Source organism: Elephas maximus, chromosome 3 (assembly GCF_024166365.1).
Source record: "Elephas maximus indicus isolate mEleMax1 chromosome 3, mEleMax1 primary haplotype, whole genome shotgun sequence".
Taxonomy (NCBI): Eukaryota; Metazoa; Chordata; class Mammalia; order Proboscidea; family Elephantidae; genus Elephas; species Elephas maximus.
The window spans coordinates 220,046,006-220,115,425 of record NC_064821.1 but is presented as its reverse complement, the minus strand read 5'-3'; positions in this window follow the sequence as shown (position 1 = coordinate 220,115,425).

Sequence of the window (69,420 nt, the reverse complement as noted above, 5' to 3'; positions counted from 1 at the left end):
CGTTGCTGGCAAAGAACTGAAACTGACATACATTCCTGTGGGGAAACACAGGGCTTTGCTAGGATTTCTCTAGGCAGTGTGATTTCCCTGGGCCTCACTGTAGCAACACTATCTCGCCAGGGCAACACTGCGTGGGATTTCCTCTTCCAAGAGAGCTGCTGCTTTGTAGTTTGTGCTGGGAAACCTTACTTTGGCAAGTGCGAATTGACCGCATTCAGGCAGAAAGAAAAGAGAACAGCAAGAGGCCTTTTTTCCCCGGCTGCTTTCCCAAGCCCTTCCAGCTCAAACTATGTGGTTGCTCCTCTGGAAGGATCCTTGCACCGCGACGTAGTTTTTCAGAAGAAGCCCTGCTTTTGCAAGAGCAAATGAGGAATTCGTTGCAGGAAAGAGGAAGGAAAGAAAGTTTCTCTCCCTCTGCCTGCTTTGCTCAGAGAACTGGATGAAGTCAGGGAGTTCTCCCTTTCACTGAGAAACGTGCGGGCTGCTGTTGCCTGTGAGCTCTCTTCTTTGCAAAAGAGTCTGCAGTTCCACGCTTTGAACCGTGGAAAGGCGCCGGGCTCTGCTCAGACTTCCCCCGGCGCTTCGTTTGCCCTGGGCCAAAGCGAGCCTTCACAATAGCTGAACGCTAACACTGCATACTCGTTCCACTTCCAGAACAGGGCTACCGCGAGGCAGTTCTCCGGGGGAAAACGGCCCTTCGCGAAGGGCAGATCTGCCGAGCTCATTGCGGGAAAGCGAAAGCAAAGGACGCTTTTCTCCCTCTAACCGCTTTCGTCAGAGGAACGGGGGAAGTCACAGTGTTCTTTCTCTCACTGAGATACACACAATCTAACGTTGCCTCTGAGCTCCGTTGCTGGCAAAGAACTGAAACTGACATACATTCCTGTGGGGAAACACAGGGCTTTGCTAGGATTTCTCTAGGCAGTGTGTTTTCCCTGGACCTCACTGCAGCAACACTATCTCGCCAGGGCAACACTGCGTGGGATTTCCTCTTCCAAGAGAGCTGCTGCTTTGTAGTTTGTGCTGGGAAACCTTGCTTTGGCAAGTGCGAATTGACCGCATTCAGGCAGAAAGAAAAGAGAACAGCAAGAGGCCTTTTTTCCCCGGCTGCTTTCCCAAGCCCTTCCAGCTCAAACTATGTGGTTGCTCCTCTGGAAGGATCCTTGCACCGCGACGTAGTTTTTCAGAAGAAGCCCTGCTTTTGCAAGAGCAAATGAGGAATTCGTTGCAGGAAAGAGGAAGGAAAGAAAGTTTCTCTCCCTCTGCCTGCTTTGCTCAGAGAACTGGATGAAGTCAGGGAGTTCTCCCTTTCACTGAGAAACGTGTGGGCTGCTTTTGCCTGTGCGCTCTCTTCTTTGCAAAAGAGTCTGCAGTTCCACACTTTGAACCGTGGAAAGGCGCCGGGCTCTGCTCAGACTTCCCCCGGCGTTTCGTTTGCCCTGGGCCAAAGCGAGCCTTCACAATAGCTGAACGCTAACACTGCATACTCGTTCCACTTCCAGAACAGGGCTACCGCGAGGCAGTTCTCCGGGGGAAAACGGCCCTTCGCGAAGGGCAGATCTGCCGAGCTCATTGCGGGAAAGCGAAAGCAAAGGACGCTTTTCTCCCTCTAACCGCTTTCGTCAGAGGAATGGGGGAAGTCACAGTGTTCTTTCTCTCACTGAGATACACACAATCTGACGTTGCCTCTGAGCTCCGTTGCTGGCAAAGAACTGAAACTGACATACATTCCTGTGGGGAAACACAGGGCTTTGCTAGGATTTCTCTAGGCAGTGTGATTTCCCTGGGCCTCACTGTAGCAACACTATCTCGCCAGGGCAACACTGCGTGGGATTTCCTCTTCCAAGAGAGCTGCTGCTTTGTAGTTTGTGCTGGGAAACCTTGCTTTGGCAAGTGCGAATTGACCGCATTCAGGCAGAAAGAAAAGAGAACAGCAAGAGGCCTTTTTTCCCCGGCTGCTTTCCCAAGCCCTTCCAGCTCAAACTATGTGGTTGCTCCTCTGGAAGGATCCTTGCACCGCGACGTAGTTTTTCAGAAGAAGCCCTGCTTTTGCAAGAGCAAATGAGGAATTCGTTGCAGGAAAGAGGAAGGAAAGAAAGTTTCTCTCCCTCTGCCTGCTTTGCTCAGAGAACTGGATGAAGTCAGGGAGTTCTCCCTTTCACTGAGAAACGTGCGGGCTGCTGTTGCCTGTGCGCTCTCTTCTTTGCAAAAGAGTCTGCAGTTCCACGCTTTGAACCGTGGAAAGGCGCCGGGCTCTGCTAAGATTTCCCCCGGCGCTTCGTTTGCCCTGGGCCAAAGCGAGCCTTCACAATAGCTGAACGCTAACACTGCATACTCGTTCCACTTCCAGAACAGGGCTACCGCGAGGCAGTTCTCCGGGGGAAAACGGCCCTTCGCGAAGGGCAGATCTGCCGAGCTCATTGCGGGAAAGCGAAAGCAAAGGACGCTTTTCTCCCTCTAACCGCTTTCGTCAGAGGAACGGGGGAAGTCACAGTGTTCTTTCTCTCACTGAGATACACACAATCTAACGTTGCCTCTGAGCTCCGTTGCTGGCAAAGAACTGAAACTGACATACATTCCTGTGGGGAAACACAGGGCTTTGCTAGGATTTCTCTAGGCAGTGTGTTTTCCCTGGACCTCACTGCAGCAACACTATCTCGCCAGGGCAACACTGCGTGGGATTTCCTCTTCCAAGAGAGCTGCTGCTTTGTAGTTTGTGCTCGGAAACCTTGCTTTGGCAAGTGCGAATTGACTGCATTCAGGCAGAAAGAAAAGAGAACAGCAAGAGGCCTTTTATCCCCGGCTGCTTTCCCAAGCCCTTCCAGCTCAAACTATGTCGTTGCTCCTCTGGAAGGATCCCTGCACCGCGACGTAGTTTCTCAGAAGAAGCCCTGCTTTTGCAAGAGCAAAGGAGCAATTCGTTGCAGGAAAGAGGAAGGAAAGAAAGTTTCTCTCCCTCTGCCTGCTTTGCTCAGAGAACTGGATGAAGTCAGGGAGTTCTCCCTTTCACTGAGAAACGTGTGGGCTGCTTTTGCCTGTGCGCTCTCTTCTTTGCAAAAGAGTCTGCAGTTCCACACTTTGAACCGTGGAAAGGCTCCGGGCTCTGCTCAGACTTCCCCCGGCGTTTCGTTTGCCCTGGGCCAAAGCGAGCCTTCACAATAGCTGAACGCTAACACTGCATACTCGTTCCACTTCCAGAACAGGGCTACCGCGAGGCAGTTCTCCGGGGGAAAACGGCCCTTCGCGAAGGGCAGATCTGCCGAGCTCATTGCGGGAAAGCGAAAGTAAAGGACGCTTTTCTCCCTCTAACCGCTTTCGTCAGAGGAACGGGGGAAGTCACAGTGTTCTTTCTCTCACTGAGATACACACAATCTGACGTTGCCTCTGAGCTCCGTTGCTGGCAAAGAACTGAAACTGACATACATTCCTGTGGGGAAACACAGGGCTTTGCTAGGATTTCTCTAGGCAGTGTGATTTCCCTGGGCCTCACTGTAGCAACACTATCTCGCCAGGGCAACACTGCGTGGGATTTCCTCTTCCAAGAGAGCTGCTGCTTTGTAGTTTGTGCTGGGAAACCTTGCTTTGGCAAGTGCGAATTGACCGCATTCAGGCAGAAAGAAAAGAGAACAGCAAGAGGCCTTTTTTCCCCGGCTGCTTTCCCAAGCCCTTCCAGCTCAAACTATGTGGTTGCTCCTCTGGAAGGATCCTTGCACCGCGACGTAGTTTTTCAGAAGAAGCCCTGCTTTTGCAAGAGCAAATGAGGAATTCGTTGCAGGAAAGAGGAAGGAAAGAAAGTTTCTCTCCCTCTGCCTGCTTTGCTCAGAGAACTGGATGAAGTCAGGGAGTTCTCCCTTTCACTGAGAAACGTGCGGGCTGCTGTTGCCTGTGCGCTCTCTTCTTTGCAAAAGAGTCTGCAGTTCCACGCTTTGAACCGTGGAAAGGCGCCGGGCTCTGCTAAGACTTCCCCCGGCGCTTCGTTTGCCCTGGGCCAAAGCGAGCCTTCACAGTAGCTGAACGCTAACACTGCATACTCGTTCCACTTCCAGAACAGGGCTACCGCGAGGCAGTTCTCCGGGGGAAAACGGCCCTTCGCGAAGGGCAGATCTGCCGAGCTCATTGCGGGAAAGCGAAAGCAAAGGACGCTTTTCTCCCTCTAACCGCTTTCGTCAGAGGAACGGGGGAAGTCACAATGTTCTTTCTCTCACTGAGATACACACAATCTGACGTTGCCTCTGAGCTCCGTTGCTGGCAAAGAACTGAAACTGACATACATTCCTGTGGGGAAACACAGGGCTTTGCTAGGATTTCTCTAGGCAGTGTGATTTCCCTGGGCCTCACTGTAGCAACACTATCTCGCCAGGGCAACACTGCGTGGGATTTCCTCTTCCAAGAGAGCTGCTGCTTTGTAGTTTGTGCTGGGAAACCTTACTTTAGCAAGTGCGAATTGACCGCATTCAGGCAGAAAGAAAAGAGAACAGCAAGAGGCCTTTTTTCCCCGGCTGCTTTCCCAAGCCCTTCCAGCTCAAACTATGTGGTTGCTCCTCTGGAAGGATCCTTGCACCGCGACGTAGTTTTTCAGAAGAAGCCCTGCTTTTGCAAGAGCAAATGAGGAATTCGTTGCAGGAAAGAGGAAGGAAAGAAAGTTTCTCTCCCTCTGCCTGCTTTGCTCAGAGAACTGGATGAAGTCAGGGAGTTCTCCCTTTCACTGAGAAACGTGCGGGCTGCTGTTGCCTGTGCGCTCTCTTCTTTGCAAAAGAGTCTGCAGTTCCACGCTTTGAACCGTGGAAAGGCGCCGGGCTCTGCTAAGACTTCCCCCGGCGCTTCGTTTGCCCTGGGCCAAAGCGAGCCTTCACAGTAGCTGAACGCTAACACTGCATACTCGTTCCACTTCCAGAACAGGGCTACCGCGAGGCAGTTCTCCGGGGGAAAACGGCCCTTCGCGAAGGGCAGATCTGCCGAGCTCATTGCGGGAAAGCGAAAGCAAAGGACGCTTTTCTCCCTCTAACCGCTTTCGTCAGAGGAACGGGGGAAGTCACAATGTTCTTTCTCTCACTGAGATACACACAATCTGACGTTGCCTCTGAGCTCCGTTGCTGGCAAAGAACTGAAACTGACATACATTCCTGTGGGGAAACACAGGGCTTTGCTAGGATTTCTCTAGGCAGTGTGATTTCCCTGGGCCTCACTGTAGCAACACTATCTCGCCAGGGCAACACTGCGTGGGATTTCCTCTTCCAAGAGAGCTGCTGCTTTGTAGTTTGTGCTGGGAAACCTTGCTTTGGCAAGTGCGAATTGACTGCATTCAGGCAGAAAGAAAAGAGAACAGCAAGAGGCCTTTTATCCCCGGCTGCTTTCCCAAGCCCTTCCAGCTCAAACTATGTCGTTGCTCCTCTGGAAGGATCCTTGCACCGCGACGTAGTTTTTCAGAAGAAGTCCTGCTTTTGCAAGAGCAAATGAGGAATTCGTTGCAGGAAAGAGGAAGGAAAGAAAGTTTCTCTCCCTCTGCCTGCTTTGCTCAGAGAACTGGATGAAGTCAGGGAGTTCTCCCTTTCACTGAGAAACGTGCGGGCTGCTGTTGCCTGTGCGCTCTCTTCTTTGCAAAAGAGTCTGCAGTTCCACGCTTTGATCCGTGGAAAGGCGCCGGGCTCTGCTCAGACTTCCCCCGGCGCTTCGTTTGCCCTGGGCCAAAGCGAGCCTTCACAATAGCTGAACGCTAACACTGCATACTCGTTCCACTTCCAGAACAGGGCTACCGCGAGGCAGTTCTCCGGGGGAAAACGGCCCTTCGCGAAGGGCAGATCTGCCGAGCTCATTGCGGGAAAGCGAAAGCAAAGGACGCTTTTCTCCCTCTAACCGCTTTCGTCAGAGGAACGGGGGAAGTCACAGTGTTCTTTCTCTCACTGAGATACACACAATCTAACGTTGCCTCTGAGCTCCGTTGCTGGCAAAGAACTGAAACTGACATACATTCCTGTGGGGAAACACAGGGCTTTGCTAGGATTTCTCTAGGCAATGTGTTTTCCCTGGACCTCACTGCAGCAACACTATCTCGCCAGGGCAACACTGCGTGGGATTTCCTCTTCCAAGAGAGCTGCTGCTTTGTAGTTTGTGCTGGGAAACCTTGCTTTGGCAAGTGCGAATTGACTGCATTCAGGCAGAAAGAAAAGAGAACAGCAAGAGGCCTTTTATCCCCGGCTGCTTTCCCAAGCCCTTCCAGCTCAAACTATGTCGTTGCTCCTCTGGAAGGATCCCTGCACCGCGACGTAGTTTCTCAGAAGAAGCCCTGCTTTTGCAAGAGCAAAGGAGCAATTCGTTGCAGGAAAGAGGAAGGAAAGAAAGTTTCTCTCCCTCTGCCTGCTTTGCTCAGAGAACTGGATGAAGTCAGGGAGTTCTCCCTTTCACTGAGAAACGTGTGGGCTGCTTTTGCCTGTGCGCTCTCTTCTTTGCAAAAGAGTCTGCAGTTCCACACTTTGAACCGTGGAAAGGCGCCGGGCTCTGCTCAGACTTCCCCCGGCGTTTCGTTTGCCCTGGGCCAAAGCGAGCCTTCACAATAGCTGAACGCTAACACTGCATACTCGTTCCACTTCCAGAACAGGGCTACCGCGAGGCAGTTCTCCGGGGGAAAACGGCCCTTCGCGAAGGGCAGATCTGCCGAGCTCATTGCGGGAAAGCGAAAGCAAAGGACGCTTTTCTCCCTCTAACCGCTTTCGTCAGAGGAACGGGGGAAGTCACAGTGTTCTTTCTCTCACTGAGATACACACAATCTGACGTTGCCTCTGAGCTCCGTTGCTGGCAAAGAACTGAAACTGACATACATTCCTGTGGGGAAACACAGGGCTTTGCTAGGATTTCTCTAGGCAGTGTGATTTCCCTGGGCCTCACTGTAGCAACACTATCTCGCCAGGGCAACACTGCGTGGGATTTCCTCTTCCAAGAGAGCTGCTGCTTTGTAGTTTGTGCTGGGAAACCTTGCTTTGGCAAGTGCGAATTGACCGCATTCAGGCAGAAAGAAAAGAGAACAGCAAGAGGCCTTTTTTCCCCGGCTGCTTTCCCAAGCCCTTCCAGCTCAAACTATGTGGTTGCTCCTCTGGAAGGATCCTTGCACCGCGACGTAGTTTTTCAGAAGAAGCCCTGCTTTTGCAAGAGCAAATGAGGAATTCGTTGCAGGAAAGAGGAAGGAAAGAAAGTTTCTCTCCCTCTGCCTGCTTTGCTCAGAGAACTGGATGAAGTCAGGGAGTTCTCCCTTTCACTGAGAAACGTGCGGGCTGCTGTTGCCTGTGCGCTCTCTTCTTTGCAAAAGAGTCTGCAGTTCCACGCTTTGAACCGTGGAAAGGCGCCGGGCTCTGCTAAGACTTCCCCCGGCGCTTCGTTTGCCCTGGGCCAAAGCGAGCCTTCACAGTAGCTGAACGCTAACACTGCATACTCGTTCCACTTCCAGAACAGGGCTACCGCGAGGCAGTTCTCCGGGGGAAAACGGCCCTTCGCGAAGGGCAGATCTGCCGAGCTCATTGCGGGAAAGCGAAAGCAAAGGACGCTTTTCTCCCTCTAACCGCTTTCGTCAGAGGAACGGGGGAAGTCACAATGTTCTTTCTCTCACTGAGATACACACAATCTGACGTTGCCTCTGAGCTCCGTTGCTGGCAAAGAACTGAAACTGACATACATTCCTGTGGGGAAACACAGGGCTTTGCTAGGATTTCTCTAGGCAGTGTGATTTCCCTGGGCCTCACTGTAGCAACACTATCTCGCCAGGGCAACACTGCGTGGGATTTCCTCTTCCAAGAGAGCTGCTGCTTTGTAGTTTGTGCTGGGAAACCTTGCTTTGGCAAGTGCGAATTGACTGCATTCAGGCAGAAAGAAAAGAGAACAGCAAGAGGCCTTTTTTCCCCGGCTGCTTTCCCAAGCCCTTCCAGCTCAAACTATGTGGTTGCTCCTCTGGAAGGATCCTTGCACCGCGACGTAGTTTTTCAGAAGAAGCCCTGCTTTTGCAAGAGCAAATGAGGAATTCGTTGCAGGAAAGAGGAAGGAAAGAAAGTTTCTCTCCCTCTGCCTGCTTTGCTCAGAGAACTGGATGAAGTCAGGGAGTTCTCCCTTTCACTGAGAAACGTGCGGGCTGCTGTTGCCTGTGCGCTCTCTTCTTTGCAAAAGAGTCTGCAGTTCCACGCTTTGAACCGTGGAAAGGCGCCGGGCTCTGCTAAGACTTCCCCCGGCGCTTCGTTTGCCCTGGGCCAAAGCGAGCCTTCACAGTAGCTGAACGTTAACACTGCATACTCGTTCCACTTCCAGAACAGGGCTACCGCGAGGCAGTTCTCCGGGGGAAAACGGCCCTTCGCGAAGGGCAGATCTGCCGAGCTCATTGCGGGAAAGCGAAAGCAAAGGACGCTTTTCTCCCTCTAACCGCTTTCGTCAGAGGAACGGGGGAAGTCACAATGTTCTTTCTCTCACTGAGATACACACAATCTGACGTTGCCTCTGAGCTCCGTTGCTGGCAAAGAACTGAAACTGACATACATTCCTGTGGGGAAACACAGGGCTTTGCTAGGATTTCTCTAGGCAGTGTGATTTCCCTGGGCCTCACTGTAGCAACACTATCTCGCCAGGGCAACACTGCGTGGGATTTCCTCTTCCAAGAGAGCTGCTGCTTTGTAGTTTGTGCTGGGAAACCTTACTTTGGCAAGTGCGAATTGACCGCATTCAGGCAGAAAGAAAAGAGAACAGCAAGAGGCCTTTTTTCCCCGGCTGCTTTCCCAAGCCCTTCCAGCTCAAACTATGTGGTTGCTCCTCTGGAAGGATCCTTGCACCGCGACGTAGTTTTTCAGAAGAAGCCCTGCTTTTGCAAGAGCAAATGAGGAATTCGTTGCAGGAAAGAGGAAGGAAAGAAAGTTTCTCTCCCTCTGCCTGCTTTGCTCAGAGAACTGGATGAAGTCAGGGAGTTCTCCCTTTCACTGAGAAACGTGCGGGCTGCTGTTGCCTGTGCGCTCTCTTCTTTGCAAAAGAGTCTGCAGTTCCACGCTTTGAACCGTGGAAAGGCGCCGGGCTCTGCTCAGACTTCCCCCGGCGCTTCGTTTGCCCTGGGCCAAAGCGAGCCTTCACAATAGCTGAACGCTAACACTGCATACTCGTTCCACTTCCAGAACAGGGCTACCGCGAGGCAGTTCTCCGGGGGAAAACGGCCCTTCGCGAAGGGCAGATCTGCCGAGCTCATTGCGGGAAAGCGAAAGCAAAGGACGCTTTTCTCCCTCTAACCGCTTTCGTCAGAGGAACGGGGGAAGTCACAGTGTTCTTTCTCTCACTGAGATACACACAATCTGACGTTGCCTCTGAGCTCCGTTGCTGGCAAAGAACTGAAACTGACATACATTCCTGTGGGGAAACACAGGGCTTTGCTAGGATTTCTCTAGGCAGTGTGATTTCCCTGGGCCTCACTGTAGCAACACTATCTCGCCAGGGCAACACTGCGTGGGATTTCCTCTTCCAAGAGAGCTGCTGCTTTGTAGTTTGTGCTGGGAAACCTTGCTTTGGCAAGTGCGAATTGACCGCATTCAGGCAGAAAGAAAAGAGAACAGCAAGAGGCCTTTTTTCCCCGGCTGCTTTCCCAAGCCCTTCCAGCTCAAACTATGTGGTTGCTCCTCTGGAAGGATCCTTGCACCGCGACGTAGTTTTTCAGAAGAAGCCCTGCTTTTGCAAGAGCAAATGAGGAATTCGTTGCAGGAAAGAGGAAGGAAAGAAAGTTTCTCTCCCTCTGCCTGCTTTGCTCAGAGAACTGGATGAAGTCAGGGAGTTCTCCCTTTCACTGAGAAACGTGCGGGCTGCTGTTGCCTGTGCGCTCTCTTCTTTGCAAAAGAGTCTGCAGTTCCACGCTTTGAACCGTGGAAAGGCGCCGGGCTCTGCTAAGACTTCCCCCGGCGCTTCGTTTGCCCTGGGCCAAAGCGAGCCTTCACAGTAGCTGAACGCTAACACTGCATACTCGTTCCACTTCCAGAACAGGGCTACCGCGAGGCAGTTCTCCGGGGGAAAACGGCCCTTCGCGAAGGGCAGATCTGCCGAGCTCATTGCGGGAAAGCGAAAGCAAAGGACGCTTTTCTCCCTCTAACCGCTTTCGTCAGAGGAACGGGGGAAGTCACAATGTTCTTTCTCTCACTGAGATACACACAATCTGACGTTGCCTCTGAGCTCCGTTGCTGGCAAAGAACTGAAACTGACATACATTCCTGTGGGGAAACACAGGGCTTTGCTAGGATTTCTCTAGGCAGTGTGATTTCCCTGGGCCTCACTGTAGCAACACTATCTCGCCAGGGCAACACTGCGTGGGATTTCCTCTTCCAAGAGAGCTGCTGCTTTGTAGTTTGTGCTGGGAAACCTTGCTTTGGCAAGTGCGAATTGACTGCATTCAGGCAGAAAGAAAAGAGAACAGCAAGAGGCCTTTTTTCCCCGGCTGCTTTCCCAAGCCCTTCCAGCTCAAACTATGTGGTTGCTCCTCTGGAAGGATCCTTGCACCGCGACGTAGTTTTTCAGAAGAAGCCCTGCTTTTGCAAGAGCAAATGAGGAATTCGTTGCAGGAAAGAGGAAGGAAAGAAAGTTTCTCTCCCTCTGCCTGCTTTGCTCAGAGAACTGGATGAAGTCAGGGAGTTCTCCCTTTCACTGAGAAACGTGCGGGCTGCTGTTGCCTGTGCGCTCTCTTCTTTGCAAAAGAGTCTGCAGTTCCACGCTTTGAACCGTGGAAAGGCGCCGGGCTCTGCTAAGACTTCCCCCGGCGCTTCGTTTGCCCTGGGCCAAAGCGAGCCTTCACAGTAGCTGAACGTTAACACTGCATACTCGTTCCACTTCCAGAACAGGGCTACCGCGAGGCAGTTCTCCGGGGGAAAACGGCCCTTCGCGAAGGGCAGATCTGCCGAGCTCATTGCGGGAAAGCGAAAGCAAAGGACGCTTTTCTCCCTCTAACCGCTTTCGTCAGAGGAACGGGGGAAGTCACAATGTTCTTTCTCTCACTGAGATACACACAATCTGACGTTGCCTCTGAGCTCCGTTGCTGGCAAAGAACTGAAACTGACATACATTCCTGTGGGGAAACACAGGGCTTTGCTAGGATTTCTCTAGGCAGTGTGATTTCCCTGGGCCTCACTGTAGCAACACTATCTCGCCAGGGCAACACTGCGTGGGATTTCCTCTTCCAAGAGAGCTGCTGCTTTGTAGTTTGTGCTGGGAAACCTTACTTTGGCAAGTGCGAATTGACCGCATTCAGGCAGAAAGAAAAGAGAACAGCAAGAGGCCTTTTTTCCCCGGCTGCTTTCCCAAGCCCTTCCAGCTCAAACTATGTGGTTGCTCCTCTGGAAGGATCCTTGCACCGCGACGTAGTTTTTCAGAAGAAGCCCTGCTTTTGCAAGAGCAAATGAGGAATTCGTTGCAGGAAAGAGGAAGGAAAGAAAGTTTCTCTCCCTCTGCCTGCTTTGCTCAGAGAACTGGATGAAGTCAGGGAGTTCTCCCTTTCACTGAGAAACGTGCGGGCTGCTGTTGCCTGTGCGCTCTCTTCTTTGCAAAAGAGTCTGCAGTTCCACGCTTTGAACCGTGGAAAGGCGCCGGGCTCTGCTCAGACTTCCCCCGGCGCTTCGTTTGCCCTGGGCCAAAGCGAGCCTTCACAATAGCTGAACGCTAACACTGCATACTCGTTCCACTTCCAGAACAGGGCTACCGCGAGGCAGTTCTCCGGGGGAAAACGGCCCTTCGCGAAGGGCAGATCTGCCGAGCTCATTGCGGGAAAGCGAAAGCAAAGGACGCTTTTCTCCCTCTAACCGCTTTCGTCAGAGGAACGGGGGAAGTCACAGTGTTCTTTCTCTCACTGAGATACACACAATCTGACGTTGCCTCTGAGCTCCGTTGCTGGCAAAGAACTGAAACTGACATACATTCCTGTGGGGAAACACAGGGCTTTGCTAGGATTTCTCTAGGCAGTGTGATTTCCCTGGGCCTCACTGTAGCAACACTATCTCGCCAGGGCAACACTGCGTGGGATTTCCTCTTCCAAGAGAGCTGCTGCTTTGTAGTTTGTGCTGGGAAACCTTGCTTTGGCAAGTGCGAATTGACCGCATTCAGGCAGAAAGAAAAGAGAACAGCAAGAGGCCTTTTTTCCCCGGCTGCTTTCCCAAGCCCTTCCAGCTCAAACTATGTGGTTGCTCCTCTGGAAGGATCCTTGCACCGCGACGTAGTTTTTCAGAAGAAGCCCTGCTTTTGCAAGAGCAAATGAGGAATTCGTTGCAGGAAAGAGGAAGGAAAGAAAGTTTCTCTCCCTCTGCCTGCTTTGCTCAGAGAACTGGATGAAGTCAGGGAGTTCTCCCTTTCACTGAGAAACGTGCGGGCTGCTGTTGCCTGTGCGCTCTCTTCTTTGCAAAAGAGTCTGCAGTTCCACGCTTTGAACCGTGGAAAGGCGCCGGGCTCTGCTAAGACTTCCCCCGGCGCTTCGTTTGCCCTGGGCCAAAGCGAGCCTTCACAGTAGCTGAACGCTAACACTGCATACTCGTTCCACTTCCAGAACAGGGCTACCGCGAGGCAGTTCTCCGGGGGAAAACGGCCCTTCGCGAAGGGCAGATCTGCCGAGCTCATTGCGGGAAAGCGAAAGCAAAGGACGCTTTTCTCCCTCTAACCGCTTTCGTCAGAGGAACGGGGGAAGTCACAATGTTCTTTCTCTCACTGAGATACACACAATCTGACGTTGCCTCTGAGCTCCGTTGCTGGCAAAGAACTGAAACTGACATACATTCCTGTGGGGAAACACAGGGCTTTGCTAGGATTTCTCTAGGCAGTGTGATTTCCCTGGGCCTCACTGTAGCAACACTATCTCGCCAGGGCAACACTGCGTGGGATTTCCTCTTCCAAGAGAGCTGCTGCTTTGTAGTTTGTGCTGGGAAACCTTGCTTTGGCAAGTGCGAATTGACTGCATTCAGGCAGAAAGAAAAGAGAACAGCAAGAGGCCTTTTTTCCCCGGCTGCTTTCCCAAGCCCTTCCAGCTCAAACTATGTGGTTGCTCCTCTGGAAGGATCCTTGCACCGCGACGTAGTTTTTCAGAAGAAGCCCTGCTTTTGCAAGAGCAAATGAGGAATTCGTTGCAGGAAAGAGGAAGGAAAGAAAGTTTCTCTCCCTCTGCCTGCTTTGCTCAGAGAACTGGATGAAGTCAGGGAGTTCTCCCTTTCACTGAGAAACGTGCGGGCTGCTGTTGCCTGTGCGCTCTCTTCTTTGCAAAAGAGTCTGCAGTTCCACGCTTTGAACCGTGGAAAGGCGCCGGGCTCTGCTAAGACTTCCCCCGGCGCTTCGTTTGCCCTGGGCCAAAGCGAGCCTTCACAGTAGCTGAACGTTAACACTGCATACTCGTTCCACTTCCAGAACAGGGCTACCGCGAGGCAGTTCTCCGGGGGAAAACGGCCCTTCGCGAAGGGCAGATCTGCCGAGCTCATTGCGGGAAAGCGAAAGCAAAGGACGCTTTTCTCCCTCTAACCGCTTTCGTCAGAGGAACGGGGGAAGTCACAATGTTCTTTCTCTCACTGAGATACACACAATCTGACGTTGCCTCTGAGCTCCGTTGCTGGCAAAGAACTGAAACTGACATACATTCCTGTGGGGAAACACAGGGCTTTGCTAGGATTTCTCTAGGCAGTGTGATTTCCCTGGGCCTCACTGTAGCAACACTATCTCGCCAGGGCAACACTGCGTGGGATTTCCTCTTCCAAGAGAGCTGCTGCTTTGTAGTTTGTGCTGGGAAACCTTACTTTGGCAAGTGCGAATTGACCGCATTCAGGCAGAAAGAAAAGAGAACAGCAAGAGGCCTTTTTTCCCCGGCTGCTTTCCCAAGCCCTTCCAGCTCAAACTATGTGGTTGCTCCTCTGGAAGGATCCTTGCACCGCGACGTAGTTTTTCAGAAGAAGCCCTGCTTTTGCAAGAGCAAATGAGGAATTCGTTGCAGGAAAGAGGAAGGAAAGAAAGTTTCTCTCCCTCTGCCTGCTTTGCTCAGAGAACTGGATGAAGTCAGGGAGTTCTCCCTTTCACTGAGAAACGTGCGGGCTGCTGTTGCCTGTGCGCTCTCTTCTTTGCAAAAGAGTCTGCAGTTCCACGCTTTGAACCGTGGAAAGGCGCCGGGCTCTGCTCAGACTTCCCCCGGCGCTTCGTTTGCCCTGGGCCAAAGCGAGCCTTCACAGTAGCTGAACGCTAACACTGCATACTCGTTCCACTTCCAGAACAGGGCTACCGCGAGGCAGTTCTCCGGGGAAAACGGCCCTTCGCGAAGGGCAGATCTGCCGAGCTCATTGCGGGAAAGCGAAAGCAAAGGACGCTTTTCTCCCTCTAACCGCTTTCGTCAGAGGAACGGGGGAAGTCACAGTGTTCTTTCTCTCACTGAGATACACACAATCTGACGTTGCCTCTGAGCTCCGTTGCTGGCAAAGAACTGAAACTGACATACATTCCTGTGGGGAAACACAGGGCTTTGCTAGGATTTCTCTAGGCAGTGTGATTTCCCTGGGCCTCACTGTAGCAACACTATCTCGCCAGGGCAACACTGCGTGGGATTTCCTCTTCCAAGAGAGCTGCTGCTTTGTAGTTTGTGCTGGGAAACCTTGCTTTGGCAAGTGCGAATTGACCGCATTCAGGCAGAAAGAAAAGAGAACAGCAAGAGGCCTTTTTTCCCCGGCTGCTTTCCCAAGCCCTTCCAGCTCAAACTATGTGGTTGCTCCTCTGGAAGGATCCTTGCACCGCGACGTAGTTTTTCAGAAGAAGCCCTGCTTTTGCAAGAGCAAATGAGGAATTCGTTGCAGGAAAGAGGAAGGAAAGAAAGTTTCTCTCCCTCTGCCTGCTTTGCTCAGAGAACTGGATGAAGTCAGGGAGTTCTCCCTTTCACTGAGAAACGTGCGGGCTGCTGTTGCCTGTGCGCTCTCTTCTTTGCAAAAGAGTCTGCAGTTCCACGCTTTGAACCGTGGAAAGGCGCCGGGCTCTGCTAAGACTTCCCCCGGCGCTTCGTTTGCCCTGGGCCAAAGCGAGCCTTCACAGTAGCTGAACGCTAACACTGCATACTCGTTCCACTTCCAGAACAGGGCTACCGCGAGGCAGTTCTCCGGGGGAAAACGGCCCTTCGCGAAGGGCAGATCTGCCGAGCTCATTGCGGGAAAGCGAAAGCAAAGGACGCTTTTCTCCCTCTAACCGCTTTCGTCAGAGGAACGGGGGAAGTCACAATGTTCTTTCTCTCACTGAGATACACACAATCTGACGTTGCCTCTGAGCTCCGTTGCTGGCAAAGAACTGAAACTGACATACATTCCTGTGGGGAAACACAGGGCTTTGCTAGGATTTCTCTAGGCAGTGTGATTTCCCTGGGCCTCACTGTAGCAACACTATCTCGCCAGGGCAACACTGCGTGGGATTTCCTCTTCCAAGAGAGCTGCTGCTTTGTAGTTTGTGCTGGGAAACCTTGCTTTGGCAAGTGCGAATTGACCGCATTCAGGCAGAAAGAAAAGAGAACAGCAAGAGGCCTTTTTTCCCCGGCTGCTTTCCCAAGCCCTTCCAGCTCAAACTATGTGGTTGCTCCTCTGGAAGGATCCTTGCACCGCGACGTAGTTTTTCAGAAGAAGCCCTGCTTTTGCAAGAGCAAATGAGGAATTCGTTGCAGGAAAGAGGAAGGAAAGAAAGTTTCTCTCCCTCTGCCTGCTTTGCTCAGAGAACTGGATGAAGTCAGGGAGTTCTCCCTTTCACTGAGAAACGTGCGGGCTGCTGTTGCCTGTGCGCTCTCTTCTTTGCAAAAGAGTCTGCAGTTCCACGCTTTGAACCGTGGAAAGGCGCCGGGCTCTGCTAAGACTTCCCCCGGCGCTTCGTTTGCCCTGGGCCAAAGCGAGCCTTCACAGTAGCTGAACGTTAACACTGCATACTCGTTCCACTTCCAGAACAGGGCTACCGCGAGGCAGTTCTCCGGGGGAAAACGGCCCTTCGCGAAGGGCAGATCTGCCGAGCTCATTGCGGGAAAGCGAAAGCAAAGGACGCTTTTCTCCCTCTAACCGCTTTCGTCAGAGGAACGGGGGAAGTCACAATGTTCTTTCTCTCACTGAGATACACACAATCTGACGTTGCCTCTGAGCTCCGTTGCTGGCAAAGAACTGAAACTGACATACATTCCTGTGGGGAAACACAGGGCTTTGCTAGGATTTCTCTAGGCAGTGTGATTTCCCTGGGCCTCACTGTAGCAACACTATCTCGCCAGGGCAACACTGCGTGGGATTTCCTCTTCCAAGAGAGCTGCTGCTTTGTAGTTTGTGCTGGGAAACCTTACTTTGGCAAGTGCGAATTGACCGCATTCAGGCAGAAAGAAAAGAGAACAGCAAGAGGCCTTTTTTCCCCGGCTGCTTTCCCAAGCCCTTCCAGCTCAAACTATGTGGTTGCTCCTCTGGAAGGATCCTTGCACCGCGACGTAGTTTTTCAGAAGAAGCCCTGCTTTTGCAAGAGCAAATGAGGAATTCGTTGCAGGAAAGAGGAAGGAAAGAAAGTTTCTCTCCCTCTGCCTGCTTTGCTCAGAGAACTGGATGAAGTCAGGGAGTTCTCCCTTTCACTGAGAAACGTGCGGGCTGCTGTTGCCTGTGCGCTCTCTTCTTTGCAAAAGAGTCTGCAGTTCCACGCTTTGAACCGTGGAAAGGCGCCGGGCTCTGCTCAGACTTCCCCCGGCGCTTCGTTTGCCCTGGGCCAAAGCGAGCCTTCACAGTAGCTGAACGTTAACACTGCATACTCGTTCCACTTCCAGAACAGGGCTACCGCGAGGCAGTTCTCCGGGGGAAAACGGCCCTTCGCGAAGGGCAGATCTGCCGAGCTCATTGCGGGAAAGCGAAAGCAAAGGACGCTTTTCTCCCTCTAACCGCTTTCGTCAGAGGAACGGGGGAAGTCACAGTGTTCTTTCTCTCACTGAGATACACACAATCTGACGTTGCCTCTGAGCTCCGTTGCTGGCAAAGAACTGAAACTGACATACATTCCTGTGGGGAAACACAGGGCTTTGCTAGGATTTCTCTAGGCAGTGTGATTTCCCTGGGCCTCACTGTAGCAACACTATCTCGCCAGGGCAACACTGCGTGGGATTTCCTCTTCCAAGAGAGCTGCTGCTTTGTAGTTTGTGCTGGGAAACCTTACTTTGGCAAGTGCGAATTGACCGCATTCAGGCAGAAAGAAAAGAGAACAGCAAGAGGCCTTTTTTCCCCGGCTGCTTTCCCAAGCCCTTCCAGCTCAAACTATGTGGTTGCTCCTCTGGAAGGATCCTTGCACCGCGACGTAGTTTTTCAGAAGAAGCCCTGCTTTTGCAAGAGCAAATGAGGAATTCGTTGCAGGAAAGAGGAAGGAAAGAAAGTTTCTCTCCCTCTGCCTGCTTTGCTCAGAGAACTGGATGAAGTCAGGGAGTTCTCCCTTTCACTGAGAAACGTGCGGGCTGCTGTTGCCTGTGCGCTCTCTTCTTTGCAAAAGAGTCTGCAGTTCCACGCTTTGAACCGTGGAAAGGCGCCGGGCTCTGCTCAGACTTCCCCCGGCGCTTCGTTTGCCCTGGGCCAAAGCGAGCCTTCACAGTAGCTGAACGCTAACACTGCATACTCGTTCCACTTCCAGAACAGGGCTACCGCGAGGCAGTTCTCCGGGGGAAAACGGCCCTTCGCGAAGGGCAGATCTGCCGAGCTCATTGCGGGAAAGCGAAAGCAAAGGACGCTTTTCTCCCTCTAACCGCTTTCGTCAGAGGAACGGGGGAAGTCACAATGTTCTTTCTCTCACTGAGATACACACAATCTGACGTTGCCTCTGAGCTCCGTTGCTGGCAAAGAACTGAAACTGACATACATTCCTGTGGGGAAACACAGGGCTTTGCTAGGATTTCTCTAGGCAGTGTGATTTCCCTGGGCCTCACTGTAGCAACACTATCTCGCCAGGGCAACACTGCGTGGGATTTCCTCTTCCAAGAGAGCTGCTGCTTTGTAGTTTGTGCTGGGAAACCTTACTTTGGCAAGTGCGAATTGACCGCATTCAGGCAGAAAGAAAAGAGAACAGCAAGAGGCCTTTTTTCCCCGGCTGCTTTCCCAAGCCCTTCCAGCTCAAACTATGTGGTTGCTCCTCTGGAAGGATCCTTGCACCGCGACGTAGTTTTTCAGAAGAAGCCCTGCTTTTGCAAGAGCAAATGAGGAATTCGTTGCAGGAAAGAGGAAGGAAAGAAAGTTTCTCTCCCTCTGCCTGCTTTGCTCAGAGAACTGGATGAAGTCAGGGAGTTCTCCCTTTCACTGAGAAACGTGCGGGCTGCTGTTGCCTGTGCGCTCTCTTCTTTGCAAAAGAGTCTGCAGTTCCACGCTTTGAACCGTGGAAAGGCGCCGGGCTCTGCTAAGACTTCCCCCGGCGCTTCGTTTGCCCTGGGCCAAAGCGAGCCTTCACAGTAGCTGAACGTTAACACTGCATACTCGTTCCACTTCCAGAACAGGGCTACCGCGAGGCAGTTCTCCGGGGGAAAACGGCCCTTCGCGAAGGGCAGATCTGCCGAGCTCATTGCGGGAAAGCGAAAGCAAAGGACGCTTTTCTCCCTCTAACCGCTTTCGTCAGAGGAACGGGGGAAGTCACAATGTTCTTTCTCTCACTGAGATACACACAATCTGACGTTGCCTCTGAGCTCCGTTGCTGGCAAAGAACTGAAACTGACATACATTCCTGTGGGGAAACACAGGGCTTTGCTAGGATTTCTCTAGGCAGTGTGATTTCCCTGGGCCTCACTGTAGCAACACTATCTCGCCAGGGCAACACTGCGTGGGATTTCCTCTTCCAAGAGAGCTGCTGCTTTGTAGTTTGTGCTGGGAAACCTTACTTTGGCAAGTGCGAATTGACCGCATTCAGGCAGAAAGAAAAGAGAACAGCAAGAGGCCTTTTTTCCCCGGCTGCTTTCCCAAGCCCTTCCAGCTCAAACTATGTGGTTGCTCCTCTGGAAGGATCCTTGCACCGCGACGTAGTTTTTCAGAAGAAGCCCTGCTTTTGCAAGAGCAAATGAGGAATTCGTTGCAGGAAAGAGGAAGGAAAGAAAGTTTCTCTCCCTCTGCCTGCTTTGCTCAGAGAACTGGATGAAGTCAGGGAGTTCTCCCTTTCACTGAGAAACGTGCGGGCTGCTGTTGCCTGTGCGCTCTCTTCTTTGCAAAAGAGTCTGCAGTTCCACGCTTTGAACCGTGGAAAGGCGCCGGGCTCTGCTCAGACTTCCCCCGGCGCTTCGTTTGCCCTGGGCCAAAGCGAGCCTTCACAATAGCTGAACGCTAACACTGCATACTCGTTCCACTTCCAGAACAGGGCTACCGCGAGGCAGTTCTCCGGGGGAAAACGGCCCTTCGCGAAGGGCAGATCTGCCGAGCTCATTGCGGGAAAGCGAAAGCAAAGGACGCTTTTCTCCCTCTAACCGCTTTCGTCAGAGGAACGGGGGAAGTCACAGTGTTCTTTCTCTCACTGAGATACACACAATCTGACGTTGCCTCTGAGCTCCGTTGCTGGCAAAGAACTGAAACTGACATACATTCCTGTGGGGAAACACAGGGCTTTGCTAGGATTTCTCTAGGCAGTGTGATTTCCCTGGGCCTCACTGTAGCAACACTATCTCGCCAGGGCAACACTGCGTGGGATTTCCTCTTCCAAGAGAGCTGCTGCTTTGTAGTTTGTGCTGGGAAACCTTGCTTTGGCAAGTGCGAATTGACCGCATTCAGGCAGAAAGAAAAGAGAACAGCAAGAGGCCTTTTTTCCCCGGCTGCTTTCCCAAGCCCTTCCAGCTCAAACTATGTGGTTGCTCCTCTGGAAGGATCCTTGCACCGCGACGTAGTTTTTCAGAAGAAGCCCTGCTTTTGCAAGAGCAAATGAGGAATTCGTTGCAGGAAAGAGGAAGGAAAGAAAGTTTCTCTCCCTCTGCCTGCTTTGCTCAGAGAACTGGATGAAGTCAGGGAGTTCTCCCTTTCACTGAGAAACGTGCGGGCTGCTGTTGCCTGTGCGCTCTCTTCTTTGCAAAAGAGTCTGCAGTTCCACGCTTTGAACCGTGGAAAGGCGCCGGGCTCTGCTAAGACTTCCCCCGGCGCTTCGTTTGCCCTGGGCCAAAGCGAGCCTTCACAGTAGCTGAACGCTAACACTGCATACTCGTTCCACTTCCAGAACAGGGCTACCGCGAGGCAGTTCTCCGGGGGAAAACGGCCCTTCGCGAAGGGCAGATCTGCCGAGCTCATTGCGGGAAAGCGAAAGCAAAGGACGCTTTTCTCCCTCTAACCGCTTTCGTCAGAGGAACGGGGGAAGTCACAATGTTCTTTCTCTCACTGAGATACACACAATCTGACGTTGCCTCTGAGCTCCGTTGCTGGCAAAGAACTGAAACTGACATACATTCCTGTGGGGAAACACAGGGCTTTGCTAGGATTTCTCTAGGCAGTGTGATTTCCCTGGGCCTCACTGTAGCAACACTATCTCGCCAGGGCAACACTGCGTGGGATTTCCTCTTCCAAGAGAGCTGCTGCTTTGTAGTTTGTGCTGGGAAACCTTACTTTGGCAAGTGCGAATTGACCGCATTCAGGCAGAAAGAAAAGAGAACAGCAAGAGGCCTTTTTTCCCCGGCTGCTTTCCCAAGCCCTTCCAGCTCAAACTATGTGGTTGCTCCTCTGGAAGGATCCTTGCACCGCGACGTAGTTTTTCAGAAGAAGCCCTGCTTTTGCAAGAGCAAATGAGGAATTCGTTGCAGGAAAGAGGAAGGAAAGAAAGTTTCTCTCCCTCTGCCTGCTTTGCTCAGAGAACTGGATGAAGTCAGGGAGTTCTCCCTTTCACTGAGAAACGTGCGGGCTGCTGTTGCCTGTGCGCTCTCTTCTTTGCAAAAGAGTCTGCAGTTCCACGCTTTGAACCGTGGAAAGGCGCCGGGCTCTGCTCAGACTTCCCCCGGCGCTTCGTTTGCCCTGGGCCAAAGCGAGCCTTCACAGTAGCTGAACGCTAACACTGCATACTCGTTCCACTTCCAGAACAGGGCTACCGCGAGGCAGTTCTCCGGGGGAAAACGGCCCTTCGCGAAGGGCAGATCTGCCGAGCTCATTGCGGGAAAGCGAAAGCAAAGGACGCTTTTCTCCCTCTAACCGCTTTCGTCAGAGGAACGGGGGAAGTCACAATGTTCTTTCTCTCACTGAGATACACACAATCTGACGTTGCCTCTGAGCTCCGTTGCTGGCAAAGAACTGAAACTGACATACATTCCTGTGGGGAAACACAGGGCTTTGCTAGGATTTCTCTAGGCAGTGTGATTTCCCTGGGCCTCACTGTAGCAACACTATCTCGCCAGGGCAACACTGCGTGGGATTTCCTCTTCCAAGAGAGCTGCTGCTTTGTAGTTTGTGCTGGGAAACCTTACTTTGGCAAGTGCGAATTGACCGCATTCAGGCAGAAAGAAAAGAGAACAGCAAGAGGCCTTTTTTCCCCGGCTGCTTTCCCAAGCCCTTCCAGCTCAAACTATGTGGTTGCTCCTCTGGAAGGATCCTTGCACCGCGACGTAGTTTTTCAGAAGAAGCCCTGCTTTTGCAAGAGCAAATGAGGAATTCGTTGCAGGAAAGAGGAAGGAAAGAAAGTTTCTCTCCCTCTGCCTGCTTTGCTCAGAGAACTGGATGAAGTCAGGGAGTTCTCCCTTTCACTGAGAAACGTGCGGGCTGCTGTTGCCTGTGCGCTCTCTTCTTTGCAAAAGAGTCTGCAGTTCCACGCTTTGAACCGTGGAAAGGCGCCGGGCTCTGCTAAGACTTCCCCCGGCGCTTCGTTTGCCCTGGGCCAAAGCGAGCCTTCACAGTAGCTGAACGTTAACACTGCATACTCGTTCCACTTCCAGAACAGGGCTACCGCGAGGCAGTTCTCCGGGGGAAAACGGCCCTTCGCGAAGGGCAGATCTGCCGAGCTCATTGCGGGAAAGCGAAAGCAAAGGACGCTTTTCTCCCTCTAACCGCTTTCGTCAGAGGAACGGGGGAAGTCACAATGTTCTTTCTCTCACTGAGATACACACAATCTGACGTTGCCTCTGAGCTCCGTTGCTGGCAAAGAACTGAAACTGACATACATTCCTGTGGGGAAACACAGGGCTTTGCTAGGATTTCTCTAGGCAGTGTGATTTCCCTGGGCCTCACTGTAGCAACACTATCTCGCCAGGGCAACACTGCGTGGGATTTCCTCTTCCAAGAGAGCTGCTGCTTTGTAGTTTGTGCTGGGAAACCTTACTTTGGCAAGTGCGAATTGACCGCATTCAGGCAGAAAGAAAAGAGAACAGCAAGAGGCCTTTTTTCCCCGGCTGCTTTCCCAAGCCCTTCCAGCTCAAACTATGTGGTTGCTCCTCTGGAAGGATCCTTGCACCGCGACGTAGTTTTTCAGAAGAAGCCCTGCTTTTGCAAGAGCAAATGAGGAATTCGTTGCAGGAAAGAGGAAGGAAAGAAAGTTTCTCTCCCTCTGCCTGCTTTGCTCAGAGAACTGGATGAAGTCAGGGAGTTCTCCCTTTCACTGAGAAACGTGCGGGCTGCTGTTGCCTGTGCGCTCTCTTCTTTGCAAAAGAGTCTGCAGTTCCACGCTTTGAACCGTGGAAAGGCGCCGGGCTCTGCTCAGACTTCCCCCGGCGCTTCGTTTGCCCTGGGCCAAAGCGAGCCTTCACAATAGCTGAACGCTAACACTGCATACTCGTTCCACTTCCAGAACAGGGCTACCGCGAGGCAGTTCTCCGGGGGAAAACGGCCCTTCGCGAAGGGCAGATCTGCCGAGCTCATTGCGGGAAAGCGAAAGCAAAGGACGCTTTTCTCCCTCTAACCGCTTTCGTCAGAGGAACGGGGGAAGTCACAGTGTTCTTTCTCTCACTGAGATACACACAATCTGACGTTGCCTCTGAGCTCCGTTGCTGGCAAAGAACTGAAACTGACATACATTCCTGTGGGGAAACACAGGGCTTTGCTAGGATTTCTCTAGGCAGTGTGATTTCCCTGGGCCTCACTGTAGCAACACTATCTCGCCAGGGCAACACTGCGTGGGATTTCCTCTTCCAAGAGAGCTGCTGCTTTGTAGTTTGTGCTGGGAAACCTTGCTTTGGCAAGTGCGAATTGACCGCATTCAGGCAGAAAGAAAAGAGAACAGCAAGAGGCCTTTTTTCCCCGGCTGCTTTCCCAAGCCCTTCCAGCTCAAACTATGTGGTTGCTCCTCTGGAAGGATCCTTGCACCGCGACGTAGTTTTTCAGAAGAAGCCCTGCTTTTGCAAGAGCAAATGAGGAATTCGTTGCAGGAAAGAGGAAGGAAAGAAAGTTTCTCTCCCTCTGCCTGCTTTGCTCAGAGAACTGGATGAAGTCAGGGAGTTCTCCCTTTCACTGAGAAACGTGCGGGCTGCTGTTGCCTGTGCGCTCTCTTCTTTGCAAAAGAGTCTGCAGTTCCACGCTTTGAACCGTGGAAAGGCGCCGGGCTCTGCTAAGACTTCCCCCGGCGCTTCGTTTGCCCTGGGCCAAAGCGAGCCTTCACAGTAGCTGAACGCTAACACTGCATACTCGTTCCACTTCCAGAACAGGGCTACCGCGAGGCAGTTCTCCGGGGGAAAACGGCCCTTCGCGAAGGGCAGATCTGCCGAGCTCATTGCGGGAAAGCGAAAGCAAAGGACGCTTTTCTCCCTCTAACCGCTTTCGTCAGAGGAACGGGGGAAGTCACAATGTTCTTTCTCTCACTGAGATACACACAATCTGACGTTGCCTCTGAGCTCCGTTGCTGGCAAAGAACTGAAACTGACATACATTCCTGTGGGGAAACACAGGGCTTTGCTAGGATTTCTCTAGGCAGTGTGATTTCCCTGGGCCTCACTGTAGCAACACTATCTCGCCAGGGCAACACTGCGTGGGATTTCCTCTTCCAAGAGAGCTGCTGCTTTGTAGTTTGTGCTGGGAAACCTTACTTTGGCAAGTGCGAATTGACCGCATTCAGGCAGAAAGAAAAGAGAACAGCAAGAGGCCTTTTTTCCCCGGCTGCTTTCCCAAGCCCTTCCAGCTCAAACTATGTGGTTGCTCCTCTGGAAGGATCCTTGCACCGCGACGTAGTTTTTCAGAAGAAGCCCTGCTTTTGCAAGAGCAAATGAGGAATTCGTTGCAGGAAAGAGGAAGGAAAGAAAGTTTCTCTCCCTCTGCCTGCTTTGCTCAGAGAACTGGATGAAGTCAGGGAGTTCTCCCTTTCACTGAGAAACGTGCGGGCTGCTGTTGCCTGTGCGCTCTCTTCTTTGCAAAAGAGTCTGCAGTTCCACGCTTTGAACCGTGGAAAGGCGCCGGGCTCTGCTCAGACTTCCCCCGGCGCTTCGTTTGCCCTGGGCCAAAGCGAGCCTTCACAATAGCTGAACGCTAACACTGCATACTCGTTCCACTTCCAGAACAGGGCTACCGCGAGGCAGTTCTCCGGGGGAAAACGGCCCTTCGCGAAGGGCAGATCTGCCGAGCTCATTGCGGGAAAGCGAAAGCAAAGGACGCTTTTCTCCCTCTAACCGCTTTCGTCAGAGGAACGGGGGAAGTCACAGTGTTCTTTCTCTCACTGAGATACACACAATCTGACGTTGCCTCTGAGCTCCGTTGCTGGCAAAGAACTGAAACTGACATACATTCCTGTGGGGAAACACAGGGCTTTGCTAGGATTTCTCTAGGCAGTGTGTTTTCCCTGGACCTCACTGCAGCAACACTATCTCGCCAGGGCAACACTGCGTGGGATTTCCTCTTCCAAGAGAGCTGCTGCTTTGTAGTTTGTGCTGGGAAACCTTGCTTTGGCAAGTGCGAATTGACTGCATTCAGGCAGAAAGAAAAGAGAACAGCAAGAGGCCTTTTATCCCCGGCTGCTTTCCCAAGCCCTTCCAGCTCAAACTATGTCGTTGCTCCTCTGGAAGGATCCCTGCACCGCGACGTAGTTTCTCAGAAGAAGCCCTGCTTTTGCAAGAGCAAAGGAGCAATTCGTTGCAGGAAAGAGGAAGGAAAGAAAGTTTCTCTCCCTCTGCCTGCTTTGCTCAGAGAACTGGATGAAGTCAGGGAGTTCTCCCTTTCACTGAGAAACGTGCGGGCTGCTGTTGCCTGTGCGCTCTCTTCTTTGCAAAAGAGTCTGCAGTTCCACGCTTTGAACCGTGGAAAGGCGCCGGGCTCTGCTAAGACTTCCCCCGGCGCTTCGTTTGCCCTGGGCCAAAGCGAGCCTTCACAGTAGCTGAACGCTAACACTGCATACTCGTTCCACTTCCAGAACAGGGCTACCGCGAGGCAGTTCTCCGGGGGAAAACGGCCCTTCGCGAAGGGCAGATCTGCCGAGCTCATTGCGGGAAAGCGAAAGCAAAGGACGCTTTTCTCCCTCTAACCGCTTTCGTCAGAGGAACGGGGGAAGTCACAATGTTCTTTCTCTCACTGAGATACACACAATCTGACGTTGCCTCTGAGCTCCGTTGCTGGCAAAGAACTGAAACTGACATACATTCCTGTGGGGAAACACAGGGCTTTGCTAGGATTTCTCTAGGCAGTGTGATTTCCCTGGGCCTCACTGTAGCAACACTATCTCGCCAGGGCAACACTGCGTGGGATTTCCTCTTCCAAGAGAGCTGCTGCTTTGTAGTTTGTGCTGGGAAACCTTACTTTGGCAAGTGCGAATTGACCGCATTCAGGCAGAAAGAAAAGAGAACAGCAAGAGGCCTTTTTTCCCCGGCTGCTTTCCCAAGCCCTTCCAGCTCAAACTATGTGGTTGCTCCTCTGGAAGGATCCTTGCACCGCGACGTAGTTTTTCAGAAGAAGCCCTGCTTTTGCAAGAGCAAATGAGGAATTCGTTGCAGGAAAGAGGAAGGAAAGAAAGTTTCTCTCCCTCTGCCTGCTTTGCTCAGAGAACTGGATGAAGTCAGGGAGTTCTCCCTTTCACTGAGAAACGTGCGGGCTGCTGTTGCCTGTGCGCTCTCTTCTTTGCAAAAGAGTCTGCAGTTCCACGCTTTGAACCGTGGAAAGGCGCCGGGCTCTGCTCAGACTTCCCCCGGCGCTTCGTTTGCCCTGGGCCAAAGCGAGCCTTCACAATAGCTGAACGCTAACACTGCATACTCGTTCCACTTCCAGAACAGGGCTACCGCGAGGCAGTTCTCCGGGGGAAAACGGCCCTTCGCGAAGGGCAGATCTGCCGAGCTCATTGCGGGAAAGCGAAAGCAAAGGACGCTTTTCTCCCTCTAACCGCTTTCGTCAGAGGAACGGGGGAAGTCACAGTGTTCTTTCTCTCACTGAGATACACACAATCTGACGTTGCCTCTGAGCTCCGTTGCTGGCAAAGAACTGAAACTGACATACATTCCTGTGGGGAAACACAGGGCTTTGCTAGGATTTCTCTAGGCAGTGTGTTTTCCCTGGACCTCACTGCAGCAACACTATCTCGCCAGGGCAACACTGCGTGGGATTTCCTCTTCCAAGAGAGCTGCTGCTTTGTAGTTTGTGCTGGGAAACCTTGCTTTGGCAAGTGCGAATTGACTGCATTCAGGCAGAAAGAAAAGAGAATAGCAAGAGGCCTTTTCTCCCCGGCTGCTTTCCCAAGCCCTTCCAGCACAAACTATGTCGTTGCTCCTCTGGAAGGATCCCTGCACCGCGGCGTAGTTTTTCAGAAGAAGCCCTGCGTTTGCAAGAGCAAATGAGGAATTCGTTGCAGGAAAGAGGAAGGAAAGAAAGTTTCTCTCCCTCTGCCTGCTTTGCTCAGAGAACTGGATGAAGTCAGGGAGTTCTCCCATTCACTGGAAACGTGCGGGCTGCTGTTGCCTGGGCGCTCTCTTCTTTGCAAAAGAGTCTGCAGTTCCACGCTTTGAACCGTGGAAAGGCGCCGGGCTCTGCTAAGACTTCCCCCGGCGCTTCGTTTGCCCTGGGCCAGAGCGAGCCTTCACAGTAGCTGAACGCTAACACTGCATACTCGTTCCACTTCCAGAACAGGGCTACCGCGAGGCAGTTCTCCGGGGGAAAACGGCCCTTCGCGAAGGGCAGATCTGCCGAGCTCATTGCGGGAAAGCGAAAGCAAAGGACGCTTTTCTCCCTCTAACCGCTTTCGTCAGAGGAACGGGGGAAGTCACGGTGTTCTTTCTCTCACTGAGATACACACAATCTGACGTTGCCTCTGAGCTCCGTTGCTGGCAAAGAACTGAAACTGACATACATTCCTGTGGGGAAACACAGGGCTTTGCTAGGATTTCTCTAGGCAGTGTGTTTTCCCTGGACCTCACTGCAGCAACACTATCTCGCCAGGGCAACACTGCGTGGGATTTCCTCTTCCAAGAGAGCTGCTGCTTTGTAGTTTGTGCTGGGAAACCTTGCTTTGGCAAGTGCGAATTGACTGCATTCAGGCAGAAAGAAAAGAGAACAGCAAGAGGCCTTTTATCCCCGGCTGCTTTCCCAAGCCCTTCCAGCTCAAACTATGTCGTTGCTCCTCTGGAAGGATCCCTGCACCGCGACGTAGTTTCTCAGAAGAAGCCCTGCTTTTGCAAGAGCAAAGGAGCAATTCGTTGCAGGAAAGAGGAAGGAAAGAAAGTTTCTCTCCCTCTGCCTGCTTTGCTCAGAGAACTGGATGAAGTCAGGGAGTTCTCCCTTTCACTGAGAAACGTGTGGGCTGCTTTTGCCTGTGCGCTCTCTTCTTTGCAAAAGAGTCTGCAGTTCCACACTTTGAACCGTGGAAAGGCGCCGGGCTCTGCTCAGACTTCCCCCGGCGTTTCGTTTGCCCTGGGCCAAAGCGAGCCTTCACAATAGCTGAACGCTAACACTGCATACTCGTTCCACTTCCAGAACAGGGCTACCGCGAGGCAGTTCTCCGGGGGAAAACGGCCCTTCGCGAAGGGCAGATCTGCCGAGCTCATTGCGGGAAAGCGAAAGCAAAGGACGCTTTTCTCCCTCTAACCGCTTTCGTCAGAGGAACGGGGGAAGTCACAGTGTTCTTTCTCTCACTGAGATACACACAATCTGACGTTGCCTCTGAGCTCCGTTGCTGGCAAAGAACTGAAACTGACATACATTCCTGTGGGGAAACACAGGGCTTTGCTAGGATTTCTCTAGGCAGTGTGATTTCCCTGGGCCTCACTGTAGCAACACTATCTCGCCAGGGCAACACTGCGTGGGATTTCCTCTTCCAAGAGAGCTGCTGCTTTGTAGTTTGTGCTGGGAAACCTTGCTTTGGCAAGTGCGAATTGACCGCATTCAGGCAGAAAGAAAAGAGAACAGCAAGAGGCCTTTTTTCCCCGGCTGCTTTCCCAAGCCCTTCCAGCTCAAACTATGTCGTTGCTCCTCTGGAAGGATCCTTGCACCGCGACGTAGTTTTTCAGAAGAAGCCCTGCTTTTGCAAGAGCAAATGAGGAATTCGTTGCAGGAAAGAGGAAGGAAAGAAAGTTTCTCTCCCTCTGCCTACTTTGCTCAGAGAACTGGATGAAGTCAGGGAGTTCTCCCTTTCACTGAGAAACGTGCGGGCTGCTGTTGCCTGTGCGCTCTCTTCTTTGCAAAAGAGTCTGCAGTTCCACGCTTTGAACCGTGGAAAGGCGCCGGGCTCTGCTAAGACTTCCCCCGGCGCTTCGTTTGCCCTGGGCCAAAGCGAGCCTTCACAGTAGCTGAACGCTAACACTGCATACTCGTTCCACTTCCAGAACAGGGCTACCGCGAGGCAGTTCTCCGGGGGAAAACGGCCCTTCGCGAAGGGCAGATCTGCCGAGCTCATTGCGGGAAAGCGAAAGCAAAGGACGCTTTTCTCCCTCTAACCGCTTTCGTCAGAGGAACGGGGGAAGTCACAGTGTTCTTTCTCTCACTGAGATACACACAATCTGACGTTGCCTCTGAGCTCCTTTGCTGGCAAAGAACTGAAACTGACATACATTCCTGTGGGGAAACACAGGGCTTTGCTAGGATTTCTCTAGGCAGTGTGATTTCCCTGGGCCTCACTGCAGCAACACTATCTCGCCAGGGCAACACTGCGTGGGATTTCCTCTTCCAAGAGAGCTGCTGCTTTGTAGTTTGTGCTGGGAAACCTTATTTTGGCAAGTGCGAATTGACCGCATTCAGGCAGAAAGAAAAGAGAACAGCAAGAGGCCTTTTTTCCCCGGCTGCTTTCCCAAGCCCTTCCAGCTCAAACTATGTCGTTGCTCCTCTGGAAGGATCCTTGCACCGCGACGTAGTTTTTCAGAAGAAGCCCTGCTTTTGCAAGAGCAAATGAGGAATTCGTTGCAGGAAAGAGGAAGGAAAGAAAGTTTCTCTCCCTCTGCCTGCTTTGCTCAGAGGACTGGATGAAGTCAGGGAGTTCTCCCTTTCACTGAGAAACGTGCGGGCTGCTGTTGCCTGGGCGCTCTCTTCTTTGCAAAAGAGTCTGCAGTTCCACGCTTTGAACCGTGGAAAGGCGCCGGGCTCTGCTAAGACTTCCCCCGGCGCTTCGTTTGCCCTGGGCCAGAGCGAGCCTTCACAATAGCTGAACGCTAACACTGCATACTCGTTCCACTTCCAGAACAGGGCTACCGCGAGGCAGTTCTCCGGGGGAAAACGGCCCTTCGCGAAGGGCAGATCTGCCGAGCTCATTGCGGGAAAGCGAAAGCAAAGGACGCTTTTCTCCCTCTAACCGCTTTCGTCAGAGGAACGGGGGAAGTCACGGTGTTCTTTCTCTCACTGAGATACACACAATCTGACGTTGCCTCTGAGCTCCGTTGCTGGCAAAGAACTGAAACTGACATACATTCCTGTGGGGAAACACAGGGCTTTGCTAGGATTTCTCTAGGCAGTGTGATTTCCCTGGGCCTCACTGTAGCCACACTATCTCGCCAGGGCAACACTGCGTGGGATTTCCTCTTCCAAGAGAGCTGCTGCTTTGTAGTTTGTGCAAGGAAACCTTATTTTGGCAAGTGCGAATTGACCGCATTCAGGCAGAAAGAAAAGAGAACAGCAAGAGGCCTTTTTTCCCCGGCTGCTTTCCCAAGCCCTTCCAGCTCAAACTATGTCGTTGCTCCTCTGGAAGGATCCTTGCACCGCGACGTAGTTTTTCAAAAGAAGCCCTGCTTTTGCAAGAGCAAATGAGGAATTCGTTGCAGGAAAGAGGAAGGAAAGAAAGTTTCTCTCCCTCTGCCTGCTTTGCTCAGAGAACTGGATGAAGTCAGGGAGTTCTCCCTTTCACTGAGAAACGTGCGGGCTGCTGTTGCCTGGGCGCTCTCTTCTTTGCAAAAGAGTCTGCAGTTCCACGCTTTGAACCGTGGAAAGGCGCCGGGCTCTGCTAAGACTTCCCCCGGCGCTTCGTTTGCCCTGGGCCAGAGCGAGCCTTCACAATAGCTGAACGCTAACACTGCATACTCGTTCCACTTCCAGAACAGGGCTACCGCGAGGCAGTTCTCCGGGGGAAAACGGCCCTTCGCGAAGGGCAGATCTGCCGAGCTCATTGCGGGAAAGCGAAAGCAAAGGACGCTTTTCTCCCTCTAACCGCTTTCGTCAGAGGAACGGGGGAAGTCACGGTGTTCTTTCTCTCACTGAGATACACACAATCTGACGTTGCCTCTGAGCTCCGTTGCTGGCAAAGAACTGAAACTGACATACATTCCTGTGGGGAAACACAGGGCTTTGCTAGGATTTCTCTAGGCAGTGTGATTTCCCTGGGCCTCACTGTAGCAACACTATCTCGCCAGGGCAACACTGCGTGGGATTTCCTCTGCCAGGAGAGAGCTGCTGCTTTGTAGTTTGTGCTGGGAAACCTTGCTTTGGCAAGTGCGAATTGACTGCATTCAGGCAGAAAGAAAAGAGAATAGCAAGAGGCCTTTTCTCCCCGGCTGCTTTCCCAAGCCCTTCCAGCACAAACTATGTCGTTGCTCCTCTGGAAGGATCCCTGCACCGCGGCGTAGTTTTTCAGAAGAAGCCCTGCGTTTGCAAGAGCAAATGAGGAATTCGTTGCAGGAAAGAGGAAGGAAAGAAAGTTTCTCTCCCTCTGCCTGCTTTGCTCAGAGAACTGGATGAAGTCAGGGAGTTCTCCCATTCACTGGAAACGTGCGGGCTGCTGTTGCCTGGGCGCTCTCTTCTTTGCAAAAGAGTCTGCAGTTCCACGCTTTGAACCGTGGAAAGGCGCCGGGCTCTGCTCAGACTTCCCCCGGCGTTTCGTTTGCCCTGGGCCAAAGCGAGCCTTCACAATAGCTGAACGCTAACACTGCATACTCGTTCCACTTCCAGAACAGGGCTACCGCGAGGCAGTTCTCCGGGGGAAAACGGCCCTTCGCGAAGGGCAGATCTGCCGAGCTCATTGCGGGAAAGCGAAAGCAAAGGACGCTTTTCTCCCTCTAACCGCTTTCGTCAGAGGAACGGGGGAAGTCACAGTGTTCTTTCTCTCACTGAGATACACACAATCTGACGTTGCCTCTGAGCTCCGTTGCTGGCAAAGAACTGAAATTGACATACATTCCTGTGGGGAAACACAGGGCTTTGCTAGGATTTCTCTAGGCAGTGTGATTTCCCTGGGCCTCACTGTAGCAACACTATCTCGCCAGGGCAACACTGCGTGGGATTTCCTCTTCCAAGAGAGCTGCTGCTTTGTAGTTTGTGCTGGGAAACCTTGCTTTGGCAAGTGCGAATTGACCGCATTCAGGCAGAAAGAAAAGAGAACAGCAAGAGGCCTTTTTTCCCCGGCTGCTTTCCCAAGCCCTTCCAGCTCAAACTATGTCGTTGCTCCTCTGGAAGGATCCTTGCACCGCGACGTAGTTTTTCAGAAGAAGCCCTGCTTTTGCAAGAGCAAATGAGGAATTCGTTGCAGGAAAGAGGAAGGAAAGAAAGTTTCTCTCCCTCTGCCTACTTTGCTCAGAGAACTGGATGAAGTCAGGGAGTTCTCCCTTTCACTGAGAAACGTGCGGGCTGCTGTTGCCTGTGCGCTCTCTTCTTTGCAAAAGAGTCTGCAGTTCCACGCTTTGAACCGTGGAAAGGCGCCGGGCTCTGCTAAGACTTCCCCCGGCGCTTCGTTTGCCCTGGGCCAAAGCGAGCCTTCACAGTAGCTGAACGCTAACACTGCATACTCGTTCCACTTCCAGAACAGGGCTACCGCGAGGCAGTTCTCCGGGGGAAAACGGCCCTTCGCGAAGGGCAGATCTGCCGAGCTCATTGCGGGAAAGCGAAAGCAAAGGACGCTTTTCTCCCTCTAACCGCTTTCGTCAGAGGAACGGGGGAAGTCACAATGTTCTTTCTCTCACTGAGATACACACAATCTGACGTTGCCTCTGAGCTCCGTTGCTGGCAAAGAACTGAAACTGACATACATTCCTGTGGGGAAACACAGGGCTTTGCTAGGATTTCTCTAGGCAGTGTGATTTCCCTGGGCCTCACTGTAGCCACACTATCTCGCCAGGGCAACACTGCGTGGGATTTCCTCTTCCAAGAGAGCTGCTGCTTTGTAGTTTGTGCAAGGAAACCTTATTTTGGCAAGTGCGAATTGACCGCATTCAGGCAGAAAGAAAAGAGAACAGCAAGAGGCCTTTTTTCCCCGGCTGCTTTCCCAAGCCCTTCCAGCTCAAACTATGTCGTTGCTCCTCTGGAAGGATCCTTGCACCGCGACGTAGTTTTTCAAAAGAAGCCCTGCTTTTGCAAGAGCAAATGAGGAATTCGTTGCAGGAAAGAGGAAGGAAAGAAAGTTTCTCTCCCTCTGCCTGCTTTGCTCAGAGAACTGGATGAAGTCAGGGAGTTCTCCCTTTCACTGAGAAACGTGCGGGCTGCTGTTGCCTGGGCGCTCTCTTCTTTGCAAAAGAGTCTGCAGTTCCACGCTTTGAACCGTGGAAAGGCGCCGGGCTCTGCTAAGACTTCCCCCGGCGCTTCGTTTGCCCTGGGCCAGAGCGAGCCTTCACAATAGCTGAACGCTAACACTGCATACTCGTTCCACTTCCAGAACAGGGCTACCGCGAGGCAGTTCTCCGGGGGAAAACGGCCCTTCGCGAAGGGCAGATCTGCCGAGCTCATTGCGGGAAAGCGAAAGCAAAGGACGCTTTTCTCCCTCTAACCGCTTTCGTCAGAGGAACGGGGGAAGTCACGGTGTTCTTTCTCTCACTGAGATACACACAATCTGACGTTGCCTCTGAGCTCCGTTGCTGGCAAAGAACTGAAACTGACATACATTCCTGTGGGGAAACACAGGGCTTTGCTAGGATTTCTCTAGGCAGTGTGATTTCCCTGGGCCTCACTGTAGCAACACTATCTCGCCAGGGCAACACTGCGTGGGATTTCCTCTGCCAGGAGAGAGCTGCTGCTTTGTAGTTTGTGCTGGGAAACCTTGCTTTGGCAAGTGCGAATTGACTGCATTCAGGCAGAAAGAAAAGAGAATAGCAAGAGGCCTTTTCTCCCCGGCTGCTTTCCCAAGCCCTTCCAGCACAAACTATGTCGTTGCTCCTCTGGAAGGATCCCTGCACCGCGGCGTAGTTTTTCAGAAGAAGCCCTGCGTTTGCAAGAGCAAATGAGGAATTCGTTGCAGGAAAGAGGAAGGAAAGAAAGTTTCTCTCCCTCTGCCTGCTTTGCTCAGAGAACTGGATGAAGTCAGGGAGTTCTCCCATTCACTGGAAACGTGCGGGCTGCTGTTGCCTGGGCGCTCTCTTCTTTGCAAAAGAGTCTGCAGTTCCACGCTTTGAACCGTGGAAAGGCGCCGGGCTCTGCTCAGACTTCCCCCGGCGTTTCGTTTGCCCTGGGCCAAAGCGAGCCTTCACAATAGCTGAACGCTAACACTGCATACTCGTTCCACTTCCAGAACAGGGCTACCGCGAGGCAGTTCTCCGGGGGAAAACGGCCCTTCGCGAAGGGCAGATCTGCCGAGCTCATTGCGGGAAAGCGAAAGCAAAGGACGCTTTTCTCCCTCTAACCGCTTTCGTCAGAGGAACGGGGGAAGTCACAGTGTTCTTTCTCTCACTGAGATACACACAATCTGACGTTGCCTCTGAGCTCCGTTGCTGGCAAAGAACTGAAATTGACATACATTCCTGTGGGGAAACACAGGGCTTTGCTAGGATTTCTCTAGGCAGTGTGATTTCCCTGGGCCTCACTGTAGCAACACTATCTCGCCAGGGCAACACTGCGTGGGATTTCCTCTTCCAAGAGAGCTGCTGCTTTGTAGTTTGTGCTGGGAAACCTTATTTTGGCAAGTGCGAATTGACCGCATTCAGGCAGAAAGAAAAGAGAACAGCAAGAGGCCTTTTTTCCCCGGCTGCTTTCCCAAGCCCTTCCAGCTCAAACTATGTCGTTGCTCCTCTGGAAGGATCCTTGCACCGCGACGTAGTTTTTCAGAAGAAGCCCTGCTTTTGCAAGAGCAAATGAGGAATTCGTTGCAGGAAAGAGGAAGGAAAGAAAGTTTCTCTCCCTCTGCCTGCTTTGCTCAGAGGACTGGATGAAGTCAGGGAGTTCTCCCTTTCACTGAGAAACGTGCGGGCTGCTGTTGCCTGGGCGCTCTCTTCTTTGCAAAAGAGTCTGCAGTTCCACGCTTTGAACCGTGGAAAGGCGCCGGGCTCTGCTAAGACTTCCCCCGGCGCTTCGTTTGCCCTGGGCCAGAGCGAGCCTTCACAATAGCTGAACGCTAACACTGCATACTCGTTCCACTTCCAGAACAGGGCTACCGCGAGGCAGTTCTCCGGGGGAAAACGGCCCTTCGCGAAGGGCAGATCTGCCGAGCTCATTGCGGGAAAGCGAAAGCAAAGGACGCTTTTCTCCCTCTAACCGCTTTCGTCAGAGGAACGGGGGAAGTCACGGTGTTCTTTCTCTCACTGAGATACACACAATCTGACGTTGCCTCTGAGCTCCGTTGCTGGCAAAGAACTGAAACTGACATACATTCCTGTGGGGAAACACAGGGCTTTGCTAGGATTTCTCTAGGCAGTGTGATTTCCCTGGGCCTCACTGTAGCCACACTATCTCGCCAGGGCAACACTGCGTGGGATTTCCTCTTCCAAGAGAGCTGCTGCTTTGTAGTTTGTGCAAGGAAACCTTATTTTGGCAAGTGCGAATTGACCGCATTCAGGCAGAAAGAAAAGAGAACAGCAAGAGGCCTTTTTTCCCCGGCTGCTTTCCCAAGCCCTTCCAGCTCAAACTATGTCGTTGCTCCTCTGGAAGGATCCTTGCACCGCGACGTAGTTTTTCAAAAGAAGCCCTGCTTTTGCAAGAGCAAATGAGGAATTCGTTGCAGGAAAGAGGAAGGAAAGAAAGTTTCTCTCCCTCTGCCTGCTTTGCTCAGAGAACTGGATGAAGTCAGGGAGTTCTCCCTTTCACTGAGAAACGTGCGGGCTGCTGTTGCCTGGGCGCTCTCTTCTTTGCAAAAGAGTCTGCAGTTCCACGCTTTGAACCGTGGAAAGGCGCCGGGCTCTGCTAAGACTTCCCCCGGCGCTTCGTTTGCCCTGGGCCAGAGCGAGCCTTCACAATAGCTGAACGCTAACACTGCATACTCGTTCCACTTCCAGAACAGGGCTACCGCGAGGCAGTTCTCCGGGGGAAAACGGCCCTTCGCGAAGGGCAGATCTGCCGAGCTCATTGCGGGAAAGCGAAAGCAAAGGACGCTTTTCTCCCTCTAACCGCTTTCGTCAGAGGAACGGGGGAAGTCACGGTGTTCTTTCTCTCACTGAGATACACACAATCTGACGTTGCCTCTGAGCTCCGTTGCTGGCAAAGAACTGAAACTGACATACATTCCTGTGGGGAAACACAGGGCTTTGCTAGGATTTCTCTAGGCAGTGTGATTTCCCTGGGCCTCACTGTAGCAACACTATCTCGCCAGGGCAACACTGCGTGGGATTTCCTCTGCCAGGAGAGAGCTGCTGCTTTGTAGTTTGTGCTGGGAAACCTTGCTTTGGCAAGTGCGAATTGACTGCATTCAGGCAGAAAGAAAAGAGAATAGCAAGAGGCCTTTTCTCCCCGGCTGCTTTCCCAAGCCCTTCCAGCACAAACTATGTCGTTGCTCCTCTGGAAGGATCCCTGCACCGCGGCGTAGTTTTTCAGAAGAAGCCCTGCGTTTGCAAGAGCAAATGAGGAATTCGTTGCAGGAAAGAGGAAGGAAAGAAAGTTTCTCTCCCTCTGCCTGCTTTGCTCAGAGAACTGGATGAAGTCAGGGAGTTCTCCCATTCACTGGAAACGTGCGGGCTGCTGTTGCCTGGGCGCTCTCTTCTTTGCAAAAGAGTCTGCAGTTCCACGCTTTGAACCGTGGAAAGGCGCCGGGCTCTGCTCAGACTTCCCCCGGCGTTTCGTTTGCCCTGGGCCAAAGCGAGCCTTCACAATAGCTGAACGCTAACACTGCATACTCGTTCCACTTCCAGAACAGGGCTACCGCGAGGCAGTTCTCCGGGGGAAAACGGCCCTTCGCGAAGGGCAGATCTGCCGAGCTCATTGCGGGAAAGCGAAAGCAAAGGACGCTTTTCTCCCTCTAACCGCTTTCGTCAGAGGAACGGGGGAAGTCACAGTGTTCTTTCTCTCACTGAGATACACACAATCTGACGTTGCCTCTGAGCTCCGTTGCTGGCAAAGAACTGAAATTGACATACATTCCTGTGGGGAAACACAGGGCTTTGCTAGGATTTCTCTAGGCAGTGTGATTTCCCTGGGCCTCACTGTAGCAACACTATCTCGCCAGGGCAACACTGCGTGGGATTTCCTCTTCCAAGAGAGCTGCTGCTTTGTAGTTTGTGCTGGGAAACCTTGCTTTGGCAAGTGCGAATTGACCGCATTCAGGCAGAAAGAAAAGAGAACAGCAAGAGGCCTTTTTTCCCCGGCTGCTTTCCCAAGCCCTTCCAGCTCAAACTATGTCGTTGCTCCTCTGGAAGGATCCTTGCACCGCGACGTAGTTTTTCAGAAGAAGCCCTGCTTTTGCAAGAGCAAATGAGGAATTCGTTGCAGGAAAGAGGAAGGAAAGAAAGTTTCTCTCCCTCTGCCTACTTTGCTCAGAGAACTGGATGAAGTCAGGGAGTTCTCCCTTTCACTGAGAAACGTGCGGGCTGCTGTTGCCTGTGCGCTCTCTTCTTTGCAAAAGAGTCTGCAGTTCCACGCTTTGAACCGTGGAAAGGCGCCGGGCTCTGCTAAGACTTCCCCCGGCGCTTCGTTTGCCCTGGGCCAAAGCGAGCCTTCACAGTAGCTGAACGCTAACACTGCATACTCGTTCCACTTCCAGAACAGGGCTACCGCGAGGCAGTTCTCCGGGGGAAAACGGCCCTTCGCGAAGGGCAGATCTGCCGAGCTCATTGCGGGAAAGCGAAAGCAAAGGACGCTTTTCTCCCTCTAACCGCTTTCGTCAGAGGAACGGGGGAAGTCACAATGTTCTTTCTCTCACTGAGATACACACAATCTGACGTTGCCTCTGAGCTCCGTTGCTGGCAAAGAACTGAAACTGACATACATTCCTGTGGGGAAACACAGGGCTTTGCTAGGATTTCTCTAGGCAGTGTGATTTCCCTGGGCCTCACTGTAGCCACACTATCTCGCCAGGGCAACACTGCGTGGGATTTCCTCTTCCAAGAGAGCTGCTGCTTTGTAGTTTGTGCAAGGAAACCTTATTTTGGCAAGTGCGAATTGACCGCATTCAGGCAGAAAGAAAAGAGAACAGCAAGAGGCCTTTTTTCCCCGGCTGCTTTCCCAAGCCCTTCCAGCTCAAACTATGTCGTTGCTCCTCTGGAAGGATCCTTGCACCGCGACGTAGTTTTTCAAAAGAAGCCCTGCTTTTGCAAGAGCAAATGAGGAATTCGTTGCAGGAAAGAGGAAGGAAAGAAAGTTTCTCTCCCTCTGCCTGCTTTGCTCAGAGAACTGGATGAAGTCAGGGAGTTCTCCCTTTCACTGAGAAACGTGCGGGCTGCTGTTGCCTGGGCGCTCTCTTCTTTGCAAAAGAGTCTGCAGTTCCACGCTTTGAACCGTGGAAAGGCGCCGGGCTCTGCTAAGACTTCCCCCGGCGCTTCGTTTGCCCTGGGCCAGAGCGAGCCTTCACAATAGCTGAACGCTAACACTGCATACTCGTTCCACTTCCAGAACAGGGCTACCGCGAGGCAGTTCTCCGGGGGAAAACGGCCCTTCGCGAAGGGCAGATCTGCCGAGCTCATTGCGGGAAAGCGAAAGCAAAGGACGCTTTTCTCCCTCTAACCGCTTTCGTCAGAGGAACGGGGGAAGTCACGGTGTTCTTTCTCTCACTGAGATACACACAATCTGACGTTGCCTCTGAGCTCCGTTGCTGGCAAAGAACTGAAACTGACATACATTCCTGTGGGGAAACACAGGGCTTTGCTAGGATTTCTCTAGGCAGTGTGATTTCCCTGGGCCTCACTGTAGCAACACTATCTCGCCAGGGCAACACTGCGTGGGATTTCCTCTGCCAGGAGAGAGCTGCTGCTTTGTAGTTTGTGCTGGGAAACCTTGCTTTGGCAAGTGCGAATTGACTGCATTCAGGCAGAAAGAAAAGAGAATAGCAAGAGGCCTTTTCTCCCCGGCTGCTTTCCCAAGCCCTTCCAGCACAAACTATGTCGTTGCTCCTCTGGAAGGATCCCTGCACCGCGGCGTAGTTTTTCAGAAGAAGCCCTGCGTTTGCAAGAGCAAATGAGGAATTCGTTGCAGGAAAGAGGAAGGAAAGAAAGTTTCTCTCCCTCTGCCTGCTTTGCTCAGAGAACTGGATGAAGTCAGGGAGTTCTCCCATTCACTGGAAACGTGCGGGCTGCTGTTGCCTGGGCGCTCTCTTCTTTGCAAAAGAGTCTGCAGTTCCACGCTTTGAACCGTGGAAAGGCGCCGGGCTCTGCTCAGACTTCCCCCGGCGTTTCGTTTGCCCTGGGCCAAAGCGAGCCTTCACAATAGCTGAACGCTAACACTGCATACTCGTTCCACTTCCAGAACAGGGCTACCGCGAGGCAGTTCTCCGGGGGAAAACGGCCCTTCGCGAAGGGCAGATCTGCCGAGCTCATTGCGGGAAAGCGAAAGCAAAGGACGCTTTTCTCCCTCTAACCGCTTTCGTCAGAGGAACGGGGGAAGTCACAGTGTTCTTTCTCTCACTGAGATACACACAATCTGACGTTGCCTCTGAGCTCCGTTGCTGGCAAAGAACTGAAATTGACATACATTCCTGTGGGGAAACACAGGGCTTTGCTAGGATTTCTCTAGGCAGTGTGATTTCCCTGGGCCTCACTGTAGCAACACTATCTCGCCAGGGCAACACTGCGTGGGATTTCCTCTTCCAAGAGAGCTGCTGCTTTGTAGTTTGTGCTGGGAAACCTTGCTTTGGCAAGTGCGAATTGACCGCATTCAGGCAGAAAGAAAAGAGAACAGCAAGAGGCCTTTTTTCCCCGGCTGCTTTCCCAAGCCCTTCCAGCTCAAACTATGTCGTTGCTCCTCTGGAAGGATCCTTGCACCGCGACGTAGTTTTTCAGAAGAAGCCCTGCTTTTGCAAGAGCAAATGAGGAATTCGTTGCAGGAAAGAGGAAGGAAAGAAAGTTTCTCTCCCTCTGCCTACTTTGCTCAGAGAACTGGATGAAGTCAGGGAGTTCTCCCTTTCACTGAGAAACGTGCGGGCTGCTGTTGCCTGTGCGCTCTCTTCTTTGCAAAAGAGTCTGCAGTTCCACGCTTTGAACCGTGGAAAGGCGCCGGGCTCTGCTAAGACTTCCCCCGGCGCTTCGTTTGCCCTGGGCCAAAGCGAGCCTTCACAGTAGCTGAACGCTAACACTGCATACTCGTTCCACTTCCAGAACAGGGCTACCGCGAGGCAGTTCTCCGGGGGAAAACGGCCCTTCGCGAAGGGCAGATCTGCCGAGCTCATTGCGGGAAAGCGAAAGCAAAGGACGCTTTTCTCCCTCTAACCGCTTTCGTCAGAGGAACGGGGGAAGTCACAATGTTCTTTCTCTCACTGAGATACACACAATCTGACGTTGCCTCTGAGCTCCGTTGCTGGCAAAGAACTGAAACTGACATACATTCCTGTGGGGAAACACAGGGCTTTGCTAGGATTTCTCTAGGCAGTGTGATTTCCCTGGGCCTCACTGTAGCAACACTATCTCGCCAGGGCAACACTGCGTGGGATTTCCTCTTCCAAGAGAGCTGCTGCTTTGTAGTTTGTGCTGGGAAACCTTACTTTGGCAAGTGCGAATTGACCGCATTCAGGCAGAAAGAAAAGAGAACAGCAAGAGGCCTTTTTTCCCCGGCTGCTTTCCCAAGCCCTTCCAGCTCAAACTATGTGGTTGCTCCTCTGGAAGGATCCTTGCACCGCGACGTAGTTTTTCAGAAGAAGCCCTGCTTTTGCAAGAGCAAATGAGGAATTCGTTGCAGGAAAGAGGAAGGAAAGAAAGTTTCTCTCCCTCTGCCTGCTTTGCTCAGAGAACTGGATGAAGTCAGGGAGTTCTCCCATTCACTGGAAACGTGCGGGCTGCTGTTGCCTGGGCGCTCTCTTCTTTGCAAAAGAGTCTGCAGTTCCACGCTTTGAACCGTGGAAAGGCGCCGGGCTCTGCTAAGACTTCCCCCGGCGCTTCGTTTGCCCTGGGCCAGAGCGAGCCTTCACAGTAGCTGAACGCTAACACTGCATACTCGTTCCACTTCCAGAACAGGGCTACCGCGAGGCAGTTCTCCGGGGGAAAACGGCCCTTCGCGAAGGGCAGATCTGCCGAGCTCATTGCGGGAAAGCGAAAGCAAAGGACGCTTTTCTCCCTCTAACCGCTTTCGTCAGAGGAACGGGGGAAGTCACGGTGTTCTTTCTCTCACTGAGATACACACAATCTGACGTTGCCTCTGAGCTCCGTTGCTGGCAAAGAACTGAAACTGACATACATTCCTGTGGGGAAACACAGGGCTTTGCTAGGATTTCTCTAGGCAGTGTGATTTCCCTGGGCCTCACTGTAGCAACACTATCTCGCCAGGGCAACACTGCGTGGGATTTCCTCTTCCAAGAGAGCTGCTGCTTTGTAGTTTGTGCTGGGAAACCTTACTTTGGCAAGTGCGAATTGACCGCATTCAGGCAGAAAGAAAAGAGAACAGCAAGAGGCCTTTTTTCCCCGGCTGCTTTCCCAAGCCCTTCCAGCTCAAACTATGTGGTTGCTCCTCTGGAAGGATCCTTGCACCGCGACATAGTTTTTCAGAAGAAGCCCTGCTTTTGCAAGAGCAAATGAGGAATTCGTTGCAGGAAAGAGGAAGGAAAGAAAGTTTCTCTCCCTCTGCCTGCTTTGCTCAGAGAACTGGATGAAGTCAGGGAGTTCTCCCTTTCACTGAGAAACGTGCGGGCTGCTGTTGCCTGTGCGCTCTCTTCTTTGCAAAAGAGTCTGCAGTTCCACGCTTTGAACCGTGGAAAGGCGCCGGGCTCTGCTAAGACTTCCCCCGGCGCTTCGTTTGCCCTGGGCCAAAGCGAGCCTTCACAATAGCTGAACGCTAACACTGCATACTCGTTCCACTTCCAGAACAGGGCTACCGCGAGGCAGTTCTCCGGGGGAAAACGGCCCTTCGCGAAGGGCAGATCTGCCGAGCTCATTGCGGGAAAGCGAAAGCAAAGGACGCTTTTCTCCCTCTAACCGCTTTCGTCAGAGGAACGGGGGAAGTCACAGTGTTCTTTCTCTCACTGAGATACACACAATCTGACGTTGCCTCTGAGCTCCGTTGCTGGCAAAGAACTGAAACTGACATACATTCCTGTGGGGAAACACAGGGCTTTGCTAGGATTTCTCTAGGCAGTGTGTTTTCCCTGGACCTCACTGCAGCAACACTATCTCGCCAGGGCAACACTGCGTGGGATTTCCTCTTCCAAGAGAGCTGCTGCTTTGTAGTTTGTGCTGGGAAACCTTGCTTTGGCAAGTGCGAATTGACTGCATTCAGGCAGAAAGAAAAGAGAACAGCAAGAGGCCTTTTATCCCCGGCTGCTTTCCCAAGCCCTTCCAGCTCAAACTATGTCGTTGCTCCTCTGGAAGGATCCCTGCACCGCGACGTAGTTTCTCAGAAGAAGCCCTGCTTTTGCAAGAGCAAAGGAGCAATTCGTTGCAGGAAAGAGGAAGGAAAGAAAGTTTCTCTCCCTCTGCCTGCTTTGCTCAGAGAACTGGATGAAGTCAGGGAGTTCTCCCTTTCACTGAGAAACGTGTGGGCTGCTTTTGCCTGTGCGCTCTCTTCTTTGCAAAAGAGTCTGCAGTTCCACACTTTGAACCGTGGAAAGGCGCCGGGCTCTGCTCAGACTTCCCCCGGCGTTTCGTTTGCCCTGGGCCAAAGCGAGCCTTCACAATAGCTGAACGCTAACACTGCATACTCGTTCCACTTCCAGAACAGGGCTACCGCGAGGCAGTTCTCCGGGGGAAAACGGCCCTTCGCGAAGGGCAGATCTGCCGAGCTCATTGCGGGAAAGCGAAAGCAAAGGACGCTTTTCTCCCTCTAACCGCTTTCGTCAGAGGAACGGGGGAAGTCACAGTGTTCTTTCTCTCACTGAGATACACACAATCTGACGTTGCCTCTGAGCTCCGTTGCTGGCAAAGAACTGAAACTGACATACATTCCTGTGGGGAAACACAGGGCTTTGCTAGGATTTCTCTAGGCAGTGTGATTTCCCTGGGCCTCACTGTAGCAACACTATCTCGCCAGGGCAACACTGCGTGGGATTTCCTCTTCCAAGAAAGCTGCTGCTTTGTAGTTTGTGCTGGGAAACCTTGCTTTGGCAAGTGCGAATTGACCGCATTCAGGCAGAAAGAAAAGAGAACAGCAAGAGGCCTTTTTTCCCCGGCTGCTTTCCCAAGCCCTTCCAGCTCAAACTATGTCGTTGCTCCTCTGGAAGGATCCTTGCACCGCGACGTAGTTTTTCAGAAGAAGCCCTGCTTTTGCAAGAGCAAATGAGGAATTCGTTGCAGGAAAGAGGAAGGAAAGAAAGTTTCTCTCCCTCTGCCTACTTTGCTCAGAGAACTGGATGAAGTCAGGGAGTTCTCCCTTTCACTGAGAAACGTGCGGGCTGCTGTTGCCTGTGCGCTCTCTTCTTTGCAAAAGAGTCTGCAGTTCCACGCTTTGAACCGTGGAAAGGCGCCGGGCTCTGCTAAGACTTCCCCCGGCGCTTCGTTTGCCCTGGGCCAAAGCGAGCCTTCACAGTAGCTGAACGCTAACACTGCATACTCGTTCCACTTCCAGAACAGGGCTACCGCGAGGCAGTTCTCCGGGGGAAAACGGCCCTTCGCGAAGGGCAGATCTGCCGAGCTCATTGCGGGAAAGCGAAAGCAAAGGACGCTTTTCTCCCTCTAACCGCTTTCGTCAGAGGAACGGGGGAAGTCACAGTGTTCTTTCTCTCACTGAGATACACACAATCTGACGTTGCCTCTGAGCTCCTTTGCTGGCAAAGAACTGAAACTGACATACATTCCTGTGGGGAAACACAGGGCTTTGCTAAGATTTCTCTAGGCAGTGTGATTTCCCTGGGCCTCACTGCAGCAACACTATCTCGCCAGGGCAACACTGCGTGGGATTTCCTCTTCCAAGAGAGCTGCTGCTTTGTAGTTTGTGCTGGGAAACCTTATTTTGGCAAGTGCGAATTGACCGCATTCAGGCAGAAAGAAAAGAGAACAGCAAGAGGCCTTTTTTCCCCGGCTGCTTTCCCAAGCCCTTCCAGCTCAAACTATGTCGTTGCTCCTCTGGAAGGATCCTTGCACCGCGACGTAGTTTTTCAGAAGAAGCCCTGCTTTTGCAAGAGCAAATGAGGAATTCGTTGCAGGAAAGAGGAAGGAAAGAAAGTTTCTCTCCCTCTGCCTGCTTTGCTCAGAGGACTGGATGAAGTCAGGGAGTTCTCCCTTTCACTGAGAAACGTGCGGGCTGCTGTTGCCTGGGCGCTCTCTTCTTTGCAAAAGAGTCTGCAGTTCCACGCTTTGAACCGTGGAAAGGCGCCGGGCTCTGCTAAGACTTCCCCCGGCGCTTCGTTTGCCCTGGGCCAGAGCGAGCCTTCACAATAGCTGAACGCTAACACTGCATACTCGTTCCACTTCCAGAACAGGGCTACCGCGAGGCAGTTCTCCGGGGGAAAACGGCCCTTCGCGAAGGGCAGATCTGCCGAGCTCATTGCGGGAAAGCGAAAGCAAAGGACGCTTTTCTCCCTCTAACCGCTTTCGTCAGAGGAACGGGGGAAGTCACGGTGTTCTTTCTCTCACTGAGATACACACAATCTGACGTTGCCTCTGAGCTCCGTTGCTGGCAAAGAACTGAAACTGACATACATTCCTGTGGGGAAACACAGGGCTTTGCTAGGATTTCTCTAGGCAGTGTGATTTCCCTGGGCCTCACTGTAGCAACACTATCTCGCCAGGGCAACACTGCGTGGGATTTCCTCTTCCAAGAGAGCTGCTGCTTTGTAGTTTGTGCAAGGAAACCTTATTTTGGCAAGTGCGAATTGACCGCATTCAGGCAGAAAGAAAAGAGAACAGCAAGAGGCCTTTTTTCCCCGGCTGCTTTCCCAAGCCCTTCCAGCTCAAACTATGTCGTTGCTCCTCTGGAAGGATCCTTGCACCGCGACGTAGTTTTTCAAAAGAAGCCCTGCTTTTGCAAGAGCAAATGAGGAATTCGTTGCAGGAAAGAGGAAGGAAAGAAAGTTTCTCTCCCTCTGCCTGCTTTGCTCAGAGAACTGGATGAAGTCAGGGAGTTCTCCCTTTCACTGAGAAACGTGCGGGCTGCTGTTGCCTGGGCGCTCTCTTCTTTGCAAAAGAGTCTGCAGTTCCACGCTTTGAACCGTGGAAAGGCGCCGGGCTCTGCTAAGACTTCCCCCGGCGCTTCGTTTGCCCTGGGCCAGAGCGAGCCTTCACAATAGCTGAACGCTAACACTGCATACTCGTTCCACTTCCAGAACAGGGCTACCGCGAGGCAGTTCTCCGGGGGAAAACGGCCCTTCGCGAAGGGCAGATCTGCCGAGCTCATTGCGGGAAAGCGAAAGCAAAGGACGCTTTTCTCCCTCTAACCGCTTTCGTCAGAGGAACGGGGGAAGTCACGGTGTTCTTTCTCTCACTGAGATACACACAATCTGACGTTGCCTCTGAGCTCCGTTGCTGGCAAAGAACTGAAACTGACATACATTCCTGTGGGGAAACACAGGGCTTTGCTAGGATTTCTCTAGGCAGTGTGATTTCCCTGGGCCTCACTGTAGCAACACTATCTCGCCAGGGCAACACTGCGTGGGATTTCCTCTGCCAGGAGAGAGCTGCTGCTTTGTAGTTTGTGCTGGGAAACCTTGCTTTGGCAAGTGCGAATTGACTGCATTCAGGCAGAAAGAAAAGAGAATAGCAAGAGGCCTTTTCTCCCCGGCTGCTTTCCCAAGCCCTTCCAGCACAAACTATGTCGTTGCTCCTCTGGAAGGATCCCTGCACCGCGGCGTAGTTTTTCAGAAGAAGCCCTGCGTTTGCAAGAGCAAATGAGGAATTCGTTGCAGGAAAGAGGAAGGAAAGAAAGTTTCTCTCCCTCTGCCTGCTTTGCTCAGAGAACTGGATGAAGTCAGGGAGTTCTCCCATTCACTGGAAACGTGCGGGCTGCTGTTGCCTGGGCGCTCTCTTCTTTGCAAAAGAGTCTGCAGTTCCACGCTTTGAACCGTGGAAAGGCGCCGGGCTCTGCTAAGACTTCCCCCGGCGCTTCGTTTGCCCTGGGCCAGAGCGAGCCTTCACAATAGCTGAACGCTAACACTGCATACTCGTTCCACTTCCAGAACAGGGCTACCGCGAGGCAGTTCTCCGGGGGAAAACGGCCCTTCGCGAAGGGCAGATCTGCCGAGCTCATTGCGGGAAAGCGAAAGCAAAGGACGCTTTTCTCCCTCTAACCGCTTTCGTCAGAGGAACGGGGGAAGTCACGGTGTTCTTTCTCTCACTGAGATACACACAATCTGACGTTGCCTCTGAGCTCCGTTGCTGGCAAAGAACTGAAACTGACATACATTCCTGTGGGGAAACACAGGGCTTTGCTAGGATTTCTCTAGGCAGTGTGATTTCCCTGGGCCTCACTGTAGCAACACTATCTCGCCAGGGCAACACTGCGTGGGATTTCCTCTTCCAAGAGAGCTGCTGCTTTGTAGTTTGTGCTGGGAAACCTTATTTTGGCAAGTGCGAATTGACCGCATTCAGGCAGAAAGAAAAGAGAACAGCAAGAGGCCTTTTTTCCCCGGCTGCTTTCCCAAGCCCTTCCAGCTCAAACTATGTCGTTGCTCCTCTGGAAGGATCCTTGCACCGCGACGTAGTTTTTCAGAAGAAGCCCTGCTTTTGCAAGAGCAAATGAGGAATTCGTTGCAGGAAAGAGGAAGGAAAGAAAGTTTCTCTCCCTCTGCCTGCTTTGCTCAGAGGACTGGATGAAGTCAGGGAGTTCTCCCTTTCACTGAGAAACGTGCGGGCTGCTGTTGCCTGGGCGCTCTCTTCTTTGCAAAAGAGTCTGCAGTTCCACGCTTTGAACCGTGGAAAGGCGCCGGGCTCTGCTAAGACTTCCCCCGGCGCTTCGTTTGCCCTGGGCCAGAGCGAGCCTTCACAATAGCTGAACGCTAACACTGCATACTCGTTCCACTTCCAGAACAGGGCTACCGCGAGGCAGTTCTCCGGGGGAAAACGGCCCTTCGCGAAGGGCAGATCTGCCGAGCTCATTGCGGGAAAGCGAAAGCAAAGGACGCTTTTCTCCCTCTAACCGCTTTCGTCAGAGGAACGGGGGAAGTCACGGTGTTCTTTCTCTCACTGAGATACACACAATCTGACGTTGCCTCTGAGCTCCGTTGCTGGCAAAGAACTGAAACTGACATACATTCCTGTGGGGAAACACAGGGCTTTGCTAGGATTTCTCTAGGCAGTGTGATTTCCCTGGGCCTCACTGTAGCAACACTATCTCGCCAGGGCAACACTGCGTGGGATTTCCTCTTCCAAGAGAGCTGCTGCTTTGTAGTTTGTGCTGGGAAACCTTGCTTTGGCAAGTGCGAATTGACCGCATTCAGGCAGAAAGAAAAGAGAACAGCAAGAGGCCTTTTTTCCCCGGCTGCTTTCCCAAGCCCTTCCAGCTCAAACTATGTCGTTGCTCCTCTGGAAGGATCCTTGCACCGCGACGTAGTTTTTCAGAAGAAGCCCTGCTTTTGCAAGAGCAAATGAGGAATTCGTTGCAGGAAAGAGGAAGGAAAGAAAGTTTCTCTCCCTCTGCCTGCTTTGCTCAGAGAACTGGATGAAGTCAGGGAGTTCTCCCTTTCACTGAGAAACGTGCGGGCTGCTGTTGCCTGGGCGCTCTCTTCTTTGCAAAAGAGTCTGCAGTTCCACGCTTTGAACCGTGGAAAGGCGCCGGGCTCTGCTAAGACTTCCCCCGGCGCTTCGTTTGCCCTGGGCCAGAGCGAGCCTTCACAATAGCTGAACGCTAACACTGCATACTCGTTCCACTTCCAGAACAGGGCTACCGCGAGGCAGTTCTCCGGGGGAAAACGGCCCTTCGCGAAGGGCAGATCTGCCGAGCTCATTGCGGGAAAGCGAAAGCAAAGGACGCTTTTCTCCCTCTAACCGCTTTCGTCAGAGGAACGGGGGAAGTCACGGTGTTCTTTCTCTCACTGAGATACACACAATCTGACGTTGCCTCTGAGCTCCGTTGCTGGCAAAGAACTGAAACTGACATACATTCCTGTGGGGAAACACAGGGCTTTGCTAGGATTTCTCTAGGCAGTGTGATTTCCCTGGGCCTCACTGTAGCAACACTATCTCGCCAGGGCAACACTGCGTGGGATTTCCTCTTCCAAGAGAGCTGCTGCTTTGTAGTTTGTGCTGGGAAACCTTATTTTGGCAAGTGCGAATTGACCGCATTCAGGCAGAAAGAAAAGAGAACAGCAAGAGGCCTTTTTTCCCCGGCTGCTTTCCCAAGCCCTTCCAGCTCAAACTATGTCGTTGCTCCTCTGGAAGGATCCTTGCACCGCGACGTAGTTTTTCAGAAGAAGCCCTGCTTTTGCAAGAGCAAATGAGGAATTCGTTGCAGGAAAGAGGAAGGAAAGAAAGTTTCTCTCCCTCTGCCTGCTTTGCTCAGAGGACTGGATGAAGTCAGGGAGTTCTCCCTTTCACTGAGAAACGTGCGGGCTGCTGTTGCCTGTGCGCTCTCTTCTTTGCAAAAGAGTCTGCAGTTCCACGCTTTGAACCGTGGAAAGGCGCCGGGCTCTGCTAAGACTTCCCCCGGCGCTTCGTTTGCCCTGGGCCAAAGCGAGCCTTCACAATAGCTGAACGCTAACACTGCATACTCGTTCCACTTCCAGAACAGGGCTACCGCGAGGCAGTTCTCCGGGGGAAAACGGCCCTTCGCGAAGGGCAGATCTGCCGAGCTCATTGCGGGAAAGCGAAAGCAAAGGACGCTTTTCTCCCTCTAACCGCTTTCGTCAGAGGAACGGGGGAAGTCACGGTGTTCTTTCTCTCACTGAGATACACACAATCTGACGTTGCCTCTGAGCTCCGTTGCTGGCAAAGAACTGAAACTGACATACATTCCTGTGGGGAAACACAGGGCTTTGCTAGGATTTCTCTAGGCAGTGTGATTTCCCTGGGCCTCACTGTAGCAACACTATCTCGCCAGGGCAACACTGCGTGGGATTTCCTCTTCCAAGAGAGCTGCTGCTTTGTAGTTTGTGCAAGGAAACCTTATTTTGGCAAGTGCGAATTGACCGCATTCAGGCAGAAAGAAAAGAGAACAGCAAGAGGCCTTTTTTCCCCGGCTGCTTTCCCAAGCCCTTCCAGCTCAAACTATGTCGTTGCTCCTCTGGAAGGATCCTTGCACCGCGACGTAGTTTTTCAAAAGAAGCCCTGCTTTTGCAAGAGCAAATGAGGAATTCGTTGCAGGAAAGAGGAAGGAAAGAAAGTTTCTCTCCCTCTGCCTGCTTTGCTCAGAGAACTGGATGAAGTCAGGGAGTTCTCCCTTTCACTGAGAAACGTGCGGGCTGCTGTTGCCTGGGCGCTCTCTTCTTTGCAAAAGAGTCTGCAGTTCCACGCTTTGAACCGTGGAAAGGCGCCGGGCTCTGCTAAGACTTCCCCCGGCGCTTCGTTTGCCCTGGGCCAGAGCGAGCCTTCACAATAGCTGAACGCTAACACTGCATACTCGTTCCACTTCCAGAACAGGGCTACCGCGAGGCAGTTCTCCGGGGGAAAACGGCCCTTCGCGAAGGGCAGATCTGCCGAGCTCATTGCGGGAAAGCGAAAGCAAAGGACGCTTTTCTCCCTCTAACCGCTTTCGTCAGAGGAACGGGGGAAGTCACGGTGTTCTTTCTCTCACTGAGATACACACAATCTGACGTTGCCTCTGAGCTCCGTTGCTGGCAAAGAACTGAAACTGACATACATTCCTGTGGGGAAACACAGGGCTTTGCTAGGATTTCTCTAGGCAGTGTGATTTCCCTGGGCCTCACTGTAGCAACACTATCTCGCCAGGGCAACACTGCGTGGGATTTCCTCTTCCAAGAGAGCTGCTGCTTTGTAGTTTGTGCAAGGAAACCTTATTTTGGCAAGTGCGAATTGACCGCATTCAGGCAGAAAGAAAAGAGAACAGCAAGAGGCCTTTTTTCCCCGGCTGCTTTCCCAAGCCCTTCCAGCTCAAACTATGTCGTTGCTCCTCTGGAAGGATCCTTGCACCGCGACGTAGTTTTTCAAAAGAAGCCCTGCTTTTGCAAGAGCAAATGAGGAATTCGTTGCAGGAAAGAGGAAGGAAAGAAAGTTTCTCTCCCTCTGCCTGCTTTGCTCAGAGAACTGGATGAAGTCAGGGAGTTCTCCCTTTCACTGAGAAACGTGCGGGCTGCTGTTGCCTGGGCGCTCTCTTCTTTGCAAAAGAGTCTGCAGTTCCACGCTTTGAACCGTGGAAAGGCGCCGGGCTCTGCTAAGACTTCCCCCGGCGCTTCGTTTGCCCTGGGCCAGAGCGAGCCTTCACAATAGCTGAACGCTAACACTGCATACTCGTTCCACTTCCAGAACAGGGCTACCGCGAGGCAGTTCTCCGGGGGAAAACGGCCCTTCGCGAAGGGCAGATCTGCCGAGCTCATTGCGGGAAAGCGAAAGCAAAGGACGCTTTTCTCCCTCTAACCGCTTTCGTCAGAGGAACGGGGGAAGTCACGGTGTTCTTTCTCTCACTGAGATACACACAATCTGACGTTGCCTCTGAGCTCCGTTGCTGGCAAAGAACTGAAACTGACATACATTCCTGTGGGGAAACACAGGGCTTTGCTAGGATTTCTCTAGGCAGTGTGATTTCCCTGGGCCTCACTGTAGCAACACTATCTCGCCAGGGCAACACTGCGTGGGATTTCCTCTTCCAAGAGAGCTGCTGCTTTGTAGTTTGTGCTGGGAAACCTTATTTTGGCAAGTGCGAATTGACCGCATTCAGGCAGAAAGAAAAGAGAACAGCAAGAGGCCTTTTTTCCCCGGCTGCTTTCCCAAGCCCTTCCAGCTCAAACTATGTCGTTGCTCCTCTGGAAGGATCCTTGCACCGCGACGTAGTTTTTCAGAAGAAGCCCTGCTTTTGCAAGAGCAAATGAGGAATTCGTTGCAGGAAAGAGGAAGGAAAGAAAGTTTCTCTCCCTCTGCCTGCTTTGCTCAGAGAACTGGATGAAGTCAGGGAGTTCTCCCTTTCACTGAGAAACGTGCGGGCTGCTGTTGCCTGGGCGCTCTCTTCTTTGCAAAAGAGTCTGCAGTTCCACGCTTTGAACCGTGGAAAGGCGCCGGGCTCTGCTAAGACTTCCCCCGGCGCTTCGTTTGCCCTGGGCCAGAGCGAGCCTTCACAATAGCTGAACGCTAACACTGCATACTCGTTCCACTTCCAGAACAGGGCTACCGCGAGGCAGTTCTCCGGGGGAAAACGGCCCTTCGCGAAGGGCAGATCTGCCGAGCTCTTTGCGGGAAAGCGAAAGCAAAGGACGCTTTTCTCCCTCTAACCGCTTTCGTCAGAGGAACGGGGGAAGTCACGGTGTTCTTTCTCTCACTGAGATACACACAATCTGACGTTGCCTCTGAGCTCCGTTGCTGGCAAAGAACTGAAACTGACATACATTCCTGTGGGGAAACACAGGGCTTTGCTAGGATTTTTCTAGGCAGTGTGATTTCCCTGGGCCTCACTGTAGCAACACTATCTCGCCAGGGCAACACTGCGTGGGATTTCCTCTTCCAAGAGAGCTGCTGCTTTGTAGTTTGTGCTGGGAAACCTTATTTTGGCAAGTGCGAATTGACCGCATTCAGGCAGAAAGAAAAGAGAACAGCAAGAGGCCTTGTTTCCCCGGCTGCTTTCCCAAGCCCTTCCAGCTCAAACTATGTCGTTGCTCCTCTGGAAGGATCCTTGCACCGCGACGTAGTTTTTCAGAAGCCCTGCTTTTGCAAGAGCAAATGAGGAATTCGTTGCAGGAAAGAGGAAGGAAAGAAAGTTTCTCTCCCTCTGCCTGCTTTGCTCAGAGGACTGGATGAAGTCAGGGAGTTCTCCCTTTCACTGAGAAACGTGCGGGCTGCTGTTGCCTGGGCGCTCTCTTCTTTGCAAAAGAGTCTGCAGTTCCACGCTTTGAACCGTGGAAAGGCGCCGGGCTCTGCTAAGACTTCCCCCGGCGCTTCGTTTGCCCTGGGCCAGAGCGAGCCTTCACAATAGCTGAACGCTAACACTGCATACTCGTTCCACTTCCAGAACAGGGCTACCGCGAGGCAGTTCTCCGGGGGAAAACAGCCCTTCGCGAAGGGCAGATCTGCCGAGCTCATTGCGGGAAAGCGAAAGCTAAGGACGCTTTTCTCCCTCTAACCGCTTTCGTCAGAGGAACGGGGGAAGTCACGGTGTTCTTTCTCTCACTGAGATACACACAATCTGACGTTGCCTCTGAGCTCCGTTGCTGGCAAAGAACTGAAACTGACATACATTCCTGTGGGGAAACACAGGGCTTTGCTAGGATTTCTCTAGGCAGTGTGATTTCCCTGGGCCTCACTGTAGCAACACTATCTCGCCAGGGCAACACTGCGTGGGATTTCCTCTTCCAAGAGAGCTGCTGCTTTGTAGTTTGTGCTGGGAAACCTTATTTTGGCAAGTGCGAATTGACCGCATTCAGGCAGAAAGAAAAGAGAACAGCAAGAGGCCTTTTTTCCCCGGCTGCTTTCCCAAGCCCTTCCAGCTCAAACTATGTCGTTGCTCCTCTGGAAGGATCCTTGCACCGCGACGTAGTTTTTCAGAAGAAGCCCTGCTTTTGCAAGAGCAAATGAGGAATTCGTTGCAGGAAAGAGGAAGGAAAGAAAGTTTCTCTCCCTCTGCCTGCTTTGCTCAGAGAACTGGATGAAGTCAGGGAGTTCTCCCTTTCACTGAGAAACGTGCGGGCTGCTGTTGCCTGGGCGCTCTCTTCTTTGCAAAAGAGTCTGCAGTTCCACGCTTTGAACCGTGGAAAGGCGCCGGGCTCTGCTAAGACTTCCCCCGGCGCTTCGTTTGCCCTGGGCCAGAGCGAGCCTTCACAATAGCTGAACGCTAACACTGCATACTCGTTCCACTTCCAGAACAGGGCTACCGCGAGGCAGTTCTCCGGGGGAAAACGGCCCTTCGCGAAGGGCAGATCTGCCGAGCTCATTGCGGGAAAGCGAAAGCAAAGGACGCTTTTCTCCCTCTAACCGCTTTCGTCAGAGGAACGGGGGAAGTCACGGTGTTCTTTCTCTCACTGAGATACACACAATCTGACGTTGCCTCTGAGCTCCGTTGCTGGCAAAGAACTGAAACTGACATACATTCCTGTGGGGAAACACAGGGCTTTGCTAGGATTTCTCTAGGCAGTGTGTTTTCCCTGGACCTCACTGCAGCAACACTATCTCGCCAGGGCAACACTGCGTGGGATTTCCTCTTCCAAGAGAGCTGCTGCTTTGTAGTTTGTGCTGGGAAACCTTGCTTTGGAAAGTGCGAATTGACTGCATTCAGGCAGAAAGAAAAGAGAATAGCAAGAGGCCTTTTCTCCCCGGCTGCTTTCCCAAGCCCTTCCAGCACAAACTATGTCGTTGCTCCTCTGGAAGGATCCCTGCACCGCGGCGTAGTTTTTCAGAAGAAGCCCTGCTTTTGCAAGAGCAAATGAGGAATTCGTTGCAGGAAAGAGGAAGGAAAGAAAGTTTCTCTCCCTCTGCCTGCTTTGCTCAGAGAACTGGATGAAGTCAGGGAGTTCTCCCTTTCACTGAGAAACGTGCGGGCTGCTGTTGCCTGGGCGCTCTCTTCTTTGCAAAAGAGTCTGCAGTTCCACGCTTTGAACCGTGGAAAGGCGCCGGGCTCTGCTAAGACTTCCCCCGGCGCTTCGTTTGCCCTGGGCCAGAGCGAGCCTTCACAATAGCTGAACGCTAACACTGCATACTCGTTCCACTTCCAGAACAGGGCTACCGCGAGGCAGTTCTCCGGGGGAAAACGGCCCTTCGCGAAGGGCAGATCTGCCGAGCTCTTTGCGGGAAAGCGAAAGCAAAGGACGCTTTTCTCCCTCTAACCGCTTTCGTCAGAGGAACGGGGGAAGTCACAGTGTTCTTTCTCTCACTGAGATACACACAATCTGACGTTGCCTCTGAGCTCCGTTGCTGGCAAAGAACTGAAACTGACATACATTCCTGTGGGGAAACACAGGGCTTTGCTAGGATTTTTCTAGGCAGTGTGATTTCCCTGGGCCTCACTGTAGCAACACTATCTCGCCAGGGCAACACTGCGTGGGATTTCCTCTTCCAAGAGAGCTGCTGCTTTGTAGTTTGTGCTGGGAAACCTTATTTTGGCAAGTGCGAATTGACCGCATTCAGGCAGAAAGAAAAGAGAACAGCAAGAGGCCTTGTTTCCCCGGCTGCTTTCCCAAGCCCTTCCAGCTCAAACTATGTCGTTGCTCCTCTGGAAGGATCCTTGCACCGCGACGTAGTTTTTCAGAAGCCCTGCTTTTGCAAGAGCAAATGAGGAATTCGTTGCAGGAAAGAGGAAGGAAAGAAAGTTTCTCTCCCTCTGCCTGCTTTGCTCAGAGGACTGGATGAAGTCAGGGAGTTCTCCCTTTCACTGAGAAACGTGCGGGCTGCTGTTGCCTGGGCGCTCTCTTCTTTGCAAAAGAGTCTGCAGTTCCACGCTTTGAACCGTGGAAAGGCGCCGGGCTCTGCTAAGACTTCCCCCGGCGCTTCGTTTGCCCTGGGCCAGAGCGAGCCTTCACAATAGCTGAACGCTAACACTGCATACTCGTTCCACTTCCAGAACAGGGCTACCGCGAGGCAGTTCTCCGGGGGAAAACGGCCCTTCGCGAAGGGCAGATCTGCCGAGCTCATTGCGGGAAAGCGAAAGCTAAGGACGCTTTTCTCCCTCTAACCGCTTTCGTCAGAGGAACGGGGGAAGTCACGGTGTTCTTTCTCTCACTGAGATACACACAATCTGACGTTGCCTCTGAGCTCCGTTGCTGGCAAAGAACTGAAACTGACATACATTCCTGTGGGGAAACACAGGGCTTTGCTAGGATTTCTCTAGGCAGTGTGATTTCCCTGGGCCTCACTGTAGCAACACTATCTCGCCAGGGCAACACTGCGTGGGATTTCCTCTTCCAAGAGAGCTGCTGCTTTGTAGTTTGTGCTGGGAAACCTTATTTTGGCAAGTGCGAATTGACCGCATTCAGGCAGAAAGAAAAGAGAACAGCAAGAGGCCTTGTTTCCCCGGCTGCTTTCCCAAGCCCTTCCAGCTCAAACTATGTCGTTGCTCCTCTGGAAGGATCCTTGCACCGCGACGTAGTTTTTCAGAAGAAGCCCTGCTTTTGCAAGAGCAAATGAGGAATTCGTTGCAGGAAAGAGGAAGGAAAGAAAGTTTCTCTCCCTCTGCCTGCTTTGCTCAGAGAACTGGATGAAGTCAGGGAGTTCTCCCTTTCACTGAGAAACGTGCGGGCTGCTGTTGCCTGGGCGCTCTCTTCTTTGCAAAAGAGTCTGCAGTTCCACGCTTTGAACCGTGGAAAGGCGCCGGGCTCTGCTAAGACTTCCCCCGGCGCTTCGTTTGCCCTGGGCCAGAGCGAGCCTTCACAATAGCTGAACGCTAACACTGCATACTCGTTCCACTTCCAGAACAGGGCTACCGCGAGGCAGTTCTCCGGGGGAAAACGGCCCTTCGCGAAGGGCAGATCTGCCGAGCTCTTTGCGGGAAAGCGAAAGCAAAGGACGCTTTTCTCCCTCTAACCGCTTTCGTCAGAGGAACGGGGGAAGTCACAGTGTTCTTTCTCTCACTGAGATACACACAATCTGACGTTGCCTCTGAGCTCCGTTGCTGGCAAAGAACTGAAACTGACATACATTCCTGTGGGGAAACACAGGGCTTTGCTAGGATTTCTCTAGGCAGTGTGTTTTCCCTGGACCTCACTGCAGCAACACTATCTCGCCAGGGCAACACTGCGTGGGATTTCCTCTTCCAAGAGAGCTGCTGCTTTGTAGTTTGTGCTGGGAAACCTTGCTTTGGCAAGTGCGAATTGACTGCATTCAGGCAGAAAGAAAAGAGAATAGCAAGAGGCCTTTTCTCCTCGGCTGCTTTCCCAAGCCCTTCCAGCACAAACTATGTCGTTGCTCCTCTGGAAGGATCCCTGCACCGCGGCGTAGTTTTTCAGAAGAAGCCCTGCTTTTGCAAGAGCAAATGAGGAATTCGTTGCAGGAAAGAGGAAGGAAAGAAAGTTTCTCTCCCTCTGCCTGCTTTGCTCAGAGAACTGGATGAAGTCAGGGAGTTCTCCCTTTCACTGAGAAACGTGCGGGCTGCTGTTGCCTGGGCGCTCTCTTCTTTGCAAAAGAGTCTGCAGTTCCACGCTTTGAACCGTGGAAAGGCGCCGGGCTCTGCTAAGACTTCCCCCGGCGCTTCGTTTGCCCTGGGCCAGAGCGAGCCTTCACAATAGCTGAACGCTAACACTGCATACTCGTTCCACTTCCAGAACAGGGCTACCGCGAGGCAGTTCTCCGGGGGAAAACGGCCTTTCGCGAAGGGCAGATCTGCCGAGCTCATTGCGGGAAAGCGAAAGCAAAGGACGCTTTTCTCCCTCTAACCGCTTTCGTCAGAGGAACGGGGGAAGTCACGGTGTTCTTTCTCTCACTGAGATACACACAATCTGACGTTGCCTCTGAGCTCCGTTGCTGGCAAAGAACTGAAACTGACATACATTCCTGTGGGGAAACACAGGGCTTTGCTAGGATTTCTCTAGGCAGTGTGATTTCCCTGGGCCTCACTGTAGCAACACTATCTCGCCAGGGCAACACTGCGTGGGATTTCCTCTTCCAAGAGAGCTGCTGCTTTGTAGTTTGTGCTGGGAAACCTTATTTTGGCAAGTGCGAATTGACCGCATTCAGGCAGAAAGAAAAGAGAACAGCAAGAGGCCTTGTTTCCCCGGCTGCTTTCCCAAGCCCTTCCAGCTCAAACTATGTCGTTGCTCCTCTGGAAGGATCCTTGCACCGCGACGTAGTTTTTCAGAAGCCCTGCTTTTGCAAGAGCAAATGAGGAATTCGTTGCAGGAAAGAGGAAGGAAAGAAAGTTTCTCTCCCTCTGCCTGCTTTGCTCAGAGGACTGGATGAAGTCAGGGAGTTCTCCCTTTCACTGAGAAACGTGCGGGCTGCTGTTGCCTGGGCGCTCTCTTCTTTGCAAAAGAGTCTGCAGTTCCACGCTTTGAACCGTGGAAAGGCGCCGGGCTCTGCTAAGACTTCCCCCGGCGCTTCGTTTGCCCTGGGCCAGAGCGAGCCTTCACAATAGCTGAACGCTAACACTGCATACTCGTTCCACTTCCAGAACAGGGCTACCGCGAGGCAGTTCTCCGGGGGAAAACAGCCCTTCGCGAAGGGCAGATCTGCCGAGCTCATTGCGGGAAAGCGAAAGCTAAGGACGCTTTTCTCCCTCTAACCGCTTTCGTCAGAGGAACGGGGGAAGTCACAGTGTTCTTTCTCTCACTGAGATACACACAATCTGACGTTGCCTCTGAGCTCCGTTGCTGGCAAAGAACTGAAACTGACATACATTCCTGTGGGGAAACACAGGGCTTTGCTAGGATTTCTCTAGGCAGTGTGATTTCCCTGGGCCTCACTGTAGCAACACTATCTCGCCAGGGCAACACTGCGTGGGATTTCCTCTTCCAAGAGAGCTGCTGCTTTGTAGTTTGTGCTGGGAAACCTTATTTTGGCAAGTGCGAATTGACCGCATTCAGGCAGAAAGAAAAGAGAACAGCAAGAGGCCTTTTTTCCCCGGCTGCTTTCCCAAGCCCTTCCAGCTCAAACTATGTCGTTGCTCCTCTGGAAGGATCCTTGCACCGCGACGTAGTTTTTCAGAAGAAGCCCTGCTTTTGCAAGAGCAAATGAGGAATTCGTTGCAGGAAAGAGGAAGGAAAGAAAGTTTCTCTCCCTCTGCCTGCTTTGCTCAGAGGACTGGATGAAGTCAGGGAGTTCTCCCTTTCACTGAGAAACGTGCGGGCTGCTGTTGCCTGGGCGCTCTCTTCTTTGCAAAAGAGTCTGCAGTTCCACGCTTTGAACCGTGGAAAGGCGCCGGGCTCTGCTAAGACTTCCCCCGGCGCTTCGTTTGCCCTGGGCCAGAGCGAGCCTTCACAATAGCTGAACGCTAACACTGCATACTCGTTCCACTTCCAGAACAGGGCTACCGCGAGGCAGTTCTCCGGGGGAAAACGGCCCTTCGCGAAGGGCAGATCTGCCGAGCTCATTGCGGGAAAGCGAAAGCAAAGGACGCTTTTCTCCCTCTAACCGCTTTCGTCAGAGGAACGGGGGAAGTCACGGTGTTCTTTCTCTCACTGAGATACACACAATCTGACGTTGCCTCTGAGCTCCGTTGCTGGCAAAGAACTGAAACTGACATACATTCCTGTGGGGAAACACAGGGCTTTGCTAGGATTTCTCTAGGCAGTGTGATTTCCCTGGGCCTCACTGTAGCAACACTATCTCGCCAGGGCAACACTGCGTGGGATTTCCTCTTCCAAGAGAGCTGCTGCTTTGTAGTTTGTGCTGGGAAACCTTATTTTGGCAAGTGCGAATTGACCGCATTCAGGCAGAAAGAAAAGAGAACAGCAAGAGGCCTTTTTTCCCCGGCTGCTTTCCCAAGCCCTTCCAGCTCAAACTATGTGGTTGCTCCTCTGGAAGGATCCTTGCACCGCGACGTAGTTTTTCAGAAGAAGCCCTGCTTTTGCAAGAGCAAATGAGGAATTCGTTGCAGGAAAGAGGAAGGAAAGAAAGTTTCTCTCCCTCTGCCTGCTTTGCTCAGAGGACTGGATGAAGTCAGGGAGTTCTCCCTTTCACTGAGAAACGTGCGGGCTGCTGTTGCCTGGGCGCTCTCTTCTTTGCAAAAGAGTCTGCAGTTCCACGCTTTGAACCGTGGAAAGGCGCCGGGCTCTGCTAAGACTTCCCCCGGCGCTTCGTTTGCCCTGGGCCAGAGCGAGCCTTCACAATAGCTGAACGCTAACACTGCATACTCGTTCCACTTCCAGAACAGGGCTACCGCGAGGCAGTTCTCCGGGGGAAAACGGCCCTTCGCGAAGGGCAGATCTGCCGAGCTCATTGCGGGAAAGCGAAAGCAAAGGACGCTTTTCTCCCTCTAACCGCTTTCGTCAGAGGAACGGGGGAAGTCACGGTGTTCTTTCTCTCACTGAGATACACACAATCTGACGTTGCCTCTGAGCTCCGTTGCTGGCAAAGAACTGAAACTGACATACATTCCTGTGGGGAAACACAGGGCTTTGCTAGGATTTCTCTAGGCAGTGTGATTTCCCTGGGCCTCACTGTAGCAACACTATCTCGCCAGGGCAACACTGCGTGGGATTTCCTCTTCCAAGAGAGCTGCTGCTTTGTAGTTTGTGCAAGGAAACCTTATTTTGGCAAGTGCGAATTGACCGCATTCAGGCAGAAAGAAAAGAGAACAGCAAGAGGCCTTTTTTCCCCGGCTGCTTTCCCAAGCCCTTCCAGCTCAAACTATGTCGTTGCTCCTCTGGAAGGATCCTTGCACCGGGACGTAGTTTTTCAAAAGAAGCCCTGCTTTTGCAAGAGCAAATGAGGAATTCGTTGCAGGAAAGAGGAAGGAAAGAAAGTTTCTCTCCCTCTGCCTACTTTGCTCAGAGAACTGGATGAAGTCAGGGAGTTCTCCCTTTCACTGAGAAACGTGCGGGCTGCTGTTGCCTGGGCGCTCTCTTCTTTGCAAAAGAGTCTGCAGTTCCACGCTTTGAACCGTGGAAAGGCGCCGGGCTCTGCTAAGACTTCCCCCGGCGCTTCGTTTGCCCTGGGCCAGAGCGAGCCTTCACAATAGCTGAACGCTAACACTGCATACTCGTTCCACTTCCAGAACAGGGCTACCGCGAGGCAGTTCTCCGGGGGAAAACGGCCCTTCGCGAAGGGCAGATCTGCCGAGCTCATTGCGGGAAAGCGAAAGCAAAGGACGCTTTTCTCCCTCTAACCGCTTTCGTCAGAGGAACGGGGGAAGTCACGGTGTTCTTTCTCTCACTGAGATACACACAATCTGACGTTGCCTCTGAGCTCCGTTGCTGGCAAAGAACTGAAACTGACATACATTCCTGTGGGGAAACACAGGGCTTTGCTAGGATTTCTCTAGGCAGTGTGATTTCCCTGGGCCTCACTGTAGCAACACTATCTCGCCAGGGCAACACTGCGTGGGATTTCCTCTGCCAGGAGAGAGCTGCTGCTTTGTAGTTTGTGCTGGGAAACCTTGCTTTGGCAAGTGCGAATTGACTGCATTCAGGCAGAAAGAAAAGAGAATAGCAAGAGGCCTTTTCTCCCCGGCTGCTTTCCCAAGCCCTTCCAGCACAAACTATGTCGTTGCTCCTCTGGAAGGATCCCGGCACCGCGGCGTAGTTTTTCAGAAGAAGCCCTGCGTTTGCAAGAGCAAATGAGGAATTCGTTGCAGGAAAGAGGAAGGAAAGAAAGTTTCTCTCCCTCTGCCTGCTTTGCTCAGAGGACTGGATGAAGTCAGGGAGTTCTCCCTTTCACTGGAAACGTGCGGGCTGCTGTTGCCTGGGCGCTCTCTTCTTTGCAAAAGAGTCTGCAGTTCCACGCTTTAAACCGTGGAAAGGCGCCGGGCTCTGCTAAGACTTCCCCCGGCGCTTCGTTTGCCCTGGGCCAGAGCGAGCCTTCACAATAGCTGAACGCTAACACTGCATACTCGTTCCACTTCCAGAACAGGGCTACCGCGAGGCAGTTCTCCGGGGGAAAACGGCCCTTCGCGAAGGGCAGATCTGCCGAGCTCATTGCGGGAAAGCGAAAGCTAAGGACGCTTTTCTCCCTCTAACCGCTTTCGTCAGAGGAACGGGGGAAGTCACGGTGTTCTTTCTCTCACTGAGAAACACACAATCTGACGTTGCCTCTGAGCTCCGTTGCTGGCAAAGAACTGAAACTGACATACATTCCTGTGGGGAAACACAGGGCTTTGCTAGGATTTCTCTAGGCAGTGTGATTTCCCTGGGCCTCACTGTAGCAACACTATCTCGCCAGGGCAACACTGCGTGGGATTTCCTCTTCCAAGAGAGCTGCTGCTTTGTAGTTTGTGCTGGGAAACCTTATTTTGGCAAGTGCGAATTGACCGCATTCAGGCAGAAAGAAAAGAGAACAGCAAGAGGCCTTTTTTCCCCGGCTGCTTTCCCAAGCCCTTCCAGCTCAAACTATGTCGTTGCTCCTCTGGAAGGATCCTTGCACCGCGACGTAGTTTTTCAGAAGAAGCCCTGCTTTTGCAAGAGCAAATGAGGAATTCGTTGCAGGAAAGAGGAAGGAAAGAAAGTTTCTCTCCCTCTGCCTGCTTTGCTCAGAGAACTGGATGAAGTCAGGGAGTTCTCCCTTTCACTGAGAAACGTGCGGGCTGCTGTTGCCTGGGCGCTCTCTTCTTTGCAAAAGAGTCTGCAGTTCCACGCTTTGAACCGTGGAAAGGCGCCGGGCTCTGCTAAGACTTCCCCCGGCGCTTCGTTTGCCCTGGGCCAGAGCGAGCCTTCACAATAGCTGAACGCTAACACTGCATACTCGTTCCACTTCCAGAACAGGGCTACCGCGAGGCAGTTCTCCGGGGGAAAACGGCCCTTCGCGAAGGGCAGATCTGCCGAGCTCTTTGCGGGAAAGCGAAAGCAAAGGACGCTTTTCTCCCTCTAACCGCTTTCGTCAGAGGAACGGGGGAAGTCACAGTGTTCTTTCTCTCACTGAGATACACACAATCTGACGTTGCCTCTGAGCTCCGTTGCTGGCAAAGAACTGAAACTGACATACATTCCTGTGGGGAAACACAGGGCTTTGCTAGGATTTCTCTAGGCAGTGTGTTTTCCCTGGACCTCACTGCAGCAACACTATCTCGCCAGGGCAACACTGCGTGGGATTTCCTCTTCCAAGAGAGCTGCTGCTTTGTAGTTTGTGCTGGGAAACCTTGCTTTGGCAAGTGCGAATTGACTGCATTCAGGCAGAAAGAAAAGAGAATAGCAAGAGGCCTTTTCTCCTCGGCTGCTTTCCCAAGCCCTTCCAGCACAAACTATGTCGTTGCTCCTCTGGAAGGATCCCTGCACCGCGGCGTAGTTTTTCAGAAGAAGCCCTGCTTTTGCAAGAGCAAATGAGGAATTCGTTGCAGGAAAGAGGAAGGAAAGAAAGTTTCTCTCCCTCTGCCTGCTTTGCTCAGAGAACTGGATGAAGTCAGGGAGTTCTCCCTTTCACTGAGAAACGTGCGGGCTGCTGTTGCCTGGGCGCTCTCTTCTTTGCAAAAGAGTCTGCAGTTCCACGCTTTGAACCGTGGAAAGGCGCCGGGCTCTGCTAAGACTTCCCCCGGCGCTTCGTTTGCCCTGGGCCAGAGCGAGCCTTCACAATAGCTGAACGCTAACACTGCATACTCGTTCCACTTCCAGAACAGGGCTACCGCGAGGCAGTTCTCCGGGGGAAAACGGCCTTTCGCGAAGGGCAGATCTGCCGAGCTCATTGCGGGAAAGCGAAAGCAAAGGACGCTTTTCTCCCTCTAACCGCTTTCGTCAGAGGAACGGGGGAAGTCACGGTGTTCTTTCTCTCACTGAGATACACACAATCTGACGTTGCCTCTGAGCTCCGTTGCTGGCAAAGAACTGAAACTGACATACATTCCTGTGGGGAAACACAGGGCTTTGCTAGGATTTCTCTAGGCAGTGTGATTTCCCTGGGCCTCACTGTAGCAACACTATCTCGCCAGGGCAACACTGCGTGGGATTTCCTCTTCCAAGAGAGCTGCTGCTTTGTAGTTTGTGCTGGGAAACCTTATTTTGGCAAGTGCGAATTGACCGCATTCAGGCAGAAAGAAAAGAGAACAGCAAGAGGCCTTGTTTCCCCGGCTGCTTTCCCAAGCCCTTCCAGCTCAAACTATGTCGTTGCTCCTCTGGAAGGATCCTTGCACCGCGACGTAGTTTTTCAGAAGCCCTGCTTTTGCAAGAGCAAATGAGGAATTCGTTGCAGGAAAGAGGAAGGAAAGAAAGTTTCTCTCCCTCTGCCTGCTTTGCTCAGAGGACTGGATGAAGTCAGGGAGTTCTCCCTTTCACTGAGAAACGTGCGGGCTGCTGTTGCCTGGGCGCTCTCTTCTTTGCAAAAGAGTCTGCAGTTCCACGCTTTGAACCGTGGAAAGGCGCCGGGCTCTGCTAAGACTTCCCCCGGCGCTTCGTTTGCCCTGGGCCAGAGCGAGCCTTCACAATAGCTGAACGCTAACACTGCATACTCGTTCCACTTCCAGAACAGGGCTTCCGCGAGGCAGTTCTCCGGGGGAAAACAGCCCTTCGCGAAGGGCAGATCTGCCGAGCTCATTGCGGGAAAGCGAAAGCTAAGGACGCTTTTCTCCCTCTAACCGCTTTCGTCAGAGGAACGGGGGAAGTCACAGTGTTCTTTCTCTCACTGAGATACACACAATCTGACGTTGCCTCTGAGCTCCGTTGCTGGCAAAGAACTGAAACTGACATACATTCCTGTGGGGAAACACAGGGCTTTGCTAGGATTTCTCTAGGCAGTGTGATTTCCCTGGGCCTCACTGTAGCAACACTATCTCGCCAGGGCAACACTGCGTGGGATTTCCTCTTCCAAGAGAGCTGCTGCTTTGTAGTTTGTGCTGGGAAACCTTATTTTGGCAAGTGCGAATTGACCGCATTCAGGCAGAAAGAAAAGAGAACAGCAAGAGGCCTTTTTTCCCCGGCTGCTTTCCCAAGCCCTTCCAGCTCAAACTATGTCGTTGCTCCTCTGGAAGGATCCTTGCACCGCGACGTAGTTTTTCAGAAGAAGCCCTGCTTTTGCAAGAGCAAATGAGGAATTCGTTGCAGGAAAGAGGAAGGAAAGAAAGTTTCTCTCCCTCTGCCTGCTTTGCTCAGAGGACTGGATGAAGTCAGGGAGTTCTCCCTTTCACTGAGAAACGTGCGGGCTGCTGTTGCCTGGGCGCTCTCTTCTTTGCAAAAGAGTCTGCAGTTCCACGCTTTGAACCGTGGAAAGGCGCCGGGCTCTGCTAAGACTTCCCCCGGCGCTTCGTTTGCCCTGGGCCAGAGCGAGCCTTCACAATAGCTGAACGCTAACACTGCATACTCGTTCCACTTCCAGAACAGGGCTACCGCGAGGCAGTTCTCCGGGGGAAAACGGCCCTTCGCGAAGGGCAGATCTGCCGAGCTCATTGCGGGAAAGCGAAAGCAAAGGACGCTTTTCTCCCTCTAACCGCTTTCGTCAGAGGAACGGGGGAAGTCACGGTGTTCTTTCTCTCACTGAGATACACACAATCTGACGTTGCCTCTGAGCTCCGTTGCTGGCAAAGAACTGAAACTGACATACATTCCTGTGGGGAAACACAGGGCTTTGCTAGGATTTCTCTAGGCAGTGTGATTTCCCTGGGCCTCACTGTAGCAACACTATCTCGCCAGGGCAACACTGCGTGGGATTTCCTCTTCCAAGAGAGCTGCTGCTTTGTAGTTTGTGCTGGGAAACCTTATTTTGGCAAGTGCGAATTGACCGCATTCAGGCAGAAAGAAAAGAGAACAGCAAGAGGCCTTTTTTCCCCGGCTGCTTTCCCAAGCCCTTCCAGCTCAAACTATGTGGTTGCTCCTCTGGAAGGATCCTTGCACCGCGACGTAGTTTTTCAGAAGAAGCCCTGCTTTTGCAAGAGCAAATGAGGAATTCGTTGCAGGAAAGAGGAAGGAAAGAAAGTTTCTCTCCCTCTGCCTGCTTTGCTCAGAGGACTGGATGAAGTCAGGGAGTTCTCCCTTTCACTGAGAAACGTGCGGGCTGCTGTTGCCTGGGCGCTCTCTTCTTTGCAAAAGAGTCTGCAGTTCCACGCTTTGAACCGTGGAAAGGCGCCGGGCTCTGCTAAGACTTCCCCCGGCGCTTCGTTTGCCCTGGGCCAGAGCGAGCCTTCACAATAGCTGAACGCTAACACTGCATACTCGTTCCACTTCCAGAACAGGGCTACCGCGAGGCAGTTCTCCGGGGGAAAACGGCCCTTCGCGAAGGGCAGATCTGCCGAGCTCATTGCGGGAAAGCGAAAGCAAAGGACGCTTTTCTCCCTCTAACCGCTTTCGTCAGAGGAACGGGGGAAGTCACGGTGTTCTTTCTCTCACTGAGATACACACAATCTGACGTTGCCTCTGAGCTCCGTTGCTGGCAAAGAACTGAAACTGACATACATTCCTGTGGGGAAACACAGGGCTTTGCTAGGATTTCTCTAGGCAGTGTGATTTCCCTGGGCCTCACTGTAGCAACACTATCTCGCCAGGGCAACACTGCGTGGGATTTCCTCTTCCAAGAGAGCTGCTGCTTTGTAGTTTGTGCAAGGAAACCTTATTTTGGCAAGTGCGAATTGACCGCATTCAGGCAGAAAGAAAAGAGAACAGCAAGAGGCCTTTTTTCCCCGGCTGCTTTCCCAAGCCCTTCCAGCTCAAACTATGTCGTTGCTCCTCTGGAAGGATCCTTGCACCGGGACGTAGTTTTTCAAAAGAAGCCCTGCTTTTGCAAGAGCAAATGAGGAATTCGTTGCAGGAAAGAGGAAGGAAAGAAAGTTTCTCTCCCTCTGCCTGCTTTGTTCAGAGAACTGGACGAAGTCAGGGAGTTCTGCCTTTCACTGAGAAACGTGCGGGCTGCTGTTGCCTGGGCGCTCTCTTCTTTGCAAAAGAGTCTGCAGTTCCACGCTTTGAACCGTGGAAAGGCGCCGGGCTCTGCTAAGACTTCCCCCGGCGCTTCGTTTGCCCTGGGCCAGAGCGAGCCTTCACAATAGCTGAACGCTAACACTGCATACTCGTTCCACTTCCAGAACAGGGCTACCGCGAGGCAGTTCTCCGGGGGAAAACGGCCCTTCGCGAAGGGCAGATCTGCCGAGCTCATTGCGGGAAAGCGAAAGCAAAGGACGCTTTTCTCCCTCTAACCGCTTTCGTCAGAGGAACGGGGGAAGTCACGGTGTTCTTTCTCTCACTGAGATACACACAATCTGACGTTGCCTCTGAGCTCCGTTGCTGGCAAAGAACTGAAACTGACATACATTCCTGTGGGGAAACACAGGGCTTTGCTAGGATTTCTCTAGGCAGTGTGATTTCCCTGGGCCTCACTGTAGCAACACTATCTCGCCAGGGCAACACTGCGTGGGATTTCCTCTGCCAGGAGAGAGCTGCTGCTTTGTAGTTTGTGCTGGGAAACCTTGCTTTGGCAAGTGCGAATTGACTGCATTCAGGCAGAAAGAAAAGAGAATAGCAAGAGGCCTTTTCTCCCCGGCTGCTTTCCCAAGCCCTTCCAGCACAAACTATGTCGTTGCTCCTCTGGAAGGATCCCGGCACCGCGGCGTAGTTTTTCAGAAGAAGCCCTGCGTTTGCAAGAGCAAATGAGGAATTCGTTGCAGGAAAGAGGAAGGAAAGAAAGTTTCTCTCCCTCTGCCTGCTTTGCTCAGAGAACTGGATGAAGTCAGGGAGTTCTCCCATTCACTGGAAACGTGCGGGCTGCTGTTGCCTGGGCGCTCTCTTCTTTGCAAAAGAGTCTGCAGTTCCACGCTTTAAACCGTGGAAAGGCGCCGGGCTCTGCTAAGACTTCCCCCGGCGCTTCGTTTGCCCTGGGCCAGAGCGAGCCTTCACAATAGCTGAACGCTAACACTGCATACTCGTTCCACTTCCAGAACAGGGCTACCGCGAGGCAGTTCTCCGGGGGAAAACGGCCCTTCGCGAAGGGCAGATCTGCCGAGCTCATTGCGGGAAAGCGAAAGCAAAGGACGCTTTTCTCCCTCTAACCGCTTTCGTCAGAGGAACGGGGGAAGTCACGGTGTTCTTTCTCTCACTGAGATACACACAATCTGACGTTGCCTCTGAGCTCCGTTGCTGGCAAAGAACTGAAACTGACATACATTCCTGTGGGGAAACACAGGGCTTTGCTAGGATTTCTCTAGGCAGTGTGATTTCCCTGGGCCTCACTGTAGCAACACTATCTCGCCAGGGCAACACTGCGTGGGATTTCCTCTTCCAAGAGAGCTGCTGCTTTGTAGTTTGTGCTGGGAAACCTTATTTTGGCAAGTGCGAATTGACCGCATTCAGGCAGAAAGAAAAGAGAACAGCAAGAGGCCTTTTTTCCCCGGCTGCTTTCCCAAGCCCTTCCAGCTCAAACTATGTCGTTGCTCCTCTGGAAGGATCCTTGCACCGCGACGTAGTTTTTCAGAAGCCCTGCTTTTGCAAGAGCAAATGAGGAATTCGTTGCAGGAAAGAGGAAGGAAAGAAAGTTTCTCTCCCTCTGCCTGCTTTGCTCAGAGGACTGGATGAAGTCAGGGAGTTCTCCCTTTCACTGAGAAACGTGCGGGCTGCTGTTGCCTGGGCGCTCTCTTCTTTGCAAAAGAGTCTGCAGTTCCACGCTTTGAACCGTGGAAAGGCGCCGGGCTCTGCTAAGACTTCCCCCGGCGCTTCGTTTGCCCTGGGCCAGAGCGAGCCTTCACAATAGCTGAACGCTAACACTGCATACTCGTTCCACTTCCAGAACAGGGCTACCGCGAGGCAGTTCTCCGGGGGAAAACAGCCCTTCGCGAAGGGCAGATCTGCCGAGCTCATTGCGGGAAAGCGAAAGCTAAGGACGCTTTTCTCCCTCTAAGCGCTTTCGTCAGAGGAACGGGGGAAGTCACGGTGTTCTTTCTCTCACTGAGATACACACAATCTGACGTTGCCTCTGAGCTCCGTTGCTGGCAAAGAACTGAAACTGACATACATTCCTGTGGGGAAACACAGGGCTTTGCTAGGATTTCTCTAGGCAGTGTGATTTCCCTGGGCCTCACTGTAGCAACACTATCTCGCCAGGGCAACACTGCGTGGGATTTCCTCTTCCAAGAGAGCTGCTGCTTTGTAGTTTGTGCAAGGAAACCTTATTTTGGCAAGTGCGAATTGACCGCATTCAGGCAGAAAGAAAAGAGAACAGCAAGAGGCCTTTTTTCCCCGGCTGCTTTCCCAAGCCCTTCCAGCTCAAACTATGTCGTTGCTCCTCTGGAAGGATCCTTGCACCGGGACGTAGTTTTTCAAAAGAAGCCCTGCTTTTGCAAGAGCAAATGAGGAATTCGTTGCAGGAAAGAGGAAGGAAAGAAAGTTTCTCTCCCTCTGCCTGCTTTGTTCAGAGAACTGGACGAAGTCAGGGAGTTCTGCCTTTCACTGAGAAACGTGCGGGCTGCTGTTGCCTGGGCGCTCTCTTCTTTGCAAAAGAGTCTGCAGTTCCACGCTTTGAACCGTGGAAAGGCGCCGGGCTCTGCTAAGACTTCCCCCGGCGCTTCGTTTGCCCTGGGCCAGAGCGAGCCTTCACAATAGCTGAACGCTAACACTGCATACTCGTTCCACTTCCAGAACAGGGCTACCGCGAGGCAGTTCTCCGGGGGAAAACGGCCCTTCGCGAAGGGCAGATCTGCCGAGCTCATTGCGGGAAAGCGAAAGCAAAGGACGCTTTTCTCCCTCTAACCGCTTTCGTCAGAGGAACGGGGGAAGTCACGGTGTTCTTTCTCTCACTGAGATACACACAATCTGACGTTGCCTCTGAGCTCCGTTGCTGGCAAAGAACTGAAACTGACATACATTCCTGTGGGGAAACACAGGGCTTTGCTAGGATTTCTCTAGGCAGTGTGATTTCCCTGGGCCTCACTGTAGCAACACTATCTCGCCAGGGCAACACTGCGTGGGATTTCCTCTGCCAGGAGAGAGCTGCTGCTTTGTAGTTTGTGCTGGGAAACCTTGCTTTGGCAAGTGCGAATTGACTGCATTCAGGCAGAAAGAAAAGAGAATAGCAAGAGGCCTTTTCTCCCCGGCTGCTTTCCCAAGCCCTTCCAGCACAAACTATGTCGTTGCTCCTCTGGAAGGATCCCGGCACCGCGGCGTAGTTTTTCAGAAGAAGCCCTGCGTTTGCAAGAGCAAATGAGGAATTCGTTGCAGGAAAGAGGAAGGAAAGAAAGTTTCTCTCCCTCTGCCTGCTTTGCTCAGAGAACTGGATGAAGTCAGGGAGTTCTCCCATTCACTGGAAACGTGCGGGCTGCTGTTGCCTGGGCGCTCTCTTCTTTGCAAAAGAGTCTGCAGTTCCACGCTTTAAACCGTGGAAAGGCGCCGGGCTCTGCTAAGACTTCCCCCGGCGCTTCGTTTGCCCTGGGCCAGAGCGAGCCTTCACAATAGCTGAACGCTAACACTGCATACTCGTTCCACTTCCAGAACAGGGCTACCGCGAGGCAGTTCTCCGGGGGAAAACGGCCCTTCGCGAAGGGCAGATCTGCCGAGCTCATTGCGGGAAAGCGAAAGCAAAGGACGCTTTTCTCCCTCTAACCGCTTTCGTCAGAGGAACGGGGGAAGTCACGGTGTTCTTTCTCTCACTGAGATACACACAATCTGACGTTGCCTCTGAGCTCCGTTGCTGGCAAAGAACTGAAACTGACATACATTCCTGTGGGGAAACACAGGGCTTTGCTAGGATTTCTCTAGGCAGTGTGATTTCCCTGGGCCTCACTGTAGCAACACTATCTCGCCAGGGCAACACTGCGTGGGATTTCCTCTTCCAAGAGAGCTGCTGCTTTGTAGTTTGTGCTGGGAAACCTTATTTTGGCAAGTGCGAATTGACCGCATTCAGGCAGAAAGAAAAGAGAACAGCAAGAGGCCTTTTTTCCCCGGCTGCTTTCCCAAGCCCTTCCAGCTCAAACTATGTCGTTGCTCTGGAAGGATCCTTGCACCGCGACGTAGTTTTTCAGAAGAAGCCCTGCTTTTGCAAGAGCAAATGAGGAATTCGTGGCAGGAAAGAGGAAGGAAAGAAAGTTTCTCTCCCTCTGCCTGCTTTGCTCAGAGGACTGGATGAAGTCAGGGAGTTCTCCCTTTCACTGAGAAACGTGCGGGCTGCTGTTGCCTGGGCGCTCTCTTCTTTGCAAAAGAGTCTGCAGTTCCACGCTTTGAACCGTGGAAAGGCGCCGGGCTCTGCTAAGACTTCCCCCGGCGCTTCGTTTGCCCTGGGCCAGAGCGAGCCTTCACAATAGCTGAACGCTAACACTGCATACTCGTTCCACTTCCAGAACAGGGCTACCGCGAGGCAGTTCTCCGGGGGAAAACAGCCCTTCGCGAAGGGCAGATCTGCCGAGCTCATTGCGGGAAAGCGAAAGCAAA